General features: G+C 39.8%; 1 protein-coding gene and 23 non-coding genes across 24 annotated transcripts; 11 read left to right on the forward strand and 13 right to left on the reverse strand.

Annotated features, from left to right (window-relative positions):
• Positions 1-2886: 2886 nt before the first annotated feature.
• On the reverse strand, positions 2887-13406 carry cdc5l (CDC5 cell division cycle 5-like (S. pombe)). Its single transcript, XM_027172729.2, has 16 exons — positions 13210-13406; positions 11802-11905; positions 11180-11341; positions 10967-11094; positions 10761-10860; positions 10404-10622; positions 8886-9030; positions 8611-8799; positions 8334-8482; positions 8060-8222; positions 7808-7972; positions 6513-6593; positions 6102-6344; positions 5794-5991; positions 3563-3775; positions 2887-3411 (listed from the first exon to the last, which is right to left on the reverse strand). Exons 1-16 carry the CDS (start codon positions 13252-13254, stop codon positions 3292-3294), a joined length of 2424 nt encoding a protein of 807 aa, XP_027028530.1. The 5' UTR covers positions 13255-13406; the 3' UTR covers positions 2887-3291.
• An 8346-nt stretch (positions 13407-21752) lies between these two features.
• trnan-guu lies at positions 21753-21826 on the reverse strand. The gene has a single exon. It is a non-coding gene; the product is annotated as a tRNA-Asn (tRNA).
• Positions 21827-21998: 172 nt separating this feature from the next.
• On the forward strand, positions 21999-22071 carry trnak-cuu. Its single transcript has one exon. It is a non-coding gene; the product is annotated as a tRNA-Lys (tRNA).
• Positions 22072-22552: 481 nt separating this feature from the next.
• On the reverse strand, positions 22553-22626 carry trnan-guu. The gene has a single exon. It is a non-coding gene; the product is annotated as a tRNA-Asn (tRNA).
• Positions 22627-22798: 172 nt separating this feature from the next.
• Positions 22799-22871, forward strand: trnak-cuu. Its single transcript has one exon. It is a non-coding gene; the product is annotated as a tRNA-Lys (tRNA).
• A 479-nt stretch (positions 22872-23350) lies between these two features.
• On the reverse strand, positions 23351-23424 carry trnan-guu. Its single transcript has one exon. It is a non-coding gene; the product is annotated as a tRNA-Asn (tRNA).
• A 172-nt stretch (positions 23425-23596) lies between these two features.
• On the forward strand, positions 23597-23669 carry trnak-cuu. The gene has a single exon. It is a non-coding gene; the product is annotated as a tRNA-Lys (tRNA).
• An 823-nt stretch (positions 23670-24492) lies between these two features.
• Positions 24493-24566, reverse strand: trnan-guu. The gene has a single exon. It is a non-coding gene; the product is annotated as a tRNA-Asn (tRNA).
• Positions 24567-24738: 172 nt separating this feature from the next.
• On the forward strand, positions 24739-24811 carry trnak-cuu. The gene has a single exon. It is a non-coding gene; the product is annotated as a tRNA-Lys (tRNA).
• Positions 24812-26636: 1825 nt separating this feature from the next.
• Positions 26637-26710, reverse strand: trnan-guu. Its single transcript has one exon. It is a non-coding gene; the product is annotated as a tRNA-Asn (tRNA).
• A 172-nt stretch (positions 26711-26882) lies between these two features.
• trnak-cuu lies at positions 26883-26955 on the forward strand. Its single transcript has one exon. It is a non-coding gene; the product is annotated as a tRNA-Lys (tRNA).
• A 1387-nt stretch (positions 26956-28342) lies between these two features.
• trnan-guu lies at positions 28343-28416 on the reverse strand. Its single transcript has one exon. It is a non-coding gene; the product is annotated as a tRNA-Asn (tRNA).
• A 172-nt stretch (positions 28417-28588) lies between these two features.
• trnak-cuu lies at positions 28589-28661 on the forward strand. The gene has a single exon. It is a non-coding gene; the product is annotated as a tRNA-Lys (tRNA).
• Positions 28662-29486: 825 nt separating this feature from the next.
• Positions 29487-29560, reverse strand: trnan-guu. The gene has a single exon. It is a non-coding gene; the product is annotated as a tRNA-Asn (tRNA).
• A 172-nt stretch (positions 29561-29732) lies between these two features.
• trnak-cuu lies at positions 29733-29805 on the forward strand. The gene has a single exon. It is a non-coding gene; the product is annotated as a tRNA-Lys (tRNA).
• Positions 29806-31198: 1393 nt separating this feature from the next.
• On the reverse strand, positions 31199-31272 carry trnan-guu. Its single transcript has one exon. It is a non-coding gene; the product is annotated as a tRNA-Asn (tRNA).
• Positions 31273-31434: 162 nt separating this feature from the next.
• Positions 31435-31507, forward strand: trnak-cuu. The gene has a single exon. It is a non-coding gene; the product is annotated as a tRNA-Lys (tRNA).
• A 313-nt stretch (positions 31508-31820) lies between these two features.
• trnan-guu lies at positions 31821-31894 on the reverse strand. The gene has a single exon. It is a non-coding gene; the product is annotated as a tRNA-Asn (tRNA).
• Positions 31895-32066: 172 nt separating this feature from the next.
• trnak-cuu lies at positions 32067-32139 on the forward strand. The gene has a single exon. It is a non-coding gene; the product is annotated as a tRNA-Lys (tRNA).
• A 481-nt stretch (positions 32140-32620) lies between these two features.
• trnan-guu lies at positions 32621-32694 on the reverse strand. The gene has a single exon. It is a non-coding gene; the product is annotated as a tRNA-Asn (tRNA).
• Positions 32695-32866: 172 nt separating this feature from the next.
• On the forward strand, positions 32867-32939 carry trnak-cuu. The gene has a single exon. It is a non-coding gene; the product is annotated as a tRNA-Lys (tRNA).
• A 483-nt stretch (positions 32940-33422) lies between these two features.
• trnan-guu lies at positions 33423-33496 on the reverse strand. Its single transcript has one exon. It is a non-coding gene; the product is annotated as a tRNA-Asn (tRNA).
• Positions 33497-33668: 172 nt separating this feature from the next.
• Positions 33669-33741, forward strand: trnak-cuu. Its single transcript has one exon. It is a non-coding gene; the product is annotated as a tRNA-Lys (tRNA).
• An 837-nt stretch (positions 33742-34578) lies between these two features.
• trnan-guu lies at positions 34579-34652 on the reverse strand. Its single transcript has one exon. It is a non-coding gene; the product is annotated as a tRNA-Asn (tRNA).
• Between the last annotated feature and the right edge of the window lie 36973 nt (positions 34653-71625).

Below are 71625 nucleotides of genomic sequence, written 5' to 3' on the forward strand. Positions count from 1 at the left end.
GCATCCTGCCATTGGACAGTTTGCTTCCTATAGAGTGCTTAAATTGGTGATCACCATAAAGAAAAAAAGTTTTCTTCCATCACAAGACTTACACAGATACATTTACACAAAGGGGTATTTTAGTTTCACCAGCCACCTACATGTATTGGGGAAGTGGGAGGAAACCAGAGAATCCAAAGGAACTCCATGCAAACATGCAGAGAAACTTCATGTGGAGCTTCACTGGAACTTGAGTTCAGGATGTATGGACTCTGGAGCTGTGAGATGGCAAAACTAACCACTGGGGTGAATTTCCTAGTTGCTTAATTAAGACTTAACAGAAGTACAGAAAAGACAAACAGTGAAAGAAAGCATGATCCCATCTTCTGCTGTCTGACCAGAGAATGATGCCACATATCCATTATCAATCATCTGGTAGCCCTCCCTGCTAAAGCGCTGAGAGCAGTGGTCACACTGGAACTGGACACTATAGAGAAAACAAATGAGATGTTCCTTCCTTCTGGACAACTAATCTCACAAGAACTGGGTGCGCAGTATTCCATTCCTTTCTTTAAGCAATGACCTACTTACATACGTAGAATTGCTATTAGATTAGAGGAAGCTTTAAATGACTCATGTCTCCTGGAAAACCTAATGGAAGTGGAAGACCGAAAGGGTGGAGCAACTGAAGTCAGATGATACAGTGGCAGGGTAAAAAGCTCACTTGCTCCACCCATTGCTAGAGATGGTTTCTGTACAAGATTGGGGAAAAAAAAGAAAAAGAAAAAAAAAGAAATGGCTAAACAGGAACATTGATCAGATATGACATTAAAAACATACGTAGATGAAGTGCATAACTGATTACGCCATTACAGTTGCTCTTGTCAAGAGAGGGATAAGTTAGGAAAGAAAGTGAAAGTGGTGGAAAGAAGGCAATCCAATAGTCAGTGTGATGCTGTGGACAATATTCTGCTGGGAAACCTTGTATTCATGCGAATGGTAGTGGCCTCTTCAGCAGGATGATGCTTCCTCTCACACTGTAGAAATTGTTTAAGGAACATACAGTAGGTGTTGACTTGGCCTCTAAAAGCCCCATCAGGGTTTGTTTGGCTAAACAATCTACAATAATCTGTAACTTGGCTTTGATTACAGTCCAGAAATGTTTGAAAGTCTTTTCTCATGCCCTTCTTTGCTTCAGCAGGTCATTTATTCTTTCTAAACTCACAATATGATGGTTCTTCTTAAACTACCAATTCATTTTGACAAACCTCACATTTTACAAATGGCTCTCCAGTCACGTGATGATCCGTCCTTGCACCTCATCACAGAAGAGAACAGTAACAGACTCCAGATGCAATTGCTATATCTAGAATCATCTTATCTCTCATGCATGACTTAATATAGCAATTTCTTTTGTGCGTGAGACAGATACAGATTTGATATGTAAGGCAAGAGCCACACTGACTAGAACCAGACCTGCATTGCATCTAATATAGACTCAAATTACGTTACAAAAATAAGTATGTTCAGCGTTTGCACAACACTCGAAACAGGTCCTTGGCTTATGTGTTGCACAACATCTTTATACTACACCTCGACCCAACAGTACAATACGCTACATAATATGGCACTGTGGTGAAAGCTGATAGCATTGTGCTACAGCCAGTAACACCTGGTGTTAATCACATAACTCTCAAAGTCTCAGGCTGTAACAGACACACACAATCCCACTACTAAAAATCCTTTAAAACACTGAGAAGCCACTGATTTGTGGCTAGTGAAAGAAACCTTTTAACACCACCAAGATATTCTTTGTCAAATGTAGTGACGGGTGTCAGTTTAACACATACGAGTTTGAATACGACTCACACCAACATCAAACTGACTATCAGATAATCACTAAAAGAGTGCCATCTTGATCACTGCTATTAAAATGACATTAGAGTGAAAGTCAGCTTCACTGTTTGATCAGATTTCTGGTAAATCACTGTTGGGTCTATGAATACTAACAAATGGCCCATTGTAGCACAAGCCCTGTCTTTGGCACATGTCCAGGCCTCATGCACTTAGCCAGTCAAGCATTAATGGATTTACAAATAATCACTTCCTTCTCTCGTGTGCAAAGACAAGTGATGCCACTCACCCTGTCATATTTGATTCATCACATCAGCCAAATAATTAAAGGTCCATGAATAAACTTGCAGCAGACCGGCGAAGGGAACACTGAAGAGCATTGACAGCCTTTGAAACCACATCCGCTCTTCTCAATAAGCTCTAAGGCAAGAGCTGTCATTTTGTTTTGCAGAAAAAAAGGACACTGACAAAGTGGAACCACATTAGAAAATAATTAGTAATTTCTAATAATGTTCTAAGACAATTTCCATCATCTAGCCAAACTCCATTAACCCAGAATAAGTCTAAAAGCTTTAAAAGCCCATGAATATGGAAAGAGATGCGTTTCACAGTTTCAACAATCTAACTGCAGTAAAAACCTGTCAAATCCCCAACACGTGTAACACATACTAAAATTAGATGCAAAACCGTTTAGTAAGTTTTGATTATACAGGGGTTTGGTCAAGATTGTTATAGAGCCACACTGAGAAGACATGGACTTTGTAGAAAATTTCTCTTAATTATCAAAAATGCTGCATATAAAACAAACTTTGAATAAAAGTGAAAGATCTTTATCTGGACTATACAATTACAGTTCAATTTTATCTAGACTCTATACAATAACAATAAATTGATCACATCAACAACTAGTACAGTATTACTGGCATGGACTGGTATGTTTCATTACTGTAGTTCAGCTTCCTTCCACTAAATGTAAACTCTTCTGTGTATAAAGAGAAGAACCTTGAAAATGTATTTGGATCTAACAATAATTTGTGATACAAAACAACGGGATTTTTGAAACAAACGATTTATTAGGTAAAGAGCTGGTTATTTCAGAGACTGTGTGTTTCTCCACACAATGATAGAGCAATGAAAAGGTGCAAGACCACTTTCTGCTGAATCCTGATTCTGGATAAAGCACATCCTGCTAGACGTCTGTTATTTTATTTACAAAATGAACCACATGTTCACCAAACAAAATAAAAAAAAACTAACTAAAAAAAAAACACCTGCAACTGTTTATGAGAATTAAGGACCAAGTGACTGCTGCTGAAACTGAAGATACAGTAGCAAACATTAACATGGTACAACAACGCTGCTGAACAAGTAAAAACACTCAGAAGCTTTTACTGTGTTTTGTTTATAGATTACTGTGTAGACACAGCCATGGTGGAGTATAAGAGTCCCAGATCACAATCAGAACTTCTCTGAAGAACTTCTCTGATGCAAAGTTTCCTTCTCAAGGAGAAGATCAGCAAACCTTTGCTGGAGCTCCTTCTCTCTTTCCTGTTGCCTTTGCACATCTTCTCTCAGAGCCTGAAAAAAAGAAGAAAGCACAATATTGGTCTATTTGTATTCTATGTCAAATAGGCTAATAAACACAGCAGCCAAACTACATTCTAAAATATTTCAAGTTCTCTCAGGTTTGAAGCACAATGTTCTATTTAAGACTTCTAATACAAATCACCTCCTGTCTGCGTGGGATGGCCAGATCCTCCTGCTTCTTCAGCTCCTGGAAGGTGTGCAACTCCATGTGGGCCTGCTCCACCTGATCCCACAGGTCACTGAGCTGCTTTATCAAACCCATGGCCCGAGACTGATAGCCTCCTAAAAGAACCTTCATCTTCTTCTCCATCTTAGCTGCCCGCTTAGCCTCGGTTGTCATGTGCCCTCTGTTAATCTGTATCACATCAAATAGTGGCAGAACAATGCTTTAATTAGTCTCCAAATCAGAATTTGTGAATCCTGTAACGGCACTGAAATCATTATTAGTCAGTCAAAACAATGTAACATCAAATGAATAGGCAAATTTGATGTCAAGCAGCACAGTGTTAATAAATCCAACATTAACATAAACATGTTAAGCAATGCATAAGATAAGCAATGGCTTATTTTAGAACAAAAGCAAGAGCATGGATATGATTTACATTAGACATTTTAGTGGCACACAGAATCTATAGCTACTATACACATATACCTATTTGATATTTGACAGAATATTTCAGATTCAAAGGTTGCAGTTACGTTAATTTGAAGTGGTGTTTGTAATCTTGTAAACTCCAACAGCTCATCTGCACCTGTGCTACACAGTGACTACATTTACATAGATAACGCAACGTCTTGTTTAATTTATATCCCTCTTTTCATTTGCATGAATTTCAAAAACACAGTAAAGGTGGCTACTGTCAGAGGACAATTCATCATCCAATTTGGCTAGTATTTCTGCATATGGTTTTGAAGTGACCTTCAATTCAAGTTTACTTGTATAACACCTTTAACAATAGATATTGCCACAAAGCAGCTTTACAGAAATATACATTTCAGATATAAATTTTCAATTTATAAACAAATCCATAATGAACAATCCAGAGGCAATGGTGGCAAGTAAAATCTCCCTGAGATGTTATGAGGAAGAAACACTGGGAGGAATCCATCCTCATCGGAGTGGCACCTGATAGTGCGTTTAATAAAAAAAGTTACCTTCTACAACTCTTATATGGTCATCATTGTGTAATTAGGAAATTAATTCTAGTTTTAAATCTGTGCCATTTTCTGCTTCCACCACTCGGACTTTGAGAGCTTACTGTTCATTTCCTTTCCTAACTTATCCCACTCTTGACAAGAGCTACTGTAATGTATTGAAGTTCTTAAATGGATGGAGACTGATGGAGACTTGAGAGACAAAACTGATCCTATCAATTGCAGTCTAATGATATCGTCATTGTTTCTAAGTGGCATCCTTCACAGTAATCTTGTGCATCTTTAGACTGCCTGTGTAGAGCCATCCCAGATGAAGCGCATCGACATGGATCAAGCATCCTGTGATAGGATAGGGTTTTGGCAGATTTAGCAAGTCTGCTACTATAACTTGTGATCATTGTGGTCAGTGAACACGGTGGTGGTCTCACCATGTGTGAAAGGCTAGCTGCATCTGTTGTCCACTTGAGGCCAGTGTGCCCAGGGCCCAAGCTCTGTTTACCTGGTGTGGTTAAACCAGTGGGTAAGGTGAAAGTGTGCTGCCGTTTATGGACCCTGCCATAGATATCACCATTTATGCATTTATGCTACTCCAAGCCACTTCTGAGGCCTGTTAATAAGCATGGAATGCAGGGCTGTTAACACAAGTCCTGTTGATTCTCTGCATGAAGGGAGTGCAGCAGCGCTTAGCCCTCTACTTCCTCCCCCAATGCTGGGAGTGTGCTCCTGTGTGAATAGGCTCCAAGTTTCCACTCATGTTTCAGTCAAGAAATATGAAACAAATGCACCCTTTGTAAGACAGGGGTTACCATGATTAACAGAAACTTTGCACCTATACCAGCCTTAAAACTGAAGCCAACTGAATGTCTTTTTATCTGCCTTAAAAATCAGTGCTGACATCGGAACAAAGTCAATTATTTTATGTATTCATATTTTTAGCTTCAAATTCATCACCATTGACAGGACTTTGTTTCTCTTCACAGATGACAGTGAAAATAACAGATTAAGCACTAATTGCATTTTAAATAAACTAACAATACATAAGCTTTTATATTATATATATAAATGGCATTACTTAATGTTACAATTAAAGAACAGTAAAAGCGCAACTTTTCATATTCATGCTGAACAATGGAAAATAAATACTGATTAAAAAGCCAATAATAAGCACCCAGTGCCACCTGCTGTAACATCTAGGAACTGCAATAAAATTGCTTGTACCTCCAATTTCTTTTCCAGAGACTCAATCCTGTCCTTTTTGCTGGCCAGATTGGCTCTGGTGTATCGGTTCTGTCCAGGCAGGTACAGAACCTGGCTGTAACACTCCTCCCAAACTTGGTTATAAGCGTCGATGGAAAGATCGCCATGTCCCATGCCATGCTTCACAACCTCCATCTCCTGCCTCAGTATCTCTTTTGCCTGACATTCACAACGTGTGGAATTAATGCATTTACTCATTTAAATATGAACAGGCTGTAATTAACGATTTGTTGCATTTCATATAAAAAGTTAGATCACACAAAGCTGACCTTTTTGAGGTCCTCTTCTGCCACTTTTTCGTACGGTGTTTTCTCCAGGTAACTAACGTGCTCAGCATTGGTAGAACCCGAGCCTGCTCCTTTAGCTTTCTTAGCCAGCATGTCTGTGTATGGGTGGTGCAGGCTGTCATGGTGGATCATGGTGATCATCTCTTTCTTTATGAGCTCTTCTGCCTGCTGCACCTCTGTGAGAGGAGGCTCCACATTCTGAGGCCTCAGAATGGTCTCATTTACCTGATCACAGAAACATACTCATTACAGCACACACACTACAATGACCCATTTAAATGTGTCAGCAGGGAATGTTGAACTAATCCAGCTGAAATAAGGAAAAAAGGTCAAATATAGAACCTGTTTGTTAAACCCTTTCAATCATGATGAGAATTTGAACAAACAACTCACCTCGGAGGGCCTAGGTAAACTCCTCTGGACTGCTGTGTGTCTCTGTCTCAGCTCTTTCTCACGCTCAGCTTCTCTTGCTACCTGCAATAAAGCCATGTAATAACAGCAGTCATCAGTAAACTAATATAATGTCATATATAAGCACAGAATATACAACATCCAATTTATAGTTGGATTGGGATCATCCTGCTCTCTTATGCACTTATTCAATCTGTTGGCTGCAGCAGATACATGCAATTCATGCAGATACTAGTAGTTGTTGGTGCCAGATGGGCTAGTTTGAGTAGTTCTGGACATGCCTTGGTCTTGTGCCCCTTTTCCACTGGCTAGCCTTCTAAGAGCCAGTTTGCCTTTCCATGGGCTAGAGAGCCATCATAGAGCCAAGTGTTACGTCATTGTATACGTCTCATCTTTCCCAGCAACACTAGTGAACATAATTTGTCTCCAGCGGTTCTTAAGTCTAAAACACCTATGTTTTGGTGCCACTCAAGAACCACTTTTCCTGGTTCAGAGCCGGTGCTTTGGGTGTCAAAAAAGAAAGAACTGGTTCTAAATTAGGCTCTGGCTCCAAACCAGCACTCAAACTGCCTCGGTGGAAAAGGGACATTGGTGATTAGAGGCCAGAGGACAATGGCCTGACTGGTTTGAGCTGCCAGAAAGGATATATAGAAAATTGCGGTGGATTACATTAAACAGGTGAAGATGCATGTAGTTCCTACTATCATGGGTACAGATTCAACTTAACTTGTTGAAATATTTTTTTCTAATTTTCAACTGTCCAGGTTTGTTGAGCTTGTGCACGAGTCAGATCCTTGTTCTTGGCTGACAGGAACCTGATGTGGTTTTCTGTTGTTATAGCTCATCCACCTCGAAGATTGCTGTGCATTCTGAGACATTTTTCTACTAACTACGATTGTAAAGAATGCTTATTTGAGTTACTATAGACTTCCTGTCAGCTCAGACAGTCTAGTCATATGTCAGATCAGTCTAGTCTAGACTCATTTGATCTTTCTAATCAATGATGTGTTTCAGCCTGCAGACTCTGCACTAACAGGCTGTTTTGTGTTTTTTACACCGTTCTGTGAAAACTCTACACATTGTGTTGTATGAAATTCCCTGGAGTTCAGCAGAATCTGATATATTTAAACCAGCCCATATGGCACTAAATCCCAGTTCAAGATATTTTTAAATGAAGATCTAGGACCACTTAAACTCGGAAGTAAAATAAAGTGTGGACTCGAACAAATATTATTACATGAAATACAATTAGCTGAAGAGAAAGTGAAATCCCTGACCTGTTTACGTAGCTCAATATCAGCTGCGTCCTCCACAAAGCTCTCGTCGACCTCTGGCTCTTCCATCTCCCTCTCAGCGTTCTCAGGCAACACAATCTCAAAGTCGTTCTTGGGAAGTGGAAGAGACAATAGCCCCAACTTCAGCTGCTCGCGAGACTCTCGTTGCTGGAAAATATACATCACATAACACTCTGAAAGAACAAAAAAACCCAAGAACAACTGGATTCCTCTTGTGCGGCTTTTTCTACTCACCAGGTGTTTGGCATAAGATGGATCTGTGTAATCCACTACACCATCCTCAGCGTTGATGTTGAGCTTGTCCCGCAGGGGCGTGCGACCAGGGGTCACTCCTATTGAAGGCTTTGGGGTCATGCCACTGTGAGGCGTCAAACCCTCTGAACCATGACTTGGTGTTCTGCCAAAATATTTAATATTTTAAGATCATGTTTTTAAGGATTTCACTGGTTTGATAAATTTGCACTCATTATAATCTGAGCTTACTAAAAATATTCATTTTGAACAGTACCTGAAGGGTGTAGAGAGCACAGTGTTGGGAGTCTGGACCACCTGCCTCTGTGGGGTGACCCCAGAGAAGTCACTCTCATGCAAAGGTGTGTTTAGACCACCCTTCAGAGGAGTGTCCACATTAGTAAGTGCCATCAGATTTTGGGCTTCCTAAAATGATAAAATGAATGTTAATGAAAATACCGGATTAGATGGTGGTAGTGATGGTGAGCATGAAATTATGATCAAACAGCTTTTTTTTTTACATTTTGACAGATTGAAAACAAAAACACAGATACCTGTAGGATCTTGTCCTGTGCTGCAGGAGTCTGGGGTGTGCGAAGGGCCATGCTGTTATTGGTGACATTGTACTCAGAAAGCAAAGCACTGGAAGCAGAGTTTGTGATTCCAGACTCCTCAGCGGTCTGGCGAGCAATTTCACTGGCCTGACCGAGTTTCACCACCTCCTCTAGTTCAGCATCTGATATCTAACCAAGAGAGCGTAGAAATGTGTACAACCGTGCATATGTACAAAACATCGTCATCATCCACAGCAGGATATATGACTACTTACCTGTGGTGCAGGCAGCACTAGCTTGCTCCTCTTTTTGGTGAACTCGGACACCCCACTAGTCTGCAAAATGGCAGATGGGAGGTCTGACTCTTTCTTCTTCTTGATCTTCTGTTTGTCCTTTTTACGCTCACGCTCTTCTTTTTCACTATGGCAGTCCATAAAAACATTGTTCAATTACAGAGACACAAACTAAACCCATGCTCTGCAAAATTTATGAGCTGCCTTTATCTTGCACATTTGAATGCAATATACGCTTAAGGCGGGCATCACCAAATGGCGGACCGCGGTCCAGATCCGGACCGAGTGACGGGTCTGCCCGGACCCGTTAAAATTCTAATATCATATTAAGCATCTCCTTATTATAATCTAATATTATAAGATTATATAAGCTCTTTGATATTAATAAAAAGATAAATCTTTCGTTCATGCACAGTTAATCTAGTTATTACGACAGGAGCGTCATCAAAAGCCAAGCCAAAAACAGATTGTTTCTGTTCCATACTCCAGAGCAGAAGGTGGCAGTAATGCACCTAATTACACTGGCAGGACAATTAAGATTCAAACTGCTGACAGGACAGTTACAGGCCCATTTCTCTCACTAGGAATGGAAGATGGAAAGGGAGTAACGAGAGGTGGAAAGGAGAGAGGAAAAAGGGAGCTGCTCAAAGCTCTGTACTTTTCTTTTATTCAGTAAATTCTGCCCTGTTCTATTTTACTTGAAATGTTCTTTTGCCTAAGGTTCCTGTGTTATTAATGTAGTTAATGTTTACAGAAGGGGCAGCTCAAAAGTCTTTTGTTAAATTTTTTTCTTAACGATTAAAAGCACTTATTTTATTCAAAAGATTCTGAATGTTTTACATTACTTGAAATATAGGCCCTAAGTTTAGGCTGCTCAAAGCTGATTTTGCACTTTTTATTTATTTCATTCAGAAGAAATTCGGTGTCTGTTGTCTGTTACTTGACATGTAGTAAAGACAACTACAGGATTGTTTTCCATTCAAGTGCCATACAAGTTCAGACTGAAAACACTTGAAATTTAACAATTAATTATATAGAAATGTATGTGCATTATTAATTTTATTAACATGAGGGTAACACTACTTTAAGTGACAATATAAGATTCGGACCTTTGCTGGGAGGAAATTTTAGTAACTGGACTTCTTTGAATTTTAATTGAATACCCCTGATTTAAGGGGTCCCTCTTGGTAGGTAGAGGTGACAGATAGAAATAATCTGTATGATATCTGAAGGCATTAAACTATTTTAAACATCAAATTTTCAATATTTGTTAAATTTAAAAGAAACAGTACAAAACTTATATCAATTAATTCTAATAAGCAAAAGGTTTTCATTATTTAAAAATAAAATCATATAAAAAGTGATCACAATACCTGCAATGTCTCTAATGCATCTACTTTGACTATTATACTGACATGGCCATATTGTACAGCCAGACAAAGAACTTTATTAAAGTATTATGTATATACACTCAGGAGCGTACCCCTCTCAGTCACTTACTTTCTCAGCTCTCCGTCAAGATGCTGCTGGCGAAGTCTTTTGAAGTCAGGCTCGTGTGGATCGTACTGTTCCATAGAAGTATCGTAAAATCCTGGAGCAGGCTTTTTTTCAAAGGGAACCTCTGCATTGTAGTCTACACCTCGTTTTTTCTTGCGCTTCTTCTGAATATCTATGCCTGCAGCACGCAACTCTCTGCGCTTCTGCAGGGCTGCCAAGCGCCTGGAGGAAGGAGGAAGACGATTGGTGCTCGACAGACAAAAATATGCACTGTATTTTTAAAGACTTACAATAATCCCTCTCACAACCAGTACATATGTAAGTGTCTGTATACAGTACATCTTTCATGTGTAATCTTACCTCGCCTCCTCTAGCTGCTTCTCCCTGGCTTTCCGCTTGGCCTTTTTTCCTTGTGTGTTTGCTAACCTTGCTCTGGCCTCAGACAGCATCTCCAACTCATCTGCAGAAAAAATACAAGCACTTGATTAATTGTCAGCACATTAATAAATGTTTATGTACTTGAGGTGAGCAAAAGACAGACTATTCTCAGAAAACAGTATGAAAACCTTCATCCATGTCCACAGGGTCTGGCCTGGCTGGTTTTGTTTCAGGGTTTGGGTCAATCTCTCCTGGCTTAAGTTTGCGAGGATCATCGTTTGTGTCTTCTTCATTGTCTCTTTGGGCAGCTTTGTCTCTGGGGTCAGAAATAAACAATGCATTAAAAAATTATTTTATTAAACTTACTCACAATAGACAAGAACAATGCCAAACACACTTACAGAAGATACTCATAGTGCTCTAGGCACTGTGCTGCAGTTCTGCCGATGATGGGAGCTATTGTTCTCCATTGGGTGGGCATCAGTTTGGCCAAATGAAGGAGCTTCTCCTCTTCTTCACGTGACCATTCTGTTTTCTTAATGCTGGGATCCAGCCATTCATACCTGGTGAGGTTAAACAAAATAGAGTCATTATTGATATATACAACCTAATACTAACCTAGAAGAGCAAAGTCCAGTAAGGGATGTTTTATTCACAACTAAACATCAACGGTAAATTCATGGTCGGTTTGACTGGTCATTTTGAGTGAACGGATTAATAAAAAAAAAAACCCTCAAACGCAAGTATGCCAAGCAGATGGTTACATGGACCAAAGCTTAATGTCAATGTGTTCTGTCATGGGAAGGATAGGATGGATGGACAGATAGATGGGAGGGAGAAGAGACAGAAAGATAGAGATAGATAGATAGATAGATAGATAGATAGATAGATAGATAGATAGATAAAAACACACCACTCCCTCAAAAAATAGGTAAAATATTATAGTACACAACACTTATGAGAATAGTTGGATTGGGATACTAAAATTACATGCTGCAAAGAGTGATTAAAAAACATACTCACCATCTAGCTTTACATTGTTTAGCTGACTTTCTGTGCAGCAGAGATGCAATACGAGACCACTGATTTTTGCCATATTTCATCACAGCTGCTTTAAGAATCTCATCCTGTAGAGACAAGACAAAAACGGTTTGTTAAACAAAAGCCACCCTGGCTCAATCTGTTTACAAAACAAAACGTGTTCTTGACTTAAATGGACAATTAATGCATTTTTAAAGTGTTCAAATCAGAAATATGATGTTATTTGTATTGGATCCAACAGCACCTTTAACCTTTTATACACACAGGTAAAATGAAAGGCGGCGGAATCTGTTTCTACATTAAAGAACGTGGTGTACAGATGTCACAGTGCTGAAAAATACTGCAGCCCAAACCTAGAATCACTGTTCATAAACTGTGAACCTTATTATTCACTGCGGGAATTCTCCTCATTCATTCTGACCGGAGTTTACATCCCACCACAGGCCAATATGAATGATGCACTGCAAAACCTGCCAAACCAAATATCTGGCTTCATATCTATAAGTACTGCATTATCAGAACCGTCAGCCATCACATCATCCGTGTATGTTACACACACTACTGCTGCTATATATTGTACAAAAAGCATAATATTGCACACTTTGGTTGTTTGCACCATGCACTGCTCACACTTTAGGTACATAACTGATCAGTCATATATTCTGTATTCATATTTAACATTCATAATGTCAATTGTATCACATCTGCATTGTCTTGTATAGTCTGTGCTATCTTGTAAAGCATAGTGTTGTTTATGTCTGTACTTTTGTCAGCACACTTAATAAACCTGATTCTGATATAAACATGCATTTTTCTATCTACCCAAGCAGACATTTCTCTTCACTCACATACTGTGTTCATAAACTACAGGCAGATGGTCTGAGTTACTGTATATTTTTTTTAGTGTAATATAGTGGACATCATGATCAATACTTGACTAACTTGGGTTGAATCTGAAGCTTTAACGCCTTAAAAAACAAAGTGCCACAAGCTTACAGTCAAGTTAAAGAATATAAAGCTCCAATAATAAACCTGGTGCTACAAGTTTTCATCGTGTATAACCATATTACACTGTTTTTTTTTAATTATCTAATCGCAGAAAAGTTCTAGATACAGTCGGTACAGCTAGTTAGCCAGCTAGCTGTAGCAGTAGGCTAGTTATAATGCTAACGCTTCATTAGCATTACGGTGTGATTTGTGAAGGCATTGTTTATACGTTTAAAACACACTGCAAACTAAAGTTACTATGAGTATTATAAGACTACACAATATCTGTTTAAACACCCTTAAGACAATATTTAGCAGTTCAGATTATCAGTAGAGTTAGCCATGCTAGTTAGCAATTTAGCTCGGCTATGCTAACTAGCCAGCTACTTGTTTATCAACGTACCTCGGTGTTGCGCCAAACACCACCTTTAATCATAATTCGCGGCATCTTGGCGGTTTATTCCTCGTATATGTCCAAAAAAACTGTGAATTAAAAACAAGAACAGTTGGGAAAACTTTAAAGTACTGTTCTCAGCAAAGATATCATGCAAACATGCCACCGCTCACAGCGCGCTGCTGGAAATGCAATGGCTTCCTTGTGCGGGTTGCCAGATATTATAACAAAAAGACTCTTTCACCTAGGCTCTAGACAAAAAAAAAAACAAAATCCCATCATATATTATGATAAAATAATGAAAGTAGAAAAAGAACAATCAGTAATCATTTATAGTAACATTTAATATTTTAGGAACGTTTCGTCTGTGAGACAGTTTGGTTTCTTTAGTTCACGTATAGGACAAAAATAATACAAATAGAAAGATAGCAGGAAAATCTTTTTTTTTTTTAAATAAATGTTACATAAATGTCTACTGACGAAAAGCGATAATCCACCAATCACGTCCCCGTGTATGAGCTGATAATTATAGAAACAACAATATACGGCACATAATACATTAATATAAATAATTTATACTAAATCTGTCCTGTTATGGTTTTTTATTTATTTGAGATTTCAGCGTGCTGTGGTATGTTTTTGTATTGCAGTAAGGCTGTATTATTCATTGCGTAGCTATTTGTTGTTATATTAAAACGTCCTTATTTATTAATTGCTTTTTTTTTTACATTTAAGCTAGAAATTCAGGATAAACTGCAATCTGGCAACACCAGGCCTCTCTTATTCCATGTGAGTAAACCATCAACGTGTCTGAGATTAACATCGCCATCTAGTGATTCCTCTTAGAAAAATTGCATGAGAAATAAATCAATGAAATCACTGCACGTCATCGGTGGAACTCACTGCAAGGCAGATTTGACTGATTGCTGACTGGAAGCTGGGGTTGATTTGCAGACTAGGATCTGAATTTCATTTGGAATATCTATGGGTTACATTTCAGTGGCTCATAAAGTTCTATTTATCTTGTGATGCATTTCCTTCGCAAAGAATTCTCGATCTGCCATTGTTTACAGTCAATAAAATATAGATAAACCATTTGGAGATTTCTTTTATGGGAGTTGCTGTTTGCTGGAGCACAGCAAGAGCTATTAATAATGAATTAAAGTCAGAAACAAAGCCACCCACTCCTCAGAGCCTTGTGATATAGCAACTGAGGTAGCTATTATTTGTTATCCATGAAGCACAAATTGTGCCCTAAAGGTCTGCAGTTTTTGGTTTATCAAGATAAACCTCCATTAATAGAAAAGCACTCATAAAGCAGCTTCAGCACCTGTCGCTGTCTATTCCAGGAATTAAAGTATTTAAATGTTTCTATAAACATGCTTTCAGTTTGGTCTCAGATCTTTGTTTACTTTACTCTGATCTTCACCACTCTGGAAAATTGTCCGTAGTGTGCGAGTCTGTAAGTGAATGAGAGTGTGTATGTGCCCTGCGATGGGTTGGCACTCCGTCCAGGGTGTATCCTGCCTTGATGCCCGATGACGCCTGAGATAGGCACAGGCTCCCCGTGACCCGAGTAGTTCGGATAAAGTGGTAGAAAATGAGTGAGTAAGTGAGAGTGATCTTCACCATGTAAAATCAGACTTCCTGGTTTGATACAGTTACTACAGTAGTGTTAGTGGACATCGCACACTATATTTTCTGGAATATAACTTTTGGCTTGAAATCTGAAAGCTTGTTGGATGAAAAGGAAGAAAAGCAGAGAATAACAGTAGCACATTTATCAGGAATGAACAATTCTAGCGAGCTGTTCAACAGGCTGTAAATGGATGGCTTCTTTGAGATCTGTTTCTGCTTGATAAGAAAATTGTGTTTGAAATGCCCTGTATTTTATAATAATTTCTTATTTATAGAAATGTACTAGCTAATAAAAGCAATATCACACTCACAATTGTGCGGTTATTCTGTGGGCTTGTCTCTACAGACAACTCACAGCTGTGCTGATATTCAGTTTAATTGCACACTAGCTTGTGTGATATTTCTTAAATCTACACATATAAATGTGAGGGCAGTGTGGTGTTGCAGGTCTCACAGCTCCAGGATCCCTGCTTCAATCCAGAGCTTCGCATGTTCTCCTTTTGTGCACGTGGTTTTCCTTAAGGATCTTCATTTTCCTTCCACTCTAAACTGTACAGTTGTGAATAAATGTGTGCATGATGCTCTGTGATTGACTGCCATTCTGTTCAGATTGTACTCCCACCTCTTGCTCAGTGTTGATGGGATCTGGATCTAAATGAAAAATAGATGAAAATACAAACTGTTAAAATTGGATGGTAAGTGGAACTGGAGCTAGAGGAATAGTAGACCTGGAACAAACCAGAACATTATCAATACTAGATGTCCAACTGGTACTTTGTCATGTGTTCAGGGAAACTGCATCAGTTACTAACAGACCTGAGTATGGTGAATTGTCTAACAAAAGCAGGTTTCTATTGACATTTCTGTAAAGCTGCTTTGTGTCCATTATTATATATTTAATGTGAGCCTGTTCATCATGTACTCAAATCAGCCTGGATAAAGACAGTCAAAACTATTGCCATTCTACACTGAGGGAAAGGTGTTGCTTGGACACACTCTGTTCTGATACAACTGGAATAAGTTCTGGGAGGATATTTGCTATTAGTGCATCATTTATTGTCTCTACATCATATTAAACTTCTATCAGAGGAAGCTGCACCTGAGCTCCACCTCACAGAGCTTTAGCTGCACAGTGGCTGTGATTCATGAGAAATGTCACGCAGAATAAGCTGTTCCTTCAAGCTAGGATGTCATCCCTGTGCTATTAAATCCTGAGAGAATGCCAGTGTAGCTGTGAGTTGCTGTTACAGCGTTACTGTTAGATACACTAAGTGCACTAAATACTCACATGAATTTAGATTTGCAATTTCCCAACAAGTCACAATTTCCATCCCTCACCACAAGAACACTGTCTATTTTTAGGATTGTGTGTCTGATGTCCTGTCATTTAATGACAGTGATTTATAACCAAAATGTGCTACACAGTCAACACCAGAAATATTGGCTCCCTTTGGGAACATAAATACATTAAATGAACAACATGTGCAGTTTGTGATATTTAGTAGTGCATTTTGTTTCTCTAATTAATATTCACTTTTAAAGTGTTAATTTTACGCACCCTTAGTACATAATTGTCTATTTGAAAGATCAATATTAACCCATTGGTCATATATAATATGCTCATATATATGAGCATATTATATGAGCATATATTGTATATATTATGCTCATGTGCCATCTTCCTTTTTCAGAATTGTGACATTTTTAATGTGACCCTGATGATGATGATGATGCATTTGACTTTGAAATTGGAGGTGTGATTTTTTGTTAATCTATCTATCTATCTATCTATCTATCTATCTATCTATCTATCTATCTATCTATCTATCTATCTATCTATCTATCTATCTATCTATCTATCTATCTATCTATCTATCTATCTATCTATCTATCTATCTATCTATCTATCTATCTCAGCATAATAACAGACTTTGCAGGTCAACATCCATCTGTGTATTTTAGTAACTTCAGTTATTAACTTGTTTCAACTTGATATTTAGCAAACAGCGTTTCTGTAGACTGAGCCAAGAAAAAAATACGACGCCAATAATTTAACTCCCTCTTAGGAGTGCCAATAATGTTGGCAAGCTCTTTCGAGATAAACTAGGATTAAAAAGATTAATTAATTTTTTTAAATTAATTAATGAATGTGTAAAAAGTTCAAGATGCCAATAATGCCTGACTATAAATATATTTTTGGAAAAAGTCACAGTATTTCAAAACGATCCTATGATTAACAATAACATCAGCAGTAACAATAACAATCTATATACTGTATTAGGGATGTAAATGTATCAACAGGTAACAGGTATCAGTCAAATGCAGTGCACAATCACAAGCACTACAGATAATGTAGAGATGCCAGTCAGCCTATAAATCATGTTGTCATGCTCCTCCCCATTTTGGATTGGGGAGGAAACTGGAGTACTGAAAGGAAACCCCAGAAGTATTGGGTGAACATCCAAACTCCACACACAAGGTCAAGTTGGGAATTGAACCCCCAGCACTGGAGGTATGATGAAAATGTGCACTGCTAAGCACTAAAGCAGTGTGAACCCTGGATGTAATACAAACGCATCATTAGGATTTGCCAGGTACGCGTTTTAATCAAATACCAAATCAAACACACACTGAAGACATACCATTCTGTTTTTTTTTTCTTTTGGTCAAATTTGTCCACTTTAGACTTGTGAAGTGAGTGCAGTGGCGTGTCTGTGGCTTTCGTCAATGGCAGGAAAGCCCTTCTGTTCGTTTTCTGTGCTGTTTTTGCCGTTGTTCTGAGCATTGTTTGGTTTTGCTTGGTTTTGCCCTGTTCTGTGATGTGCTTCTTTTGTGTGGTGTTTGGGCTGTAAAGAAATACGAATACATTATTTGCAGTGAACAGATAATATATTCTAAAAAGGTAGAATAACAGATAATAAAAAAAAGTAAACATTATTATTTGTCAGTGGTTTGTCCCAGTAGCCTGACCTAAAGTCTGCCTAAAACAAGATTTCTGTCATATTTCTGCGCAAACTGGACAAATTCACAAAAGAAATATTCTTTATTCATAGAACTTTTCAATAGCACATACAGACAACACACTGTGCACTGCTGGGTTTTAAATGAATTAATACTGAAATATTAATCTTGTACATTCATTGCACATTTTCATTATTTCATGAAAGTTCTCTATCATTATTAAAAGAAAATCCCTGCAGAAAATTATTTTTTATAATGAAATGCTATTAAATATTCAGATTCTGACTTTGTAGGAATGCTGTATTCCAGCTTTGCAGATGATCATAATGTTTCAGATTTTTTTGAAAACAAACCCAAAAATCAAAGTAAATCTTAGTCAGTTAATTAGCTATTTGTTAGTTATCTTTGTCGATTATACTAAACTCCTTGATTTGGGAAAGAAATCATAATTTTAACAGACTTCCCCAGCTCATCCCTCATCAGTCACATTAGATTAAAAGTGCACTTAAGTGATTTAGCTGAGTTAAGCAGTTAAGTAAACTTATGCACTTCCTTCCTTATAGACCACGTCCACTGTCACTTTAAATCTGAATACAGATACAGATATCTGCATTTAAAAATCTCGCCTAAGATGACCTGAGTGACGGGGTACATGGCCCAGAGCAGGTTTATAGAGGATATGGAGCTGTATGAGTCACTATAACAGGAGTGTAGCAGCTGAACTGAGGCATAAGCTATCACAGGAAGTAGAACATCTTGTCTCATGGTTCACAGACACACAGTAGTGCAGCACACAATGCAGCCAATATACAAAAAGCCATCTTTCTGGGGCATCTCTGGGGCACCTCTGATGAGATAGTGTACGCTACCGTGAAATATTTAATTGGCGCTCTTTATGGGCTTCACCATCATTGGTTTTCATTTTCCATTCAGCAACAAGCAGGATATCATGTTGCAATTGTTTTACAATAATGCAAACATAAAACAAGATTATAAATAATCATTAGATAGCTATTCAAAGACATAATGATAGTTTATAGTAGGATAGGTACATATTTTCTGTTTTTTAACAGAAGCAATTGCCTGAGACAGACAGTCCAATGCCTTTCTACTGCTAAATGAGCAACTTTATCAGTGTTTTTTTTTTTTTTCAGGAATCTTCTCATCAATGTTAAAATAATATATTTGTTGGCATATGCAAGCACTACACAAGTTTGTAAGATCATTCGATATTATACACATATTTTTTTAATATACCTTTTTTTTTATACATTTCCCTCCCCCAGATTCACAACAAACTACTAATAAATTAGAAGGAGTATACATGTGTGGGAAGAAACAGCATGGAAAGCAGAAGGAAAGATGGAATTTAGAGGTTTAAGACATAATCAGCTTAGTGAAATTGTGTTTCTGACGCTGGAACAGAACTAACACGTTAAAACCAAAAAAACTATACCGGCTCTAGGAGAAGCATGATTATTAGGAGAATAAATAAATATGTAGAATACTCCATAATGAAATTTTCAAACCAGCATAAACAAATAAATAAGTTACTTTTTTTATCACCAAAGGCTTATTATAAGCATACAAAATGTGGTATTCTGGGTAATTTGTAGTAGCTGCTCCCAACAAGAAAAAAACTTATTTTGACAATATTTTGATCCCCAGTAGGTTACCATGTGTGCTTTTAGTTCATCACCCTGGTTTAAGATCCTGATGGATTTGTGGCTTTCATTCATGCAGGACAGTTTAGAAGCTAGATCTGGAAAGTTCCTGTGATAATATTTCATATCTGTTACCAGAACGCATCTAATCCCAACAAGTGCTTATTAAAAAATTAAAAATCCAAAACAATGTTTGGTCAGATTTGTCTAGATTTGTCTAATACTTATTAATATTTGTTCTACTTGTGTTTAAAGGAATTTCATCTGGATTTTTTGTCTCATCCCACTGGGCAAAACCATGCTCTTGTTATGTTCAATTGCAAGTGGGTGTGAATGAGTGTGTGAATGTGTGTGAATGATGTTGTGCCATTCACTGGTCTCCTGTCCAGAGAACTTGAGTCACCCAGATGAAAAAAAAGATGAATGAATGACAGAATGATTTCAGGTAATCACGTTTCAGGCACCAAAGTAGCAAAAGACCATGATCTCTCCTTGAGTCTTTCATTACGTTCCAACTTTTAACAAAATGTCAAGACAGGTTAAGTACTACATAAGCCTGGCAGGAGTACAAATAAAACCCAGGTGTAATGCGATGAAGGAGACCTTGTAGTAATTAGTTAGGTACCTAATAGCCTACTGGTACAAAAAGATAATCTATAGAATGTACACTACACTATTGTGCATTCTTGACATTTTGCATGCTATAAAATCTGTAAAATAGAATTAAAATAGAATTACAATTGTATTAAATACAGACAACTTTCTCTGGAACACCTTCACTCAAGTTCTGAATCCCTGACCAGAGTTAATTCAGTTCTCAGTACTTGGAGATGATAGCTTAAAAAAATAACAAAGAAGACAATGAGGAGTCAATTGAGGGAAACCATGATTTCTGCCACAGTACTGTATCAGTTTAATCCATCTAACTTAGCAGCAACCACATTAGTGGCATGCATTCAAAAATTGCATATAATTACTAATTGGCTAGTTTGCAATGGATGGATATAGCTAGTCGGCATATTTCTGTCCACTTATTAACAAGCATATATAAGTATGAATACTGTAAATATAAAACACAGACACGATCTTTAAGATACTGTAAATGAATTATTTTTACTGTGGCATATCAATAACAGGAATAAGATACATTAAGCTAAACTCACACTTCCCTTTCTGTCACACTTTATTTCCAACCAATTTGTACATCTTTGCAGACTGGTTCAATAGTCTGTGTTTGGGTGTTGATTATAAAAGTGGAAGATGAAAAACTCTCAACACAGCATGTAACAAAAGAAATCTAATAGGCATGTGATGCAGCACACTGTGAGTGGGATCAATAGTTTCTCAGTTTGTGCTAGTATTCGCTGTTTGGCAGAGGTCAATTGGCTAGAGGCAGCATATTGATCAAAGAGGATCTCAGACTGAGAGGTCCAACTCTTCCACAGGTGAACTGAGAAGGACCCCAGGGCCAGAAGGTGTTCCAACATATTGGTACATTTGTATATTTAGCTTTACAGAATCGATGTCATTTCTGTGTTATATGCACATGTATGTTTTAGATATGTGTTCTTGTTCAATACTTATGGGTTGGTGGGTTACAAACAGAAATAATCAATCTTACACAATTTACATTAAAGCAATGAAGAATTGATACAAACACTGAAATGTACCAGATTTGCTATACTAAATATTAGCACCCTTAGGATGCCACTTGTCCAATCAAATTAGTAACAATTTGATAAATATTGTTGTAAATATAAACCCATTTATATTCTCTATCACTTTTCTTTTGCAGCATTGCATGGAACTTAGAGTCTATCTAACCATGGAAGCAGAGCAACTTCTTATCTTATTTTATACACTGTGCAAGTGAGGGTTAAGAGCCTCTTGCTCTGTACAACAATCAGCAAACCAACAGGTAAGCCCCATGTTAGGCGAGAGGTTCCGTGATGTTTTTAAACGGCGTCTTGGGAGAATTATGGGCGTTTTTGCTCTTAGGGTGCATCAGATCAAAGAAATCTGGGCAGTAGGTCAGCCAATCCGCCGCCGCCACTCTCTCGCCGCCATTGCATTCTTGCGAGGCTACTAGGTGACCGCCTTCACATTTTGCAAGCTGGGCTGTGAGTTTAAGAGCCTCTTGCTCTTTAAAGCAATCAACAAACCAACAGGTGAGCCCCGCGAGAGGTTTCTAGGTCGCACCAGCCACCCATCTCCGTTCACGGCCTGTGAGTTCCACTATGCGTTATGGCAAAGCTTGTGTGGCACCTGGCGGGCTAAGAAAAGCCTTGCCGTTCCTGGGTGGGCTTGAACCACCAACCTTTCGGTTAACAGCCGAACGCGCTAACCTATTGCGCCACAGAGACCCGCCTGCTCATCTTCGAAAGAGGATCGTCCGCCCTGTCGTTCCGCAAATTATCCGGCGTCTTGGGAAAATTATGGGAGTTTTTGCTCTTAGGCTGAATCAGATCAAAGAAATCTCAGTCACCTGGGCAGTAGGTGCCCCGCTTTTGTCCAAGCGGGCGACACTTTTGGTGTGCCTGGCGAGCTTAGTCTGTAGAGCATGAGACTCTTAATCTCAGGAGCGTGGGTTCGAGCCCCACGTTGGGCGAGAGGTGCTTTTGCAGGAGTCGGGACGAGCCCAAAGGCTGTCTTTACTGCCTCAGGAGGAGAAAATAATAGCAACAAAGATGACGGAAAACCATAGATCGATAAAGTGCACTCTGCTGGTGAAAGTTTCCTCCAGAGATCCCTCAGCATGGTTTTAATCGTCACTTTTGGCGATTCCTTAGACTGGCACCAAAGGCTATCTGAAGAATCCTTTGCAGGTCATGTCAGCCAATCCGCCTCCGCCACTCTCTCGTCGCCATCGCATTCTTGCGAGGCTACTAGGTGACCACCTTCACATTTTGCAAGCTGGGCTGTGAGTTTAAGAGCCTCTTGCTCTGTAAAACAATCAACAAACCAACAGGTGAGCCCCGCGAGAGGTTTCTAGGTCGCACCAGCCACCCGTCTCCGTTCACGGCCTGTGAGTTCCAGTATACGTTATGGCAAAGCTTGTGTGGCACCTGGCGGGCTAAGAAAAGCCTTGCCGTCCCTGGGTGGGCTTGAACCACCAACCTTTCGGTTAACAGCCGAACGCGCTAACCGATTGCGCCACAGAGACCCGCTTGCTCATCTTCGAAAGAGGATCGTCCGCCCTGTCGTTCCGCAAATTATCCGGCGTCTTGGGAAAATTATGGGAGTTTTTGCTCTTAGGCTGAATCAGATCAAAGAAATCTCAGTCACCTGGGCAGTAGGTGCCCCGCTTTTGTCCAAGCGGGCGACACCTTTGGTGTGCCCGGCTAGCTCAGTCGGTAGAGCATGAGACTCTTAATCTCAGGGTCGTGGGTTCGAGCCCCACGTTGGGCGAGAGGTGCTTTTGCAGGAGTCGGGACGAGCTCAAAGGCTGTCTTTACTGCCTCAGGAGGAGAAAATAATAGCAACAAAGACGATGGAAAACCATAGATCGATAAAGTGCACTCTGCTGGTGAAAGTTTCCTCCAGAGATCCCTCAGCATGGTTTTAATCGATTTGACGATTCCTTAGACTGGCACCAAAGGCTATCTGAAGACGCCTTTGCAGGTCATGTCAGCAAATCCGCCGCCGCCACTCTCTCGCCGCCATTGCATTCTTGCGAGGCTACTAGGTGACCGCCTTCACATTTTGCAAGCTGGGCTGTGAGTTTAAGAGCCTCTTGCTCTGTAAAACAATCAGCAAACCAACAGGTGAGCCCCACGTTAGAGGTTTCTAGGTTGCACCAGCCACCCGTCTCCGTTCACCGTCTGTGAGTTGCGCTATGCGTTATGGCAAAGCATGCATGGCACCTGGCGGGCTAAGAAAAGCCTTGCCGTCCCTGGGTGGGCTTCAACCACCAACCTTTCGGTTAACAGCCGAACGCGCTAACCGATTGCGCCACAGAGACCCACTTGCTCATCTTCGAAAGAGGATCGTCCGCCCTGTTGTTCCGCAAATTAACCAGCGTCTTGGGAAAATTATGGGAGTTTTTGCTCTTAGACTGCATCAGATCAAAGAAATCTCAGTTACCTGGGCAGTAGGTGCCCCGCTTTTTTCCAAGCGGGCGACACCTTTGGTGTGCTTGGCTAGATCAGTCGGTAGAGCATGAGACTCTTAATCTCAGGGTCGTGGGTTCGAGCCCCACGTTGGGCGAGAGGTGCTTTTGCAGGAGTCGGGACGAGCTCAAAGGCTGTCTTTACTGCCTCAGGAGGAGAAAATAATAGCAACAAAGACGATGGAAAACCATAGATCGATAAAGTGCACTCTGCTGGTGAAAGTTTCCTCCAGAGATCCCTCAGCATGGTTTTAATCGTCACTTTTGACGATTCCTTAGACTGGCACCAAAGGCTATCTGAAGACGCCTTTGCAGGTCATGTCAGCCAATCCGCCGCCGCCACTCTCTCGCCGCCATTGCATTCTTGCGAGGCTACTAGGTGACCGCCTTCACATTTTGCAAGCTGGGCTGTGAGTTTAAGAGCCTCTTGCTCTGTAAAACAATCAACAAACCAACAGGTGAGCCCCACGTTAGGTGAGAGGTTTCTAGTTCGCACCAGCCAACAAGCACCTGTCAGTCGGTAGAGCATGAGACTCTTAATTTCAGAGTTGTGGGTTCGAGCCTCACGTTGGGCGAGAGGTGCTTTTGAAGGAGTTGGGACGAGGCCAAAGGCCGTCTTAGCCTGGCACCAAAGGCTGTCTGAAGACGCCTTTGCAGGTCATGTCAGCCAATCCGCCTCCGCCACTCTCTCGTCGCCATCGCATTCTTGCGAGGCTACTAGGTGACCACCTTCACATTTTGCAAGCTGGGCTGTGAGTTTAAGAGCCTCTTGCTCTGTAAAACAATCAACAAACCAACAGGTGAGCCCCGCGAGAGGTTTCTAGGTCGCACCAGCCACCTGTCTCCGTTCACGGCCTGTGAGTTTCAGTATACGTTATGGCAAAGCTTGTGTGGCACCTGGCGGGCTAAGAAAAGCCTTGCCGTCCCTGGGTGGGCTTGAACCACCAACCTTTCGGTTAACAGCCGAACGCGCTAACCGATTGCGCCACAGAGACCCGCCTGCTCATCTTCGAAAGAGGATCGTCCGCCCTGTCGTTCCGCAAATTATCCGGCGTCTTGGGAAAATTATGGGAGTTTTTGCTCTTAGGCTGAATCAGATCAAAGAAATCTCAGTCACCTGGGCAGTAGGTGCCCCGCTTTTGTCCAAGCGGGCGACACTTTTGGTGTGCCTGGCGAGCTTAGTCTGTAGAGCATGAGACTCTTAATCTCAGGAGCGTGGGTTCGAGCCCCACGTTGGGCGAGAGGTGCTTTTGCAGGAGTCGGGACGAGCCCAAAGGCTGTCTTTACTGCCTCAGGAGAAGAAAATAATAGCAACAAAGATGACGGAAAACCATAGATCGATAAAGTGCACTCTGCTGGTGAAAGTTTCCTCCAGAGATCCCTCAGCATGGTTTTAATCGTCACTTTTGACGATTCCTTAGACTGGCACCAAAGGCTATCTGAAGACACCTTTGCAGGTCATGTCAGCCAATCCGCCGCCGCCGCCACTCTCTCACCGCCATTGCATTCTTGCGAGGCTACTAGGTGACCGCCTTCACATTTTGCAAGCTGGGCTGTGAGTTTAAGAGCCTCTTGCTCTGTAAAACAATCAGCAAAATGACAGGTGAGCCCCACGTTAGAGGTTTCTAGGTCGCACCAGCCACCTGTCTCCGTTCACGGCCTGTGAGTTCCACTATGCGTTATGGCAAAGCTTGTGTGGCACCTGGCGGGCTAAGAAAAGCCTGTCCATTCCTGGGTGGGATTGAACCACCAACCTTTCGGTTAACAGCCAAACACGCTCCTCGTGGAAAGAGGATCGTCAAAAGAGGATCGTTCGCCCTGTTGTTCCGCAAATGAGCCGTGGATTGCCGGAGACACGATTTACCGGCCGGCCGGCCGCCCCTTATGCGCCCCGCTGATTAATAGCACGAAACTGGAAAGAAGAGGAAAGAGCTGTGTTTTTTCGGAAACGCTGCTGCAACAAATCCTGCCTTCCGGGTTAAATATGCAAACCAATAGGGTGACAGGGAGGCGGGACAATACCAATTCTCGGGTTGGAAACGAAGATCAGTACGATAGCCACAGCAATAACGAAAATCTGGCAAAAATGTCCATGAAATTCCATTATTTCAGGTTTCAATCTCTTTGACTTCTAAGAATTCTACACACAAGCTGGCCTGCCACAATCGCTTCTTTATATTTGGTGCATAGGGTTGGCACAGACAAATTGCCTTAAGAGAGGTGGTTACAAAAAAAAAAAAAAAGTGTCCAACATTCAGTGCAACAGAGACCGTCATGTGAAGGGCGTGATGTTTTTAAACGGCGTCTTGGGAAAATTATGGGCGTTTTTGCTCTTAGGGTGCATCAGATCAAAGAAATCTGGGCAGTAGGTCAGCCAATCCGCCGCCGCCACTCTCTCGCCGCCAATGCATTCTTGCGAGGCTACTAGGTGACCGCCTTCACATTTTGCAAGCTGGGCTGTGAGTTTAAGAGCCTCTTGCTCTTTAAAACAATCAGCAAACCGACAGGTGAGCCCCACGTTAGGCTTCTAGGTTGCACCAGCCACCCGTCTCCGTTCACAGTCTGTGAGTTGCGCTATGCATTATGGCAAAGCGTGCATGGCACCTGGCGGGCTAAGGAAACTTAGAAAACTTTTCGCACCAGCCAACAAGCACCTGTCAGTCGGTAGAGCATGAGACTCTTAATTTCAGAGTTGTGGGTTCGAGCCTCACGTTGGGCGAGAGGTGCTTTTGAAGGAGTTGGGACGAGGCCAAAGGCCGTCTTAGCCTGGCACCAAAGGCTGTCTGAAGACGCCTTTGCAGGTCATGTCAGCCAATCCGCCTCCGCCACTCTCTCGTCGCCATCGCATTCTTGCGAGGCTACTAGGTGACCACCTTCACATTTTGCAAGCTGGGCTGTGAGTTTAAGAGCCTCTTGCTCTGTAAAACAATCAACAAACCAACAGGTGAGCCCCGCGAGAGGTTTCTAGGTCGCACCAGCCACCTGTCTCCGTTCACGGCCTGTGAGTTTCAGTATACGTTATGGCAAAGCTTGTGTGGCACCTGGCGGGCTAAGAAAAGCCTTGCCGTCCCTGGGTGGGCTTGAACCACCAACCTTTCGGTTAACAGCCGAACGCGCTAACCGATTGCGCCACAGAGACCCGCCTGCTCATCTTCGAAAGAGGATCGTCCGCCCTGTCGTTCCGCAAATTATCCGGCGTCTTGGGAAAATTATGGGAGTTTTTGCTCTTAGGCTGAATCAGATCAAAGAAATCTCAGTCACCTGGGCAGTAGGTGCCCCGCTTTTGTCCAAGCGGGCGACACTTTTGGTGTGCCTGGCGAGCTTAGTCTGTAGAGCATGAGACTCTTAATCTCAGGAGCGTGGGTTCGAGCCCCACGTTGGGCGAGAGGTGCTTTTGCAGGAGTCGGGACGAGCCCAAAGGCTGTCTTTACTGCCTCAGGAGAAGAAAATAATAGCAACAAAGATGACGGAAAACCATAGATCGATAAAGTGCACTCTGCTGGTGAAAGTTTCCTCCAGAGATCCCTCAGCATGGTTTTAATCGTCACTTTTGACGATTCCTTAGACTGGCACCAAAGGCTATCTGAAGACACCTTTGCAGGTCATGTCAGCCAATCCGCCGCCGCCGCCACTCTCTCACCGCCATTGCATTCTTGCGAGGCTACTAGGTGACCGCCTTCACATTTTGCAAGCTGGGCTGTGAGTTTAAGAGCCTCTTGCTCTGTAAAACAATCAGCAAAATGACAGGTGAGCCCCACGTTAGAGGTTTCTAGGTCGCACCAGCCACCTGTCTCCGTTCACGGCCTGTGAGTTCCACTATGCGTTATGGCAAAGCTTGTGTGGCACCTGGCGGGCTAAGAAAAGCCTGTCCATTCCTGGGTGGGATTGAACCACCAACCTTTCGGTTAACAGCCAAACACGCTCCTCGTGGAAAGAGGATCGTCAAAAGAGGATCGTTCGCCCTGTTGTTCCGCAAATGAGCCGTGGATTGCCGGAGACACGATTTACCGGCCGGCCGGCCGCCCCTTATGCGCCCCGCTGATTAATAGCACGAAACTGGAAAGAAGAGGAAAGAGCTGTGTTTTTTCGGAAACGCTGCTGCAACAAATCCTGCCTTCCGGGTTAAATATGCAAACCAATAGGGTGACAGGGAGGCGGGACAATACCAATTCTCGGGTTGGAAACGAAGATCAGTACGATAGCCACAGCAATAACGAAAATCTGGCAAAAATGTCCATGAAATTCCATTATTTCAGGTTTCAATCTCTTTGACTTCTAAGAATTCTACACACAAGCTGGCCTGCCACAATCGCTTCTTTATATTTGGTGCATAGGGTTGGCACAGACAAATTGCCTTAAGAGAGGTGGTTACAAAAAAAAAAAAAAAAGTGTCCAACATTCAGTGCAACAGAGACCGTCATGTGAAGGGCGTGATGTTTTTAAACGGCGTCTTGGGAAAATTATGGGCGTTTTTGCTCTTAGGGTGCATCAGATCAAAGAAATCTGGGCAGTAGGTCAGCCAATCCGCCGCCGCCACTCTCTCGCCGCCAATGCATTCTTGCGAGGCTACTAGGTGACCGCCTTCACATTTTGCAAGCTGGGCTGTGAGTTTAAGAGCCTCTTGCTCTTTAAAACAATCAGCAAACCGACAGGTGAGCCCCACGTTAGGCTTCTAGGTTGCACCAGCCACCCGTCTCCGTTCACAGTCTGTGAGTTGCGCTATGCATTATGGCAAAGCGTGCATGGCACCTGGCGGGCTAAGGAAACTTGCCGTCCCTGGGTGGGCTTGAACCACCAACCTTTCGGTTAACAGCCGAACGCGCTAACCGATTGCGCCACAGAGACACGCTTGCTCATCTTCGAAAGAGGATCGTCCGCCCTGTCGTTCCGCAAATTAACCGGCGTCTTGGGAAAATTATGGGAGTTTTTGCTCTTAGGCTGCATCAGATCAAAGAAATCTCAGTCAACTGGGCAGTAGGTGCCCCGCTTTTGTCCAAGCGGGCGACACCTTTGGTGTGCCCGGCTAGCTCAGTCGGTAGAGCATGAGACTCTTAATCTCAGGGTCGTGGGTTCGAGCCCCACGTTGGGCGAGAGGTGCTTTTGCAGGAGTCGGGACGAGCTCAAAGGCTGTCTTTACTGCCTCAGGAGGAGAAAATAATAGCAACAAAGACGATGGAAAACCATAGATCGATAAAGTGCACTCTGCTGGTGAAAGTTTCCTCCAGAGATCCCTCAGCATGGTTTTAATCGTCACTGTTGACGATTCCTTAGACTGGCACCAAAGGCTATCTGAAGACGCCTTTGCAGGTCATGTCAGCCAATCCGCCGCCGCCACTCTCTCGCCGCCATTGCATTCTTGCGAGGCTACTAGGTGACCGCCTTCACATTTTGCAAGCTGGGCTGTGAGTTTAAGAGCCTCTTGCTCTGTAAAACAATCAACAAACCAACAGGTGAGCCCCACGTTAGGTGAGAGGTTTCTAGTTCGCACCAGCCAACAAGCACCTGTCAGTCGGTAGAGCATGAGACTCTTAATTTCAGAGTTGAGGGTTCGAGCCTCACGTTGGGCGAGAGGTGCTTTTGAAGGAGTTGGGACGAGGCCAAAGGCCGTCTTAGCCTGGCACCAAAGGCTGTCTGAAGACGCCTTTGCAGGTCATGTCAGCCAATCCGCCTCCGCCACTCTCTCGTCGCCATCGCATTCTTGCGAGGCTACTAGGTGACCACCTTCACATTTTGCAAGCTGGGCTGTGAGTTTAAGAGCCTCTTGCTCTGTAAAACAATCAGCAAACCAACAGGTGAGCCCCACGTTAGAGGTTTCTAGGTTGCACCAGCCACCCGTCTCCGTTCACCGTCTGTGAGTTGCGCTATGCGTTATGGCAAAGCATGCATGGCACCTGGCGGGCTAAGAAAAGCCTTGCCGTCCCTGGGTGGGCTTGAACCACCAACCTTTCGGTTAACAGCCGAACGCGCTAACCGATTGCGCCACAGAGACCCGCCTGCTCATCTTCGAAAGAGGATCGTCCGCCCTGTCGTTCCGCAAATTATCCGGCGTCTTGGGAAAATTATGGGAGTTTTTGCTCTTAGGCTGAATCAGATCAAAGAAATCTCAGTCACCTGGGCAGTAGGTGCCCCGCTTTTTTCCAAGCGGGCGACACTTTTGGTGTGCCTGGCGAGCTTAGTCTGTAGAGCATGAGACTCTTAATCTCAGGAGCGTGGGTTCGAGCCCCACGTTGGGCGAGAGGTGCTTTTGCAGGAGTCGGGACGAGCCCAAAGGCTGTCTTTACTGCCTCAGGAGGAGAAAATAATAGCAACAAAGATGACGGAAAACCATAGATCGATAAAGTGCACTCTGCTGGTGAAAGTTTCCTCCAGAGATCCCTCAGCATGGTTTTAATCGTCACTTTTGGCGATTCCTTAGACTGGCACCAAAGGCTATCTGAAGACTCCTTTGCAGGTCATGTCAGCCAATCCGCCGCTGCCACTCTCTCGCCGCCATTGCATTCTTGCGAGGCTACTAGGTGACCACCTTCACATTTTGCAAGCTGGGCTGTGAATTTAAGAGCCTCTTGCTCTGTAAAACAATCAGCAAAATGACAGGTGAGCCCCACGTTAGAGGTTTCTAGGTCGCACCAGCCACCTGTCTCCGTTCACGGCCTGTGAGTTCCACTATGCGTTATGGCAAAGCTTGTGTGGCACCTGGTGGGCTAAGAAAAGCCTGTCCATTCCTGGGTGGGATTGAACCACCAACCTTTCGGTTAACAGCCAAACACGCTCCTCGTGGAAAGAGGATCGTCAAAAGAGGATCGTTCGCCCTGTTGTTCCGCAAATGAGCCGTGGATTGCCGGAGACACGATTTACCGGCCGGCTGGCCGCCCCTTATGCGCCCCGCTGATTAATAGCACGAAACTGGAAAGAAGAGGAAAGAGCTGTGTTTTTTCGGAAACGCTGCTGCAACAAATCCTGCCTTCCGGGTTAAATATGCAAACCAATAGGGTGACAGGGAGGCGGGACAATACCAATTCTCGGGTTGGAAACGAAGATCAGTACGATAGCCACAGCAATAACGAAAATCTGGCAAAAATGTCCATGAAATTCCACCATTTCAGGTTTCAATCTCTTTGACTTCTAAGAATTCTACACACAAGCTGGCCTGCCACAATCGCTTATTTATATTTGGTGCATAGGGTTGGCACAGACAAAATGCCTTAAGAGAGGTGGTTACAAAAAAAAAAAAAAAAGTGTCCAACATTCAGTGCAACAGAGACCGTCATGTGAAGGGCGTGATGTTTTTAAACGGCGTCTTGGGAAAATTATGGGCGTTTTTGCTCTTAGGGTGCATCAGATCAAAGAAATCTGGGCAGTAGGTCAGCCAATCCGCCGCCGCCACTCTCTCGCCACCATTGCATTCTTGCGAGGCTACTAGGTGACCGCCTTCACATTTTGCAAGCTGGGCTGTGAGTTTAAAAGCCTCTTGCTCTTTAAAACAATCAGCAAACCAACAGGTGAGCGCCACGTTAGGCGAAAGGTTTCTAGGTTGCACCAGCCACCAGTCTCCGTTCACGGTCTGTGAGTTGCGCTATGCGTTATGGCAAAGCGTGCATGGCACCTGGCAGGCTAAGAAAAGCCTTGCCGTCCCTGGGTGGGCTTGAACCACCAACCTTTTGGTTAACAGCCGAACGCGCTAACCGATTGCGCCACAGAGACCCGCTTGCTCATCTTCGAAAGAGGATCGTCCGCCCTGTCGTTCCGCAAATTATCCGGCGTCTTGGGAAAATTATGGGAGTTTTTGCTTTAGGCTGAATCAGATCAAAGAAATCTCAGTCACCTGGGCAGTAGGTGCCCCGCTTTTGTCCAAACCTTTGGTGTGCCCGGCTAGCTCAGTCGGTAGAGCATGAGACTCTTAATCTCAGGGTCGTGGGTTCGAGCCCCACGTTGGGCGAGAGGTGCTTTTGCAGGAGTCGGGACGAGCTCAAAGGCTGTCTTAGCCTGGCACCAAAGGCTGTCTGAAGACGCCTTTGCAGGTCATGTCAGCCAATCCGCCTCCGCCACTCTCTCGTCGCCTTCACATTTTGCAAGCTGGGCTGTGAGTTTAAGAGCCTCTTGCTCTGTAAAACAATCAACAAACCAACAGGTGAGCCCTGCGAGAGGTTTCTAGATCGCACCAGCCACCCATCTCCGTTCACGGCCTGTGAGTTCCACTATGCGTTATGGCAAAGCTTGTGTGGCACCTGGCGGGCTAAGAAAAGCCTTGCCGTCCCTGGGTGGGCTTGAACCACCAACCTTTCGGTTAACAGCCGAACGCGCTAACCGATTGCGCCACAGAGACCCGCCTGCTCATCTTCGAAAGAGGATCGTCCGCCCTGTCGTTCCGCAAATTATCCGGCGTCTTGGGAAAATTATGGGAGTTTTTGCTCTTAGGCTGAATCAGATCAAAGAAATCTCAGTCACCTGGGCAGTAGGTGCCCCGCTTTTGTCCAAGCGGGCGACACTTTTGGTGTGCCTGGCGAGCTTAGTCTGTAGAGCATGAGACTCTTAATCTCAGGAGCGTGGGTTCGAGCCCCACGTTGGGCGAGAGGTGCTTTTGCAGGAGTCGGGACGAGCCCAAAGGCTGTCTTTACTGCCTCAGGAGGAGAAAATAATAGCAACAAAGATGACGGAAAACCATAGATCGATAAAGTGCACTCTGCTGGTGAAAGTTTCCTCCAGAGATCCCTCAGCATGGTTTTAATCGTCACTTTTGGCGATTCCTTAGACTGGCACCAAAGGCTATCTGAAGAATCCTTTGCAGGTCATGTCAGCCAATCCGCCTCCGCCACTCTCTCGTCGCCATCGAATTCTTGCGAGGCTACTAGGTGACCACCTTCACATTTTGCAAGCTGGGCTGTGAGTTTAAGAGCCTCTTGCTCTGTAAAACAATCAACAAACCAACAGGTGAGCCCCGCGAGAGGTTTCTAGGTCGCACCAGCCACCCGTCTCCGTTCACGGCCTGTGAGTTCCAGTATATGTTATGGCAAAGCTTGTGTGGCACCTGGCGGGCTAAGAAAAGCCTTGCCGTCCCTGGGTGGGCTTGAACCACCAACCTTTCGGTTAACAGCCGAACGCGCTAACCGATTGCGCCACAGAGACCCGCTTGCTCATCTTCGAAAGAGGATCGTCCGCCCTGTCGTTCCGCAAATTATCCGGCGTCTTGGGAAAATTATGGGAGTTTTTGCTCTTAGGCTGAATCAGATCAAAGAAATCTCAGTCACCTGGGCAGTAGGTGCCCCGCTTTTGTCCAAGCGGGCGACACCTTTGGTGTGCCCGGCTAGCTCAGTCGGTAGAGCATGAGACTCTTAATCTCAGGGTCGTGGGTTCGAGCCCCACGTTGGGCGAGAGGTGCTTTTGCAGGAGTCGGGACGAGCTCAAAGGCTGTCTTTACTGCCTCAGGAGGAGAAAATAATAGCAACAAAGACGATGGAAAACCATAGATCGATAAAGTGCACTCTTCTGGTGAAAGTTTCCTCCAGAGATCCCTCAGCATGGTTTTAATCGTCACTTTTGACGATTCCTTAGACTGGCACCAAAGGCTATCTGAAGACGCCTTTGCAGGTCATGTCAGCCAATCCGCCGCCGCCACTCTCTCGCCGCCATTGCATTCTTGCGAGGCTACTAGATGACCGCCTTCACATTTTGCAAGCTGGGCTGTGAGTTTAAGAGCCTCTTGCTCTGTAAAACAATCAGCAAACCAACAGGTGAGCCCCACGTTAGAGGTTTCTAGGTTGCACCAGCCACCCGTCTCCGTTCACCGTCTGTGAGTTGCGCTCTGCGTTATGGCAAAGCATGCATGGCACCTGGCGGGCTAAGAAAAGCCTTGCCGTCCCTGGGTGGGCTTGAACCACCAACCTTTCGGTTAACAGCCGAACGTGCTAACCGATTGCGCCACAGAGACCCGCTTGCTCATCTTCGAAAGAGGATCGTCCGCACTGTTGTTCCGCAAATTAACCAGCGTCTTGGGAAAATTATGGGAGTTTTTGCTCTTAGACTGCATCAGATCAAAGAAATCTCAGTCACCTGGGCAGTAGGTGCCCCGCTTTTGTCCAAGCGGGCTACACCTTTGGTGTGCCCGGCTAGCTCAGTCGGTAGAGCATGAGACTCTTAATCTCAGGGTCGTGGGTTCGAGCCCCACGTTGGGCGAGAGGTGCTTTTCCAGGAGTCGGAACGAGCTCAAAGGCTGTCTTTACTGCCTCAGGAGGAGAAAATAATAGCAACAAAGACGATGGAAAACCATAGATCGATAAAGTGCACTCTGCTGGTGAAAGTTTCCTCCAGAGATCCCTCAGCATGGTTTTAATCGTCACTTTTGATGATTCCTTAGACTGGCACCAAAGGCTATCTGAAGACGCCTTTGCAGGTCATGTCAGCCAATCCGCCTCCGCCACTCTCTCGTCGTCATCGCATTCTTGCGAGGCTACTAGGTGACCGCCTTCACATTTTGCAAGCTGGGCTGTGAGTTTAAGAGCCTCTTGCTCTGTAAAACAATCAGCAAACCAACAGGTGAGCCCCACATTAGGCGAGAGGTTTCTAGGTCGCACCAGCCAACAAGCACCTGTCAGTCGGTAGAGCATGAGACTCTTAATTTCAGAGTTGTGGGTTCGAGCCCCACGTTGGGTGAGAGGTGCTTTTGAAGGAGTTGGGACGAGGCCAAAGGCTGTCTTAGCCTTGCACCAAAGGCTATCTGAAGACGCCTTTGCAGGTCATGTCAGCCAATCCGCCTCCGCCACTCTCTCGCCGCCATTGCATTCTTGCGAGGCTACTAGGTTACCGCCTTCACATTTTGCAAGCTGGGCTGTGAGTTTAAGAGCCTCTTGCTCTGTAAAACAATCAGCAAACCAACAGGTGAGCCCCACATTAGGCAAGAGGTTTCTAGGTCGCACCAGCCAACAAGCACCCGTCTCCGTTCACGGTCTGTGAGTTCTGCTATGCGTTATGGCAAAGCTTGTGTGGCACCTTGCGGGCTAAGAAAAGTCTTGTCGTCCCTGGGTGGGCTTGAACCACCAACCTTTCGGTTAACAGCCGAACGCGCTAACCAATTGCGCCACAGAGACCCACCTGCTCATCGTCGAAAGATGATCGTCCGCCCTGTCCGCCCTTTGCAGGTAATGTCAGCCAATCCACCACCTTCACTCTTTCGCCGCCATTGCATTCTGCGAGGCTACTAAGTGACCGCCTTCGCATTTTGCAAGCTGGGCTGTGAGTTTAAGGGCCTTGTTCAAAGGCCCAAGAGTGGCAAGGTTTGAACTTACTCCTGATCAGTAGTCCAACACTTTGACCACTGAGCTAGGTCATCCACCACGCACTATTACCCCGGGTTAGGGCGCAAGGAAGGTGACACCCAGGATGAGGTGTCAGTCCATCTCAGGGCAGACACCAATACACCCAGTCACACACTATGGACAATGTAAAAATGCCAATGGGAATACAACACATTTTTAGACTGAACTTACAGCATGGGGAGAACTTGCAGACTCAGAAAAGTGAAACAGTAAAGAGAAGGGAATCAAACCCAAATCCTTAAGGTGTAAGTCAACCATACTAACCATTAAGCCCCTCTGCCATTCCTCCCACCACATCCTCCCTGTAGATGTCCACAATGCTTATTAAACAAATGTGACATCTGTGTAGTCTGATCTATGTTGTATGAAATCTGAAGTTTGATTTATACTCATTGACATCATCATGATTCCATATCATCCATGCAGCATGAGCTACTGTATTCACAAATGATCTACCTTGGGTGTCTTTCTGGATAGTAAACAATTCTGAGGCACTGTACTAAAATGGTCAGAGTAGACTACATTGCAAAAAATCAGCTTATGTCCTAGTGTACGGTTGTAACAAGTAAGGTGGATATGTGTTGAAGATACAGTAGCTACTGATTCACTTGTGCGTCCCAGAGAACGATACTACACTAAGTATTAAATATAATCAACAAATGACTCACATCCCCTTGGTGATGAACTGAACAGTCTATTTATCTATGTAGTATATATAAGAGAAGTGCACTATATCTAGCAGCTGCCTAATTTAGTGGAATTATTCACAGAGTAAAGGAATGTGTGTTTTCAGCATTTTTTCCTTTTCTGCTGCATTAATATTACAGCATCTAACAATGGTCTACAAGTCAGAGAAAAAAAAATTGTTTAAGCAAATGTTACCCCTTTAAAAATCATGGTTTATTCCTTTGTCGCTCAGTTTAACACATTTTAATTGGAAAATGAAAATCTCTGAAAATATAGTCAAAGTTATTAAATTCATTCATTTTCTACTGCTTTATCCGAACTTCTCGGGTCACCGGGAGCCTGTGCCTATCTCTGGCGTCGAGGCAGGATACACCCTGGACGGAGTGCCAACCCATCACAGGGCACACACACAATTTTCCAGAGATGCCAATCAACCTAGCATGCATGTCTTTGGACCAGGGGAGGAAACCCCCGAGGCACGAACATGCAAACTCCGCATACACAAGGCGGAGGCGGGAATCGAACCTTGACCCTGGCGGTGTGAGGCAAATGTGCTAACCACTAAGCCACCATGCCCCCCCAGTTATTAAATTAGTTATGAAATTAAAATAATTGTAAGTCTGCACCAGCTAACAGCTCCTGGGATGTTAAGAGGTTAAAGCTTATATAATAAACATAGCATTTATTGTAAAGGGTATGTATAGTAAAGGGTGGTCAAAATTGCCCAACGCATCACTGGCACCCAACTACCTGCCATTGAGCACCTTCACCAGAGCAGATGTCTGTGCAGAGCTCACAACATCATCAAGGACTCTTCACATCCCAGTCACAAACTGTTTATCCTCCTTCCATCAAGAAGGAGATACAAGAACATACGCAACAGAACCAGCAGATTCATGGACAGCTTTTTCCCATCCACCATCACACCACTGAACTCTAAGAAAAGTATTATAAAGGTTAAGAGGTTCTGTGTCTCGCCAGTAGTTACACTATTGTCTGAGTTTTGTGCTGTCTTTAAAGCTTCCTTGTATATTCCTCCGAAGTGCATATGCAGTTTTTATGATTTTTTTTGTGATCTAAACTTATTATTAACAAAAAACAGCACCTCAGAGAGAGACGGGGGGGGGGGGGGGGTACCAGATTGTCACATTCAACCCAGGTAGTCATGGTAACTCTTTCTCTCCAGTGTAGGCCTCCTACAAGGATGATTGATTTATTAAGATCTAAAATTCTTCTTTGGCAGGAGCAGTTAAAAAGCAAGTCCATGAACACTATAGTGCAAATAAAATCTATCCAGGCAACTTTTTTCATTCAAAGCCATGCTACAACATTGTAGAGGCTCAACCACTTTCACTTCTGCTCTTACAAAGGCTCATGGGGTCTGTGCCTCTTCGACAATCACAATCATGATAATGAGGACTAAAAACAAAATGAAAGGCTAATTAAAATGGCACAAAGCAATCAGTCAGCCATTTGTATGTTAATTTGCACGCATATAATACAGATTTGCAAGTGTGATTTTTCCCCCATGATGCATCAATATAAGAATGAATCTAAATATATTCCACCCACATTGAGGAACCAAAATTATGTGTGTTTTTTGTCCATATGTTGACGATCTTCTTCTTAAGTGTAAAGTGCAAAAAATTCATTTCTAACACTAAGTACCATAAAATAAGACTAACCTTGGAAAGAAATGTGCTTATAAATAGTCTGGAACACTTTTCCCATGCTTTCATTTATACTAAATTGATTTTTAATCTAATCTCGATGTCTATTGCTGTTGGACATATAATATAAATATACTTTCTTATGGAAATTTAAAATATCATCTTAAAATCAAGAAATTAGTATAAAAAATGAAACTCTTTACCAGTTTTTAAAATGAAAGTTTATTTGTAGTCAGGTTTAATCTATGGACCTAAGATTAGGCAGGCTTCCATGTGATATGTAACAGTTAGACTCTTTAAATTAGTATTTATGATGAATCTGCTTTTTTTTTTTTTAATAGTTTACCTTCAATATGTGACCATCTTTCAGAATCTGGTATAGGCCTGTCCTTTATTCATGATGTAGATCTATTAATTTTATTTAATCTTTTTACAATTTATATTCTATTTTTTATTTTTACTCTGTCCACTATTTTAAGTGTCACAGTTATGAGCAAATTAACTTGCTAGTATACTTAGATATCATGGTATCACTTAGATACCATGCCACACATGTTCTAATTCATGTTTTTTAAGCACTGTGTTAAGTACAGCTTTAGTATATTTGTGATGAAAAGTGAAACATTTAAAACCAAGCATTTGCACAAACATAGTGCTTAGCACCTGCCCATCAACATCTGATTATGCACAATATCCATTTGGGGATGCTTTTTTAATACCAGACTCTTAGGTGAGAAGCGTTTTGTAATTTCATTGTGCATTTTCTAAACTGAGGTGTGGTTTCAGAAGCTTATATGTATGAAATGTAAATTCCTAAAAGGCATCACCATGAAAGGATCCAAATCTTTCAGATAAAAGGATTTTTTTTTTTACTTTTCTATGTAATGGTGGCCTGGAATTTGTATGCAGTGCTAGTACTATTTTCACAGGCTATATTTATTTCCATATATTGCATTTCAATAGCCCATGCCTCCTGTAATCACCTTTGAGGAAACCATGCTCCCTTGCGTCTCTGTTTCTGAAATTATGATTCAGCACCTTTTACAGAGTGCCTCCAAGAGTCCTTTAAATACTGAACTCATTTACAGTTAAAGTTTGGAACGAGCAAACTTTTGCCTTCATGTCTAACACAGGAGATTTTATACACAGTCCATATTTTTGTGTACTGTCTGACTCAGTCATGGAGTGTGGAGCAAGTCCGATCAGCAGGTCTGTGTGTGCTTCCTGTAGAGGTATTGCGGAGAACCCCCGGGCTTCATGAAGACGTGCCATGCTCCACCAAGCACTGACAATCCCTCCTCTGAGATACTGCCTTAGACACACACACACACACACACACACACACACACACACACACACACACACACACACACACACACACACACACACACACACACACACACACACACACACACACACATCAGCCGTGTGCGACACCTGCCAGTCACTCAGAATCCATCCTGCATTTACTAGGATTAGAGCCTGACAAGCCTCTGCTGCCTGCTTACCAACAGACAGGACTTATGGGGGATTGGAGCTGCTTCCTTTTGGGTTACATGCTTGCAATGTTAAACAGTGCATGGTCTAACAGTGGTTTGGAAAACTGTTTATTCTTTCATCCAGGCAAAATGGTCAGATTCCTACAAGTAATAGTTGAAACAAGTAGGAAACAAGTAGATTTTTCAGAAAGTAAAACCATAAATAAAAAAACAACGTCTGGCAATCTTTCTGCAGCAGAACTGGACTCCTAACTTGTCATGTGAAATGACTTACTACTTGGAAGCCATGCGAGGAATAAACCACTTGGGGGCGTGCTGTTATAGGAGAACCCACATAGTACATTGCTGGTGCCACGTCAAAGTTAATTATGTTCCAATAAAGACATGTTCTAAAGTGTTTATTCCTTTTATACCACTCCTGTTATCTTTTGCATTGTAGCAGCTTACAGACTTCTATTTTCTTCTCTCTCTTGAAGTCTTCATCCCGAAGTCTTCATTCTCATATCAGAAAACTTCAAGTTACAGCTGTACCTCTGACTGGATACTCTTTCTCTAAATAATCTCCTAGCACTATGTCAACAATTAATTAATTAATTTAGTCCCTGCATTAGTTGTTACCATAGAAACAATAATATATAAAAAAAAAAAAGTGTGGAAATATAAAGCTTGCTGATAGAACTACTTTCTGAGCCACACACTTACAGAAAATTAATCATCTTTTGACGAATCAGAATCAAGCATTCACCAGTGCTGGGGTATAAGGATATTTTAACACGCATTTTCTCTCCTCACTCTGGAGAACATTGTGTCTTTTTACCTCATGACAGAGCTTTTGATTAGAGCTTGACAGGACAGTGACTGTGGCAAGTGGCTGCTTTTCTGTCCAGGGGCCTGTTCATGCTGTGAATATAATCCTCCTGTTTGTGTTGAAATGTCATGTCAAATCCATGTCAAACTAGCTGCTCCAACATGTTACTGAAAAGTTTTTATTTTTTATTAAAATATTTGTTTGGATTAAGAAACAACTTTATTTCATAGGTTAAGTAGTTTTGGTTGAATCAGTAAGAATAAGCAGACCTGCAAGTCATCATCATCGTCATCATCATCATCATCATCATCATCATCATCATCATCATCGTCGTCATCATCATCATCATCATCATCATCATTATTATCATCATCAGCCTCTTTATCATCATCATCATCATCATCATCATCATCATCATCATCATCATCATTTGTTTGGATTAAGAAACAACTTTATTTCATCGGTTAAGTAGTTTTGGTTGCATCAGTAAGAATACGCAGACCTGCAAGTCATCATCATCATCATCATCATCATCATCATCATCATCATCATCATCAGCCTCTTTATCATCATCATCATCATCATCATCATCATCAACAACAACAACCTCTTTCATAAAGCTAATGATTATCATCATCAACCTCTTTATCATCATCATGATCATCATTCTTATCATCATATTGATTATCATCATGAATCTCTTTATCATCATCATCATCATCATCATCATCATCATCATCATCATCATCAACTTCATCATCATCATAGTGATTATTATTGTCATCAACCTCTTTATCATCATCATCATCATCATCATCATCATCATCATCATCATCATCATCATCATCATTCTCATCATCATCTTGATTATCATGAATCTCTTTATCATCATCATCATCATCATCATTATAATGATTATTTTTGTCATCAACCTCTTTATCATCATCATCATCATCATCATCATCATCATGTTTATCATCATCATCATGTTTATCATCATCATCATCATCATCATCATCATCATCATCATCATCAACAACAACCTCTTTTTTCATCATCATGATAATCATCATCATCATCATCATCATCATCATCATCATCATCATCATCATCATCATCCTCAATAGCTGGTTTATCCAGGTCAAGCTATCTCTAAATCCAGAGGCTATTCCAGTAAGACTGGATGAGAGGCAGACTGGGCTACCAGTCCATCACATTGCTCTGCACTGGAAGTACAATCAGGCAGAAAGTGATGTTTTATGCAGAGTCTCTATAGAGCCAGTCCTTCTGTATCTATTCTCACTGCTCACACCAGTTATCACTATTTACCATCGGATCAGGATAGTGACTAAGATCTAGCAAATAAAGCATCATGTGAGTTTTCACTACTCACTCATGTAAGATCAACGACATAATATTTATTAAAATGACCCACAGTGTTCCATCTGTAATTATGGCTAAAATAACCACAAATTCAAAATCAGATCTTATTCAAAGATTTATAAACAATTATTATAGAAACCAAGGCACTGGGTGCTTCCAAGCCCCAGATCCTATTACTTGGCAGCAAATACCATGACTATAAGTGACTTGCTACTGCTGGGCTGATAAAAGAAGCTAAAATCTTTCAGCCAGTGTGGCACATTCCCCTATTTAATGCTTGAATACAATCACCCAGAATTTCCTAAACATACATTAAATTAACTGTTGCAAATCTCTACATTTCATATTTTCTCACTTTTGCTAACACTTTTCATATAAATTGTCATATTTCATACCTACAAAATGCTGTCAATATTTGTAGTCCGGTTCCATCAAACTAAACGCTTACAGCACATATACACTGGATACCTTGATTGCAGCTGTGACATAGAGTGAGAGTTGATTGTCATTTTGTCCTTGTGTCCTGTATGTCATTTTTTATAACATTTATAGAACTGTACAATTTTTGACAATGTTATTGCTCTCTTTCTTCTTTTCTCTAATTGAATACGCTACTAAAAACCTTTTAAATATCCCAGATGTAAAGGGCATATAGGAAGGGCACATTTTTTTCTGGCCTATGATTTTCTTACAACAACCTGAAAATCATATGGTACTAAACAGGTGATGAGTTTTGTATTCTACACAAAGCACTGAAAAAAAAAAATCAGGAATGAAACAGAAAAAATGTTTTTACCCCAAATTACCAAAAACCATTAGCTGAAATGTTTGGCTTTTAGGATATACTTGATTAATCATAATGAACATAATGCTGTGTATTTTTATTAGTGTTTTCACTATGGCTTAATAAGTGGGTAGAGTCAAACAAATACAATCAAATCACTGGCAATTTCATCATGTTTTCACCTGCTCAAATAGAACAGACTGAATCAGTAAAGTGCTCTAAAACATCAGGGTTATTTGGAATTGAATAATGCATTGCGTGCAGTGTTTGTAAGTCGGTTGCTGACTCATGTGTGGCTCTGTCCTCACTATGAACTCATCACACTAGACACACACAGGACTCCCACTGAGCGGAGGAAAAAGCCTACAAAGGTGAACTCAAAGTTCTGTCACTTAACATTAGACCTCAGATGGTCCTCTGGCTTGCTTTTCTTGTCATCATAACCTAGTGTCATCTTATTCCTTTAACATAATACTCCTTCTTTTGCTTTTTCAGGGCAAAAGGAGCCTTGCATCCACTTAGCATAGCCATCAGTCTCTGTAAAGCTCCAGCTTTCATTTCCTCCCAGCTGTGCTCTCATCTGTCAGTGAACATATTCCAGTGCAGCAGTTGCTCACTGATGATTGACATGGATGCTGGAGATGATTGGGAATAAAAATTTGTTTGAAGGCAATATGTTGAACCCCAGGGGCTAATATTGAGCTGGGCAAAGCTAAGGTGTCAATGACAAAAAAGCCAGTGGAAAAAGAGTGGCAGATTGTTAATGAGATCCTGGTGAGATGATTACAAATCGAAGACTTGCATTGGAGCAGGAAAGAGGGTAGTTTTGGGTTCACGATGATTGGCATGATGTCTGAGATCAGTCAGCAGAGCTCTATTCTGACATTATATATCTGTTTGCTCTTCTTCAACACAAAATCTTTTTCCTGACTTTTCTTTCTCCCAGAGGGCAGCATCTAATTGCGATGCACCAAACAACCAGTGGGTGATTGTCACTCTTTTCTCTGGTGGGAAGCATGTTGAGTTCTCAGATGGATTGTGCCCCTGTTCTTCTGACAGGAACTTTTACAAGTTGATCCTTTACTAACGACTTCCTAATGGATTCTGCTGCTTTCAAAAGCAGTGGTGTGCATGACTGCAGTGATGTATGAAGTGATAAAATGTCACATTGTTCCACATAAATGCAGACATATAGAGAGAATTCTTGTTGCTATTAAATATTCTTAGTCATTATGGCAGAATAATGATTCTGTATTATTAAGACTGGATGTCTGTCAGGTAGCAAGAGAAATTAGTCTTAAGTGATAAAAATTGGTCGGATTTTGTTAATTGTCTGCTTTTAGGCTTTAGGAAAAGACTAGTTGTTCTGTGTAACAAGCTGCTGTGATGTGCTCAATTTACACTACATCTCTGCTGGGCACGTTAGAACATATTAAGGTGCCAAAATAAACAATCTCCCCTGCTAGCTTTCCCCCAGATCTCTGAACCTCAAAGCCTCCCCAGTCCTTACTTCGGGGGATTCATTTTGTGTATGCGATAATTACTGAGAAAATCATCTCAGAGAGGGGTCCAAACAAGCACCAGCATTACCCATAATGGTGATTAACTGTGATTTCCAGGATATTTTCAAGGGATACGAGTGTTCAGAAGGTTGATGTAAAACAACAGCTATACCCACCTTTAATTTGTATTCATTTTTGTGTTGTTTTTGTTCACTGAAATATTGTCAAACTGTTACATCAAAAATGTCAAAAAAAAAAAAACCTATAAGCTTAGTAATACTTTAAATCTCTGAAGCCCATATTCATTCTTTCAAACCTTTATGTTTATACATTTTTTGAGGATTTATGAGGCATCAAGCGATGATTAGATGGAATCATGACCATTGTTGAAAGAATTATATGCACAGTTTGAATGGTTTATCAATATAGACAGTGTAATGTTTGGCTTTTTGTACTATGTTTGATTAGCAGGTTTACCATTGCACATATTTATGTTGTAGCTTTGCTGCATGTGTGTGCCCTGTGTGCGTTGTTTGTCTGCCAGTTTGTGTAGCTGTGTATACAGATTTTCATGGCTTTGCCTGTGGAGGAGATTATCTTTTGTGGGCAGGTCGCCACAGCACACTGACCACAACTCCAAGAGCAGGTAGAAAGTTAACTCAAGGACACTGGAGACTTATTTAGAAACAAGGAGTTATGGTGCATGTCTGTGAGGCCAGTGTTTTTAGTACACATCAATGTTAGAGGAGAGAAAGGGGTCAGAGGAGGAGGTTTTGTTTTAAAGAAGGTTGACCATTGCGTTTGGTTTATTTTGTTGATTTAATTGCAATTAACATTGTAGCAATAGCTTCGAGTAACCTTCATTCACTATACTTCAAAGTGGCCATTATTTTTCTTTATTAACTAAAACAAAATGCTGTATGGACCACCTACATCTTGTGGATTGTGTTTACATCCAAAATATTTTATTATTGCATTTTATTCACTACAAACCTGTGTACTGGTCAGTGCTGCACTGTCCCTTGTCAGTTATTCTACTGTACAGTCTTGCACGGTTTGCTAACATTTGCACTTAATTTAGCATTGTGTAGGTCTACGTAGTGTACTTAGTTCTTTGTTGTCTTGTTTAAGTCTGTAGTTTCTGTAGCATGCTGTCAATGGATGAACCTTTTGTCATCATACTGTGCCATCTGTAAATGTTATAGTCACAATAAAAGCTTCTTGACTTGATTTCATATTTCTATAAAACAGCTGATGCCAATATAAGTTGGTTTAATGAAAGATAAGACATTTCCTACGTGGATTGTGTTTCAATCCAAATACTGTACTGCATACATATTAATTCATTCATTTATCTGAAGTAACTGTTTATTTCCTGGTCACACAGGCTTCAGATAAAAGCCATGGAACATTGATCATGAGGAAGAAATACAGCCTCATAGGGATGCCAGTCCATCACAAACTAGCCTCACTCACACACACACACACACACACACACACACACACACACACACACACACACACACACACACACACACACACACACACACACACACACACTGCTTTTTGGAGGTGAGAGGTAGGAAATATAAAATATACAATACTGTTTAAAGTCGAAGACAACTAAGCTTTCGAAAAGGGTATTTATACTGATAGTACTCTTCGTCCCTGACCATGTTCGAGAATGCTTTTTTCATAGAAAGACTACAAAGCACTTTTGTATGTTGCTCTGGATAAAAGCATCTGCTAAATGCTGGAATTGTAGTTGCTCTTGAGACATTAACCATCACACTTACTTCTTTCTGCTTCTCTTAGTTGACAAGCAAACATTTTTTCTGTACAAAACAAATGTGAAAAGCAATTAAAACTGTAAAATTTCACACTGTACAGATATTAATATATAAGATATTTATATAAAATCTGAGTGTGGGTAGAAATCAGATGAAGAGACAATGCTGAGGCTCAGGTTTAAATGCCACATGTGAGTTTTACCTACTGAGATTGGTGTGGGTGGTGCTGAAAATTAAAGGGAGAGCACAGTCTCCATTAAAAGAGCACGTTTGGTTATATAAATAAGATAAATGTAAATGTAGGTGGGTTTTATTTTAGAGAATTTGGAATAAAATTGCATTTTTCCCTTTACTATTATATATATATACATTATATCCTGTTGGTTTCATAGTGTATTTTGAGCCCGTCTCTTTTCCCTGTCCACAGAGAGGCTGCTGCTGACCGTGTGCCCTCTCTCCCTCCCTTTCACTCTCCCCTGTGCTCTGGCCTTGGTGCTGCATTACCTAAGGGATCTGTAAATGAAGTCTTGGTTCTGTTTCACCGAGCCCAGTGCTGCCCATTAACCACTGTGAAAGTGTCCTCTGTCTAACCCTTAGAGCAATTCAACTGGCCAAACACTGGGTCAAACTATAGTGGCACTCACATAGGAAGTATCTGCATGCTGACCATCCAATTATTCGTGCTCATTCAAAGATGAAGTTTTTTCAGTAATATATTAGTTGTAATTGTGAAAAAAGTACTATCTGAAAAAAGAAAGTATCTTGAAGAAGTAACAGAAAAACGTTTTAATTATTATTAAAACGCTTAATGCAAAGGAAGAATCAAAATTTTGGTATTTTTATATATAAAATATAGTGTGTATATACTTTTTTTCACACACATAAATACATACATAATATATAAAAAGCATTATTTTGGCCCACAACAGGATCAGTACTTTCTGGATTGTACCTGAGCACCAGGTGGCGTGTCTGTAATTGTTCTGCCTCTCTTTCTGCATGCATACGTGCTCATGCAAAAGTGTGTGTTTGAGTGTGTGTGCTGAATGAATAGCTGTGATGAGTGAATCTGCTGAAAAGCTTAAGTAGCAGATGGTAAAAAGCTTAGGAGAAAGAGACCTGTGCAGAAATTAAAATTCAGACTCTTTAAGAGAAAGTCAGATGTGCTTAAGCTGTTTGAATCAAACAGGGTCAAGCACAGATTCTGTTAAACTCGACTCACCAGGACCCTCTGCTTGCCTTTAAGTTTTAAGAACTAAGCAAAAAAGAGAGGAAGGTTTTGATGCTGTCATTAGATCTCTAGCCTGTTATAAATTGTTTAAAAGGGATTGCTCTTTAAGCTGAGGCTTTAAAAACTGCACACATTTCCCTGTACAAGTCTTAGCAGTTTCCCTGTGCAGTAGTAGGTCTCTCTCCATCACAGTATATCACTAACAGTGTGCAGTTTGTGAGTGTAGCCTATTCCCACTTGATTTAGAATTATTTATAATGATTTAGAGCTTACATTATCAACCACCACAATAGGCAAGAAAAAAGCGTAACACTACTACTACTACTACTACTACTACTACTACTACTACTATTACTACTACTACTAATATTAATAATAATTAGTTATAGTAGTAGTAATAGTAATATCACTACTGAAGGCAGGGAATCAACCTTGACACTGAGGGCTTAATTCTCAGTGCTGGTACCTGGCACAGATAGAATGGGAGGGTTGTTTCAAGATGGGTGTAAAACCTGTGGAAACACAGAACAAAATGGAGCTAAATGACAAGAACAACTACAGTAGTAGCAGCAGTAGTGCTAGTATTAACTACAGCTATTATTATTATTATTATTATTATTATTATTATTATTATTATTATTATTATTGTTGTTGTTGTTGTTGTTGTTGTTGTTGTTGTTGTTGTTGTTTACTGTATCTGAAAGAACTAGATTACAACTAGAAAAGGACTTGCTTTCTATTATTACAGTGTAATTTACTCATATATAAAATTAATATTTTCAGTTAATTCCCTTCTGGAACAATAATAATCATGTATCCAATGTTAGAGATTTAAACACTTATGTACGCCGCTCTGGATAAGCGAGTCAGCCAAATGCTGTAAATGTAAATGTAAATGTAAATGTAAATTTAGAAATACATACAAAAAAGCACCTCTGCAAATCCAACTTCAAATAATTCAAATTCTACCATAAATACTTCCATTTGATCATTTACACTTAAAGGATTAGTATGCATAAAGTGTTTTTGTGAGTTTGTCTTCTAATTCAATATTTCATGTGTAGACGTGTGACTCGGTGGCCCTCTGACTGAGGACAGATTTAATGGAATAGCTGTGACCTGCAGACCGGATCATGCACCCTCCACTGGACATAAACCCCATTCCACTTTGCACCTTGTTCTTCTTTCTCCTCTCACTAATACAATCCCCTTTAAGCCAGACCACAAAATGATTGTTCCATCCTTCAGCCAATTGGCTGGCGGACAGATTAAGGGCATGTTTTCAGACCATTAATGTTTTTTTTACAGCACTGGATGCCACATGTGACAAGATAGCACCAGCAGCAAGCAAACAAAATGTTATGGTCCTTTTTAAAATGTTAGAAATGACAAGTAATAACAAATAACAAGTGTCATAGTCAAAACCAAGACATTTCACATGAAATCGTTCAACTGTTGAACCAATTCAAGTCTGTTTAATGTCTCAGTAAATGTAAAAACACCACACTGTTTTAATATGCCATGAAATATGCATAAACATCCCTCCTTCTAAGTTACATTCGTTCTCATCTTAGAAATATCTCTAAAAATCTCTAAATCCACAGCAGATGTTTTTGGGGGGTAATTACATACTGTCTAACACTCAGAGTGTGACATACACTAAATGTGTGGCATACACTGTGACCATGGCCCACAAGCTCGACATTCAAGCCATGAAATCTCCCTGCTCTCAGTGGCTCCAGATGCCAGGAGTCAGTTTAACACTGATAATTGGAAACCGGAGACCAAGACATGGGTTAGGTTGTGACAAGTAGTGTAGACTCAAGCATACAACAGGGAATATGATGCTAAAAATAGACAATCTGACACATACTATACAAAGAGCACCCAGGATGGCTATGTTTGGCTGGAGGTGCTGACGGCCAGCACTTGCTCTTCTCTGTCCAGGGATCACTTGCCTCAGCACATGGCTTTGATTAACAGCAGATGAGCTCAGATTTCTCTCCTGCTTTATGACTATTCTAGGCCATGATGATAATATACAATTCTCTGGTGTATACTAAATGACCTACAGTGCTGTGTGAGTAGAGATATTAAGATTAATTCCACCTTTTCCCCTCTGTTTTCATTTTCAAAATGGAAAATCTTCAGAAGGACAAAGCTAATCATTTCTTATGTATGCGGCCTTAAACTGCAGAGAAATTTGTAAATCTAAGCCTAATGATAGTTATGAATGAATGAATGAATGAATGATTGAATGAAGTAATGAACTAACTAGACTGAATAGACTAGAATATAGTGTATACAGTAAAGTAATCTGATAAAGTCAATGAAAGTGAAATTCATGACAGTAGTGACTGGACACCACTAAGAGATTTATGAGTTACAAATCGAGATATTTTCATACTGTTTTTACACTGTTTATGATCTTAAGGGCTTACAAATTCAGTATATGTGTTACAATAAAAACTGAACCATATAGTATAGGGTTTCTTCATAGGCATAAACCATACATTTAATTCTGTAGTCCCTTCATGTACCTTGTACCTTATTGAGACAATGTTTGCTTTTACTTCTTGTTTTTCCTCTAAAGGATTAAACATAGAGACACATATCTTTCAAGATATCGTTCAAATATCTTGTCTTTTTTGTAATTGTGTATATTGTGAGGGAGAGTGTAGTCCTGCTTTCTTATTTACTCCAGTTGGACCTATTCTTACAGCAGTTATGCATGTTGACATTTCCAGCAGAAGAGATTTTAAACCACTGAAATTCATGGTGCATTTGATTTGAAGTCAGATTTTGAACAAGAGGAGTAAAGACCCTGTACAGCATAATGACGGTCTTTCAAAAAAAGTGAATAAGTCATTATGGCTAAGAAAATGGCTCTCGTGTGCTCTGGGATATTGTTGTTTAGGCAGTGGGAAGAGCTGAGAGCACTTTGCTGGGAGTAATGACTTTCCTGTTATCAGTTATTTTACTCAACACTTCCCTCATAATCATTTGAATGTTTATTTTGCATCAAACATGTTCGCCTTTGAAAACCATTCACAGAGATATATTCTATCAATCTATTTGATACTTAGTGCAAGCTATGTATGCCCTGAAAACACAGCAAAACTCAGTCAAACCCATCATGTGTGCCAACGGGTTTCTTAATTAGGTCTATGAGCATAGCATATGATGTGCTGTAAGTATGTCTTCAGTTGCTGAGCTCGGGAAGCCAGGGATTGAACAAATCAAGCACTCTTTATCTGCTGAATAGATGAACTCCATGTGTGTATTCCACTGATTCCTCATTGAGCACATTTTGCTTTCCGTCAGTGAAATTGGTCCTCTGATAAAGAGATTGCATTTATACCTTAGAATAGTGACTCCCAGAGCACTGGGACTCAGCTCAAGTCCATGACAGACAATTTAATTGGTATATTCACAATTCTCAGTAAACAACCCAGCCTCTTCTGTTGCTGTCATTATCCTGTAGTTTTTTCAATGTATTGCTGATTGCAAGAAAAAATATGTGGGTTTTTCCACATGCGGGTTATAATATAGAGCTTCCCCCTGAGCCTTTTTCTTTATCAAGTAGACACATGTGATTCATCTGTCTTTTGCCAAGTGACACATGTTCCCAGAACTGCAGTCATCCACTCACAAGCTACAGTCAATACAGGGAAACTGACAACATGGTATGGGGATTTTTTTATAGATCAAAATGTCTGTACAATTTACAGAGCACAATGTGACACTGTTAAATCAATCCTGTATTTTAAGTGTGTTGCATCCTTCTTCCTGACCTGTGTGTTTCATTTATTTGATTTTAGACTATTTTGACTTATACTCAGAATTCTAAGACAAAAAGTGCAGTAGCAAATTCACATATATAAATAAGAAATTCATACGTTACATAGAAAACATAACAAATTATTTCTTGTGGTTGCTCGACATGTCTTTCATAGAGAATTTCAAGGTTTCTTAAATTCTGTTTGTTCATCCAAATGTTTTCCAGAGGGCAGATGGCAAGTTCTCGGTTTACCACAGTAAATGGTTTTCTCTTCTGTCTTGTCAGCACATGATAGAATTGCATAAGAAAAAAGTGAATTCTGAATTTCAAATCTTAACAGAAATTATGGCTGAAAGGACACAGATTGCAAGTGTTCTAGTACCCATGGCTGTGCTGACAGCATTGTCTTGCCTAAGATAACAAACCGAAGGTGAAGGTTTCTTAATTTCTCTATTAGATTCTGTTGCTACTCTAATTAACCTCAACAAATAAGGGTTCAGTTAAATGTACCTCTATTGCTGTTGTTTACATTTATTCCTTTGGTGGAGTGTGTTTAGCTAAACAGACCTACAAGTGAGACAGAATATAATTAAATTCGAAGGAGTTTATGGCTAAGAGTCTTGCCCAAGGGCCCAGCAGTAGCTCTCTAAGTCTCTCAGTCGTTAGCTTTATAGGAAAAATCCGCCTCGAATGACTTGCATATTAATCTTTATAATTAACATGTGATCTTCTGTGTAATAAAATTGCAAATGACTGATTTTTTTTAGTTTAAATGTTTCATCCACATATTGATCTATTTTCACTTTTTTTAACTGTTTTACCCACAATGCAGACTGACTAACTTCTCATAGTGGCACCAGAGGGAATTAGGCCATGCTTCATCTATGCCTGATGAGATGAATGCAGCAGTGCTTTAGTCCTTTAGTCTGTCCAGCTCTCTCACCTTCTCATTTGTATTTTTTGCTCAAACAGGCCAGGATCTAAGGCTTCAACCTTCATGCTAACAACATGTTTGTCATCTTAGATCATCCACACAGCTAAGCCAAAGCTCTGCTGTAACTCAGTGCAGCTATGTTGAATGGTGTCCAGCATTTGATGACTTCACTACATCTATTTCTATGTTAAAGTTCTCAGTAATATGACATTGAACATTGCTGAAAAATTAGTAAAACGTGAGTAAAGCAGCTCTGGCTCTTTTGTTTTTATGTGCTAACAGTGAAAGCTGAAAGAGATTGTTGAAATATTTACCAATTAAATGCCATTGTTATTGTGCTAGCATTGTTCCATGTGGTATGACAAAGAAATACATCAATACTGATTGTTGTAACATGCTGGAGGTTGTACTAATGTCTGATTATCTGCTGAATGTTGTATTTATTTGTAATGTATTTGTTTCTTATCTAAAAGCTTGTACATACACAGACACACAATTTTCTGAATGAAAGAGGATCTATACAGATATGAATAGGTGCATTCAAATCAACTAGAATCAAATTTTATTTGTCACGTACACATACATACAGAGTACGACATGCAGTGAAATGCTTTTCACGTCTGTCTGGTATTCAAGCATAAAAAGGAATGGGATTCATTGTGTGTGTGGGAAATTTGTGTGTGGGAGAGTTTTACTTCAAAATGAGATTTACCCAGTCCAAGACAGAGTACATTAATTCATCTTTAGTAATGATATGTACAGACTATTCTGACAGCACTGATGGTTTAGACAGACAGACAGACAGACAGACAGACAGACAGACAGACAGATAGATAGATAGATAGATAGATAGATAGATAGATAGATAGATAGATAGATAGATAGATAGATAGATAGATAGATAGATAGATAGATAGATAGATAGATAGATACCCTGGAAACTTTGCATACACATAAAATTTCTTCTGGGATTTGACTCCAGTTACTATGAGTTCTTCCCATGTCCATGTGGGTTTCTGCTGGGTTCTCTGTTTCTCTCCCATCTCTCACTTTTAAATTATGTAGCAAGACAGTGTCTCTGCGGACTCCCTGTTCCTGCCAGACCCCTAACACCCCCAACCCCAACACACACACACACACACACACACACACACACACACACACACACACACACACACACACACACACACACACACACACACTCACCCCCAACACCCCCCACCCCTCCACCCCCACACAAACCTAATAAACAGGTGAAATTATGTGCCACGCATTGGAAAGTCATATTGACAATTTTTATGAAACTTAATTTAACCTTCAAGAGTTTGATATAACCTTCTGCTTTTCAAGTCTTCCTGACATCAAACAAATGCCACGGGTTCTACAGTGACACCCTGTGTAAGCCCCTGAGTATTTCAGTATAATTTGAACACTGTCAGTAACTCTTCCATGGAGGACTGCAGTCATACATTATATTTTCACACTAGATCAGCTGAGCTCAGGTACACTCTGGGAAAAGAAAGCCAAATAAAGTGTATTGCATGAACACTTTCTGCTGTCCCTACCCTTTTCCATACCCAGGAGCTTTTTATCAAATGTTGGATAAGTGGAGGTGGAGGAAGCGGCAATGTAGTGAGACTTTCGTCCCAGCTTGGACTGTCAAAGCACTGCAGGCTTTGTGCTGGAGCATCATGTCAGCCTGGTTTGATTAGCAACTTGGCATGCTGTCTCTTGTTGGCTTTCCAACTGTGAGCTTGGCAGGTCCAGCCTCAGTGGGTTTTTTCCAAGTGGGCCCTACACACATTCTGTCTTCACGGTGTGCTGCCCCATAATGCTTGCAAACATTATGTACAGGCCACTGGGACACACATGAATGGCTAGATATACTCTAGATACACTCTTCTCTACAGACACTCTATACAATTTGAGTGCACCACTATATCCTATAATCACTCTATACACGTTGAGTTTACTACTCTAGCCTATAATCACTCTATACACTCTAAATGTACAACTCTACACTATAATCACTCTATAAACTCTAAATGTACAACTCTACACTATAATCACTCTATAAACTCTAAATGTACAACTCTACACTATAATCACTCTATAAACTCTGAGTGCACTACTCTCACTACAATCACTATATACACTATACACTACACTACAGTACAATCACTCTATACACTCTATACACTACTCTATAGTACAATCACTCTATACACTCTATACACTACTCTATAGTACAATCACTCTATACACTCTATACACTACTCTATAGTACAATCACTCTATACACTCTATACACTACTCTATAGTACAATCACTCTATACACTATACACTACTCTACACCACACACTGTTCTACATTACAATCACTCTATACACTCTGAGTACACTATGCTGTAATCACGCTATACACTATACACAGCTCCACACTACAAACACTCTATACACTACACACTACTCTACCCCATAATTCCTCTATACACACTGAGTACACTACACTACAATCACTCTATACACTATACACTACTCTACCCTATAATCACTCTATACACACTGAGTACACTACACTACAATCACTCTATACACTGTACACTACTCTACCCTATAATCACTCTATACACACTGAGTACACTACACTACAATCACTCTATACACTATACACTACTCTACCCCATAATTCCTCTATACACACTGAGTACACTACACTACAATCACTCTATACACTATACACTACTCTACCCTATAATCACTCTATACACACTGAGTACACTACACTACAATCACTCTATACACTATACACTACTCTACCCCATAATCACTCTATACACACTGAGTACACTAAACTACATGCACTCTATACACTGTACACTACTCTACCCCATAATCACTCTATACACACTGAGTACACTACACTACAATCACTCTATACACTGTACACTACTCTACCCTATAATCATTCTATACACTCTTTTAGGATGTAAATCAAAATATATGTTTTAATTTAAACCATCAACTCCTTCTTTAATCCTGTGTAAAAACACTCATCACATCATGAAATATTACTCAAATATTGCTCATAAATAACATGAACATGCAATGGGTCTAATAAAATACACACAAACATCTCCTTGAATGTTGAACAGAACATGAAGGTTAAGTTCTTTTCATTGAGCTTCAGTGGTTTCAAGCAGCACTGAGTAATATGACATGGAAGCAGAGTTGCTGTTATTGATCAGTGAGATTCATTAAGTGCAAACACACACCTCAACCCTTTCTTCTTTTAATAGAAAGCAATGTGTCAAGCTAGTGCTCTCAGCCGGGAGTGACCCAGAGCTATGTTTCACAAATAACAAAGTGCTTTTTGAGGGCCAGCCAGCACAGCATAATTCCTTTCTAAGTATTCCCTGATTGCTTTTGAGCTGTCCTTGTGCCATTACATTTGTTTGGAATAAAATAGCTTTGATCAGCAATGTGATTCCTCCATATAAACAGACAAAGCTCACTCTGTCATGAATGCATCTACCCAAGGTCACAATGAAGCACTCTTCCCATAATTACCTGAAAAACCATCAGTTATGCTACAGGACTTACGTAGAGAAGTAGTTTAATAATCTTCTCTTGGGTTTTAATTAGGTCAGAAAGTGGAAATGACTCTTAAATTTAGAATGCGTTTTAGTTTTGCCCCTAAGATCATATGAAATCTCTTTGTTTTATAATACCACCAGCATTTGCATGAACATGTGAATAATGCAGGAGCCATTAAGTAGAACTGCAACAGGGTTTTAAATATATTTGGGTTTATTTCAAGATAAATACTCTGTTAATGGTTATGTAAGGAATAAAACATGCCTTAAAGGAAAATAATTAGTGGTGAGATAACCATTACCACCTACAAGTTGATTAGTTGTCTATAACATCATGTCCCAAAGACGTTTATTCCTTTTATTCTACAGCATGTTAACATGTTTTATTAATAATGAAGACACATTTTCAACTATGTACTGTGACATTTGATTTAGTGGAACATCTGTGTCTTATGGTATCTCAACTATAAACAGTAATTTCCAAAGCAGGCTCTTCTTTTATCTCTCATTCAGAACTTTACACAACTTGTCTTATTACCAAGAAACCATAAATAAGATAATATAAGATAAGATATAGCTTTATTCATCCCACAATGGGGAAATTTCACTGTTACAGCAGCCAAGAGTAATAAAATGCAAATATATAAAAAGAATAGAGACATAATATAATATACAGTATATACAATATATATATATATATATATATATATATATATATATATATATATATATATATATATATATATATATATATATATATATATAAGAAAAAAGATGATATTGCACATTTTTCAAAATTTTCAAAACCTGACTTTTCTGAATTTTAGGATTCAAGTGTTGTGGTGAACAAATAATAATAATAATAATAATAATAATAATAATAATAATAATAATAATAATAAGTATTTATTATTATTATTATTATTATTATTATTATTATTATTATTATTATTATTATTATTATTATTAATAATAATAATAATAATAATAATAATAATAATAATAATAATAATAATAATAATAATAATAATAATAATAATAATAAGTATTTATTATTATTGTTATTGTTATTATTATTATTATTATTATTATTATTATTATTATTATTATTATTCACATACCATGATTACCAGGAATACAATATTTATACAATGTCCCCTAGGTTTTGTTTCCCCTAGGTTTTGAACACATCTGAGTATGTTATGAAAACAATTCTGTAAGTTTATTGATTTTATTAGAAATGTTCTCATTTTCCTTAGGCCAATCTGTAGTCTTGACTGAGAGAAAAGATGTCATGAATGATCAGTGATTGAAGGTGTCAGAACCTTAAACACTATTTAGCAGTCCCGGACCTCCATATCGGTCAGACATTGCAGACAACAGGCCACATATATCATATCAACAGAAAGCCTTTGTATGCATGCACCAAAGTGATTCTCTCCAGTGTTCTTATCACGACTATGGGGAAATTAACACCCATCATTTATGTTCTGTCCACTCTTGACCCAGTGTTGGGATGCTTGTCAATTCCAATGTGTCCTCATGTTTGGGGGAGCAATGTGGGACTTTGAAATATTGCTTTTCGATGAGGACAGTGCTGTTGCACAAAGATAAAGTTGTTGACTAATGCATTGCCACAAGACAGACTATTTCAGCACCTCTGCACAATGCTGTCCCAGAATGAGAATGGACTAGAACTCACAATAAATAATTCCATGCATTGAGTGAGGCTACCCACTGCTCTTTATCAAGCTAATGTGATCTACTGAGGGAGCAGTTTATCTTGTGCTGTCATGAGCTTGAAGCATGCATACCTCATCAAGCGTTACATTTTCAACATGCTGTGCTATTATAACGACGTGGAATTTTTACTTTGTTCTGGAAAGGAGTCTTAGCCGATGTCTGATCCATTGGCCGACAGATGTCTGTGTAAGATCCTGGGGATGGCTCTACTGGAAGCTCAGAGCCCTGACTGACATTGTCTGGCCTTGGGAGGATGTATGTGCAGATAAAAGAGGCCCTTGATTACCAGCTTGGTGGAGAAATGGGATGTCGCAGGTTGTGTGACATGACTCGTGTGGCCTACTTTAATCCCATCTTTATTTTTTTCCTATCCCACAAGACTCTGTGGCATTACAGAGGATCAATGCAGAGGGACCGATCATTTAAGAAGCCTTGGCGCACAGGGCTTTCTCTTTAAAGCTGATCCCAATTCAATAGTGAAAAGCCACACACAGAAAATCCAGAGTCTTTTAGTCAGCTGCTGCATGTGAGTAATCACTCTGACCTGCTTTCAGCGTAACCATGGATTTATAATTGGTTTATATGTAACATGCTATGTTTTTGTTCTTCTTGATTTCATTTTGGAGATTATCCTAACAGTCTGCATTTTGTATTTTGGAACATTGTTTCCTTTCATAACGCTGACCTCAAATTTAATTACAAAATGGCTAACGTCTCAGATAAGGAGGTTAATTTTCTGTTCTAGATTAGTCCTGCTCACCCTGAGCTACAGTAAATCTGATGCATTATTAAAGAGGCGAATATGACAACTCATTTCCTCTATACTTCATCTCTAATGTGCACAGTCCCTAGGGTGATTCTTAATGTTCATACTGACCATACATTGACCATAAACTGTCACAAAAGACGAATATCTAAGTGGTACAGTGAAGTGCTTGTATTGTATTAGCTTTGTACTACATGTAGACTATCATGTAAAACCAGTGGCAGAACGAGTGGAGTTCGCTTGCCCCAGGACCCATGACCCAGGTGGCAACACAGGCCCAGTTTCTGTTGCCACTGTGTGGCTAATTGCTCACTCTGCACTGTGGAAGCATGAGTAACTGCACACTACAGCTGCAAAATTATTCAATTTTGACACTTTATCTCATCCTTTCTGCATCCAAATAAATCTAATCCACTGTTATGACTTACTTTTCTGTGATGCCTATTGCATTACAACTTTATCTTCAAGTGATTCTTATACTGCAAGACTTTGCATTGTTTTGTGCTAAAGATGTGGAAATTCATACTGAAAAGTCTTTCCTAATTTTCCAAGGTTGCCAAGATTTTGTATAGATGAAGTGGTTCTGGGAAACATACCTCATATCTAATATGTTAGTGGTTCTCAAAGTGAGGTCTGTGAAGCATAGCCTGAAGGTCTGAGAATTGTTTTTATATTTTGTTACAGTGGTGCATTTATATTTACGACTATTATATTTATGATTATCACATTGTTATACATAAGGTAATGTTTAGAGATGAATTTGAGATGAATCAGACTGTTCATTATGTTGGCTTTGTAGAAGCCAACATTCTGATTTCCGTTATAATCTTATTATTATTATTATTATTGTTATTATTATTATTAGACAAAAATTTATTTTAAAAAATGCGGCCTAGGGCTTTCGAGCCACATGCACCAAATTCGAATATGTCGTAGGACCTGGTCTGAAGTTTGTTGCTTCTATTTTTCTAAGCGATCGGAATTCTGGCATTCCCGGTACGGAAGCTCAAAGTGGCCTTTTTTCCCATAGACTTCCATTATAAAATTTTGAGGTTTATAACTCGGCAAGTTTTTGAGCGATTTCCACCGAACTCGGACAGGTTCTTTAGGACCTTACTCCGGACGAAATTTTTATTCCGGAGTTCCGACGGAATTTTTGATTTTCCGGTAGTCGACGGTCGAACATCCCATAGACTTGAATGGGAAATTCCAAAAAGTCCTCTAAGCTCTCACACACGCAATACATCCAACATTAAGAATTGCATGTACTGTTCTATGCAGTATAATAAGTAGAATCCCATAATGACTGCAGTATTGACATGAAATGTCCAAACCCTCAGTAGCCACGTTTTGTCAAAAGTATTGGCACCCCTCTGGGTATTCTGGTGACGTCACTCGACACCACGTGACGTCACGTGTAGCCCCGCCCCCAAAACAAGCGAAATAAAAAATTTGCACAACATGGACATGGGACATATCAAAACACTCAGCACAATGAGGGGAACTGCCCCACGGGTATTCTGGTCACGTCACGTGACGTCACGTGACGTCATGTGAAAATAAAAAAATTGCACAACATGGACATGTGACATACCAAAACACTCAGCACAATGAGGGGGACTCCCCCTCGGGTATTATGGTCACGTGAAAATAAAAAAAATTGCACAACATGGACATGTGACATATCAAAACACTCAGCACAATGAGGGGAACCACCTCATGGGTATTTGGATCACGTCACATGCTCATGTCCGCTCACCTCCAAAAGTATTGGCACCCTAGCAGTCCAGTAGCTATCACAATATTTCTGTCCACTCGCCTCCAAAATGCACCGGCCTTTGCGAATACTTGCACCGTCAAAGCCAACATCAAAGTTTGTTCGCGACGAACTTTACAAATCTAGCTTGAATTGAATTGAAAAGGCTTAATCCAAAAATCAGTAAATCTCAAAAAGTACAAGTAGGCCTAAAAATAATATCATATCAATATTTAACCTAATGTGTTCTGTCAGTGGAGGGTCTATGAATATAATAATAATAATTATTCCATTTTGTACACATTTGCATAATTATTCTAATATTTAAATAGTTAGATTATGTTTATAAATTCTGTACTGAGTGGGTACATACATTTATTTTACAGGTAAATGGGTCCCTGAATGCAAAAGGTTTGAGCCCCTACAATATGCTATTTTTAATGTACCAGCTCCGATTGTCTTCTGTGCCATAAAGATTTGGGACCTTCCCTGAATTGATAAAAGTAAATAAGATGTAAATAAGTGTCTAGTACTGTTTGATATATTTTACCACACAACATTTTAAATCTCACTCTTGGTTGACTGCAGATATGTGCCGCAAACCCATCTCTGTACTCACCTCTTACCGTCGCAGCGCTCTCATCTACAGAGCAGAGGTCACATTTCCAGTAACCTCATATACCCTCCTCTATTACATGAGTCTCAAACAGTGGTGGTAGGTGGGCTCTGGAATTGCCAGTCTGCTGTAAGGAAAGCTGATTTTATCTCTGCTTTAGCTTCCCACTACTCGCTGCAACCTCCACTCTGTCTCCCCTCCTTCTGTAGCTTCTGGCAGTCTTTCTTCTCTTCCTGATCCTGTTCTGCTCCTTGGATTTCAGATGTGTTGCGCAACAATCGAAGAGAGCTAAGATCATCTGAGAGAAAGTGGAAGAAATCTCAACTTGATGCAGATCTTGACTCTTACCATACACTCCTGCCCAAGTTCTCCTCAGATGTGATGTCTGCCAAGACTTCCTTGAAAAGGAAAAGGAAAAGCTTGAAGCTTCGGCACAAGACCATCGGAAGCTCCACACTCAGTCTGGATTCCCCTACTTTGTTGTCGCATTTCTCAATTGTAGCAGCAGAAAATATTTTACAATCCAGTCTTACAATCCTATCACCTGCCCATTGGATCCACTCCCTTCCACTATGCTCCAGACCATCTCGCAAGACCTTTTGCCCTTCATTACCAATATCATCAATAAATCCATAGCATCTGGCCATGTAACAACTACCTTCAAGAAAGCAAGGGCTATGCCCATCCTAAAGAAACCTGCCCTGGATCCATCAGACATCAGTAACTACAGACCGGTATCACTTCTAATCAAGATTATCTTGATTAGAAGTGAGTCTTGGGAAATGCGGATCAGCTTGGGAATGGATTGCTTGCTACCTTGAAGGACGCTCATATCAGGTAACATGGAGGGGAGTGACGTCTGCTCCACGCAGACTCTCCACTGGTGTCCCACAGAGCTCAGTACTTGCTACAGTGAAGTTATTTCCTCACATGGGTTCTCTTACCACTGCTATGCTCATGATACACAACTAATAATCTCTTTCACACCCTCAGATACAAGAGCTTCTGATCAGATCTCATCATGTCTGGCAGAAATATCATCATGGATGACGGCTCATCAGTTAAAGCTCAATCCTAGCAAAACTGAATTGCTGATCATCCCAGGTAATTCATCCCCAGGTCATGATCTTGCAAAATCCCTGCATAACGATCTGATCTCTCCTTCAGTCACAGCTTGCAACCTTGGGGTAACCATGGACAATCAACTGTGAAACGCTCATGTCGGTTCCTTCAACATTAGAAGGATTCAGCCATTTTTGTCCACACAGGCTGCTCAGGTACTTGTTTAATCTCTTGTCATTTCAAGACTGGACTACTGAAACACACTGCTGGCAGTTGTACCTATGAATGCAATTCGTCCTCTGAAAATGATCCAAAATGCAGGTGCATGGCTTGTTTTCATCCTGCCTATATTCTCGCATACCATGCTGCTGCTGCGATCCCTCCACTGGCATCCGGAAGCTTCATACATCAAATTCAAAACACTGATGCTTTCCTACAAAGCCAAAAATGGACCAGCTCCCTCTTACCTCAAAGCCCTCATCACTCCTTTCACTGCACCCCGCACCCTCAGAGCTACCAGCACTGCTCAACTGGTTCCACCATCTCTCGGAGTAAGAAGTTAGTATAATACAAGATTCTTTTCTGTTCTGGCACCAAGGTGGTGGAATGAACTTTCCCTAGGGGTCCGGACAGCGGAGTCATTGGCTTTTTTCAAACAACGGTTGAAGGCCTACTCATCTATGAAACACTTCAACTAGCACCTCCTTCCCTGTTTGTTGTATGTATGTTTATAAAATATAAATAAAAAAACTTTGAACAGAGTTTTAGACTCATGTATATTTATAATGACACCCTCCAGTGTCACCCAAATGAGGATGAGGTTCCCTTTTGAGTCTGGTTGCTCTCAAGGTTTCTTCCTCTTCCAACTAAGGGAGTTTTTCTTTTCCACAGTCGCCTCAGTCACCTATGGCTTGCTCATGTAAAAACACATTTAAATATATCTAATATTAATCTTGAATTTTTTGTTTTAAATGAATCTTTATATTAACTTTTTGTTTTATGTTTATGTTCTGTAAAGCAGCTTTGAGACAATGTCCATTGTTAAAAGTGCTAATCAAATACATTTGAATTTCATTACATGATTTAAAAATAATGGCTGCTAAATGTCAGTCATTGTCTCTGTGTGAAGTAATTGCTGCTTATTAGCACGAGTTCAAAATAAACTACATGTACTTGCAAATGTACATGTTACAGTACTTGAGTATAAGTATAATTAAATCTCAGTGACATTACTTTTATTTAAATAAAAAATAAAATATTGAACTTCATTACTGCATTTACTTTTAATCACTATACCGAGTAAAAATAGATTTAAAAAAGGTATTTCCTGCTTAAAGCCTACAACAGCAACATCTGCTGTTTCATCCTTAGTTTTAAATGAAACAATGCAATATTTATCTGCAAACACTGTAAGCCATATCCTGTGGAGATAGCAGCAGCTATCAGTAAGCTCACAGCTTAACATCCTGCAAAAAAAAACATTTAGAGGTTAGTCATTAGCTAGCTGAGTGATCGAGACAAGTTAGTCAGATCATCTCAGATGTACAGCATGAAATCTCTGTATTAAATTAAGATGTCACTTCAGTGTTTAGTGGTGATGACCTATAGTGTTAAATATATTTATGTGCTGCAACAGCCTGTGAGTATCACTTAGGACAATGCATAAGGGAAATCTTTGCTAAATAGCAAATTACATACCTGGATACAGATTGGAATAAACATGGCTTAGCTAGCTAGCTAGCTATTAACCTGTTAGGTTACTGAAACCACAACAGTTATTGGATGATTTATTTATAGTCTTGGTGAATGTTTTTACTTTTCCTCAAGTAAATGTTTAGGATTTTTCCAACACTGCTTACTAGCCAAGAATATTTACTACATATACTTATATGTATAGTCATACTAAACATAACAAGGATCCCAGGTTTCTGACTGTTTAGGAAATGCCAAAATGACGTCTGATTTTCACAAGCTTATTTTTGTGTTTATAGTGGGAAAATTTTCTGAATATTATAATCCTATGTGCACAGCCTAATTCTTTTCAAAGGATTCTACCAATTGCCTTTCTACCAATTGCCTTGTTTCCCTTCCCCTTGACATAAATAGCAGTTTTTCCTATTTCCCATACCACATATAAACAGTTCAAAGTGGTAATTAATCGCTCTGATGTGGCCAATTCCAAGTGCAACTGAGGATAAAAGAATGTTTTACTGAGTCTGCATAGTGAATATAATGTAATGGATCTCCAGTGCCATAGAAAGGATCCTGTTACACTTGTAAAAGAACAGTAATGAATTATTACTAGATTTTTTCAAGGTGACATTTAAAAATGATTCGCAGTGGGAGAGGGCACACACAGGCAGTCAATAAAAAGGTAGGCTAAGGGACCTGGGAAAAAATGTAGGCTGACACTTTACTGTTCTTCATAGGCCAGAGAAAAGAGATAGAGGGAGAGAGAGAGAGAGAGAGAGAGAGAGAGAGAGAGAGAGAGAGAGAGAGAGAGAGAGAGAGAGAGAACTGATGACAGAGGCAGAGACGGGCAGCATTACAGTCTTTAAATTAGGAAACAAGGGAACCAATTGACATAATCTTCATTGTATTTTAAACAGCTGACTAAATATAACAGATATCAGTCATGATCGGATTATTAGGGACAGCCAACTGACAAGAAACTACTTTATTATTATAATTGTGAATAATTTTTGGCTCTTTAAAGTTCCATGGGAATGAGAAGTGGTCAGTGAGGAGAAGGTTAGAGCAATGTGAGCCCTAATGAGCTGATCTCTGTACAACCTTACCAATGCATGCAGCTGGGAACCCGAGTCCTCCCCAGAGCTGTTTTTTTATTTGCAGCAGAGGAAGATCTATTTACATCTATCATATTAAATAAACGACATGCAGCACATATATTCCAACCTGCAATAGTAGGAGAACTGAAGAGCAATTTATTATTAAAATGCTTATTTTAAACAAGCTATTTATCAATGCAGTAAAGTGTGCAGGTGCAAATAAATCAGTTGGTCAAAAGGTAGCATGCAGGAAGATCCAGAGAAATCCCACTGGAGTTCAGTCAGTGATGGCAAACTTCCATTTTCATTCATATGAATTAGAACAAGACCACAATCATGTCATTTTCTCACCTTTCAAAGTGTTTAGAATGATTCAACAAACTGCTGAACTTTAGTAGAATTCATTCATTAAATGATTTGAGCTTTATTTTGTTTTCATGGATGTGCTATTCAGATCGTGCTGAGGTTGCTGGATTTTTCTTCAGTATTAAAACCTGATATGGTGTAAAATAGAATGTTTGTTTGTATGTAGAATAGTGTTTGTCTTAAAGCACCACATAATATAATATAATATAATATAATATAATATAATATAATATAATATAATATAATATAATATAATAATATAAAAGTAAGAGATGGTAAAAATGAATAAATAAAAAAGACATGATACATTGATATATTATTGAGAAGTGTCATAAGGATGAAATTGCAATCAAAATATTGGAAACGGTGACTAGCAGGTCAATATGAGGCAAGGGAAATAGAAACAATCCAAGATGTCAGGCAATACAAAACAGGCATAGGTCCACAATAGTGAACAGATTCAAAAGTGCTAGACAAATGCAAAGTGAAGGAAACAAAGAAAATTTATAAACGGAAAAAATCACATATACAGTTTGACAGGCTTATTAACATCACAGACAAAGCATATACCTGAGGAACTGAAAAACCAAGGTGCTTATAACGTGCAAAAAACAAACAAACATATTTGAACATGGCTGGACATTTTCAGAAGGCTGTAAGTTGACTGGGAGCCTGGGAGTGCTGGTGGCAGCTGGAGTCTGTGGCGGACATGTTCGTTGGCTGCAGAGAAACAGAATCTGTGGCATTACACGACAGGACAAAAAGATGGCAAGCATTGAAATAAACATCTGAGGACTATAATACACTGTCAACACATTACTCCAAAAATTAATCCAGTGGATCACTGCAAATTTGGTTGAATTTAACAATATGCCTTCCATCATCATTATTCGCTTTGAGAATAGAACTTAATTCATCTTAAAAATTAGGCTTTATTATTATTATTATTATTATTATTATTATTATTATTATTATTATTATTATTATTATTATTATTATTATTATTTTAATATTGTTCTTAAATATTAGAACAAAAAGAATGTAAGCTATTTTATTACACTACAGTATGACTGTACATTCAAACTGCAGTTTGAATGGAAAGGCAGCAGACACAAATGCAGAGAAACAGCAGCTTTATTAAACAAATTTTCAGATTAATTAAAAACGTAGAGAGAAAGAAATAGGCTGTGCTTGGGCAATTAAAAAACAGCATGAATTAAGACAAAGGCAAAAATGTGAAAAAAAAAACAAGGTTTGTAAATCAGGTAGACAATAATAATGAGGCTTAGTAATGTACGTGGGTGTGAGTTGGAATTATGTAACAGTTACAAAATAATGTTAATTCTATGCACACCTCTGGAAAGAAAATGTGAGAACAGTGTTAAGGATAAGCAGAGAGAGCACTCATTACTTACATTTACAGCTCACTTTAATTAAATTCATAACTTTATCTTTAAAACTTTAAAATTTGGCTTCTAGCGAATGAATGTTTCTGATTAAGATGCTGTCTCCTCTGTTTCAGATGATTATGGTCTGGAAAGAACCTTTGTGTGCACTTTAAAGGGACTATTAATTTATTAATACTTTCATATTTATGCATGTAATATTGGACTTAAATGAAATATCATGTTTATTTTATATATTTACAACCCCAAACATAAAAAACTTTAGTGCGAAATATAATATCAAAGATAATATCAAAATGTCAGACAGAAACACAGGACTTTATAACGTTTCACGCTTTTCTGATCTCACCCACGATATGTGCGATATGTCCAAATTCAGAATCACATGTAACCAAGATCACCGTTTTAGGCAAACATGCACTACCCATGCATATAATCTGGATATCATTTGAGGTCTGGCAATAAAAGTACAAGAGCAAAAGTTCACTCCAATCTGAAATGCTGGCTTTTATGACATGATTTCATTTGACCATGTTTTTCTTCATTCTGTTCGCACTTTTTTTTTATTGCACTTACTTAAGCTGGAGTGGTTTGGTGTGTGTTTTTTGAAAGCATTCAGAATGACAAGTCTCTGGTCTCATCTGTTTTGCTAGCCTCTGGATTATGTATGGAGGACAAACCATGCAATGCAATCATTTTTTTAGGTGAAGAAGGAGAAATTGGAAGAGATGTGTTGATTGGCTTGAGCAAAGTGCAGCGACTTTAAGTGCTCGTTGGACAACGGAAGGGTCAATACGGCTGTTGTGGTTCATGAGCAAAAATGTGTCGATCAATAAACACACACAAACAAACCTACACATGAAGTGAAGGTGTGCTTTACTACGGCTCATAGTGCATGCCACGTCCTATACCTTTCCACAGAGATCAAGTGGTGCATGCTGTAAAAATACATTGCATACATTTTTTTTCACATAACTCACTCCTGTATGTCTGCCCATTTATTTTCTGTTCCTGTTAGTGGATTTTTTAACACTCTCAGAAATATGGTGGAGATGTGATAAGGGATTGCAATGTTATAAGATGGTTTAATATAACAGTGGAAATAACTGTGAATTTATCTCAGAACACAGCGTTCATTTGCATATACATACATATGATATGGCATACATGATATACAGTATACAGAAATGTGTTTATTATTGTATTCATTCGTTCATCTTCAGTAACTGTTTTAGATCCAGGGCCGATCCGATCAAATGCAGAGCACACCATACCACCCTCATATAAAATCTACAGCAACATATTTATGAGAGAAATGTTAAAGAAAATTAGCATATGCATTAAAATGATCCTGTTTGAAGGATATTGGTGGCTACTTTAGATTATATCACTAGCCATTGTTTTAACTCATTTGCAATTCCATGTTAAATAGAAGATTTTGACTTTTGAATTGAGACAAAGGAGTACTATAAACATGTTACGTTCTACCTCCAGGCAAGTTCTGTATTTTATCAAATTTTCTAATGGCTCTTTTAGGTGAATGCAATATCTTAATATAATGCCTACTTGCAATATGTCTTTTTTCAATTTCCTTCATCAAAACACTTTTTCCTTCTACGTTTTTTTTTTTTTTTTTTTGCCCTTCTTCTCAACTGACTCTTGCTTTGAAACCAGCCCATTAATTTAGCAACGAGCATGGTAACATCTGTGACAAGCCCACAGGCATCACTCGGACTTGATTTATGACTGTGAAGCTCAAATCATAAAGCAGCCAGCTGAACACAGGCACAGCACTTGCCATTGATTTCCCTCTTCCAATTTACTGCACATTGGTAAATCATAGGCAGCCATGCACTGTAAACTGACTTTGTCTGCCACTTCTTCACTCAACACAATGAATCACATTATGGTAACGGCAGCAACGGTACAGGCCTGTTTGTTTTAACCCGAGGTGCCGGAGGATTTTCACCCATGATTGATGTGCCGTTCTCTATAGGGTGATAACAGTTGATTGTAGTGTCAAACAGAAAGGCGCAGAGTAATTCATAAAAACACTAGCTCCAACTGGCCGTCTCAGTGCTGTGAGCTTTAGAATTGAAATAGGAACTTATGTAACAGCTTCAACGGTTTTGATTAACTTTCCCTAAAGTACATGGAGTAAAAGGGAACAAGAGAAGAAGAAGAAGGTGGTATAAGGGATAGATTTGCTCTATGCAACAGCTTTAACCATGCCAGTGAATTCAAAGAAAAATTCTGGACTATGTGTGATGATAATGCATTTCTCTAACAATATCGGCAAAAATGAATTGAATAAAGTCTATATAAAGCATTGTAAATAATTCAATAATTCAATAATTCACAAAAATGAATAATTCAACTTGTTTGTAAGTTACAGCTTTGAGATATTTAACCAAAGAAGTAATCATATTTGTTGTATATTTATGTTCAATCCTCTTGGTAATGCTTCAATTCTCTATGGTTATAAAGGATGCACTTTGGTTTATGCGAAATCCTCTATACATTTGCGAAGGTATTTAAGTCAGGAGATGTGCTCGATGAGGCAAGAGATTCCTGAGATAAACTGGCTGTAATTTTGTGGTTGTCTTGTTGATACATATAATGGGTGTCTAATCATATTTGTGCTGGTGTTGGTACATGTTTTCTTTCAAACCAAGTAGAAGCCCCACCTGCGTCTATTGAAAGCCAAGATCAACTGATTAAGGTGGAATCAGGTATGACTTCTGCTTGATTGGAATGAAAACCTACAGCCACTGAACACCCCTGCTGCATATTCTCCCTGGATCATTTTTTTGGTTGGTAAGATTAAATTCTACTGGAACATGTCATGGCACATCATTCATTCATGTTTCCTTCAATGACGTGTAATACACAGATATAAGAAACACCCCATAACTTCATGCTCCAGCCTTAATTCACTGTGTATGTTCAACACTTCTTCAACATGACACAATTTTGTTTATTCTATCCAGTATATATTTTTTCCAAAGAGTTCTGCTTTACCTACATACTTTTGTTTCTAACTTTGTTTATTTTTTTACTATAGTTTTGTTAATGAAAATAACTGTGGTGGAGTAATGAAGTTAATGAGTAATTTTGTTAATGAACATAACTATGGTCTTTGTAACTTGTTCCTGCTGCTTTCAGGTAATTCTGCAACTCTTTTCATGTGACTCCTGGTTTCTTTCTTATCTGCTTAATCAACAGTTGGAGAGTGTGTTGTGGAATCTTGTGTGGCACACATCTACATGGAAGATGTGGTTGTGGTTTCATGCACTTTCCACTGCAGATTATCGAACCATTGCTATAGCTCTGTAGCATTTTCCATTCGTCTGATGATTAATAATGCTCCTTCAGTTGCTACCTGCTTCTTGGCACTTAAAGATAGTGCTAATGTGGCACCATAATACAACAGTGCAGAAAAATCTTTATTACAAGTATCTGATTATAATACTTCCTTACTTTTTTAACCAGAGTCCAAAAATAATTTGTCTTAAATCCAGAGACCAAAAATAATATAATAATAATAATAATATAATAATAAATAAAAGTAATATTTTGCTTGTTTTGGTGGTGCCCATATTCTACATTTTATCATGTCACACTTTACAATGGTTCTTAATGGCTCATTTAAAATTGGACACTTGCTGGGTTTTTTTTTTTCACTTTTAGTGGACATGGTTTTTTTGTATAGCCAACTAGGGGCAATACTGTATATTCATTAAACATGCATAGTTTTTTCATACAAATATTTCTATCTATAAAATAAATAGTGATATCAAACCCATTTCTGCTCTCTGATATGTGCAAGTAAATGTTCATAAGCATGTAAAAAATTTAAGTGTTATCATCAACAACAAAAATTCTTTACAAGGTTATTCCAACTGAGGTAAAAGCCAACACTGTCTTGACAAATTTTATAAAAGACTTGAAGTGACAATTCATTTGTTAATATTGATTGAAAATGTCTGATAAGTTGATTTCCATTTTGCTGATGGACTGGAACACCAGTAATTAAGGTACACTTAAAACTAAAGCAAAGCAAACAAGTCTCTATTCTCTTTATCTTTGACTTGGCTGCAAACAGAACTACTAAAGAAGAAAACAGCAGCTACAATACAGCAAGTAATGTTAAAGTTAGTTATTTATAAATGTGTCTATCACATGGTGTGCCAGCTAATTATCACATCTCTAATTATCACATGGCTTAGCGTCTTGTGCGTTTTGTACTAGAAATGAAATCATTTGGTTTGTATTGGGTGATATTATTACATCCATACCATGTCCTACATCTACAATAAATCCTTTAGCAAACTCAAACAATAATTTCTTGTATCTTTCCTTTCAGGGTTGAAGCAGACAGCAATCAACCTTAAAGTTAAAGGTGCAAATTGACCTAGACGTTCCACCATCAGCAGGAGAGTCTCAAGATTGCAGTCAATTACTCACTATAGACCCATGGTCCTGGAAAGCGCTCTCTGGGACAAACAAAACACCACTCAATTTATGTTAATAACCTTAAACCTAGCTAAAATAAATATGCTCACCCCCTAAATTGCCCCTTGGGTATTCTGCATATTAATGGCATCTGCTTTACTGATAAATGATATGTCTAGACTCACAAAAAGGTTGAAACTAATGCTACCGGGATACAAATGGAGAGCATTCGGATGTATAGACTTTATGTTTTAAAAAGTAAATGGAGGTGCCAAATTCAATCAGGAAGAGCAATACAACAAAGCATTTATACAGTGAAAAGAGACACCTTCTCTGTTCACTTCTTTAGGAGATAACACTTAAATCTTTTGAAGCAGTCATAGAATAAAGGGATGCGGTAGATCTTCCAGCCTCATCTCATTAATATTCAGTGAAGCTTGTTACTGAAACCATACAAAGAAATGATAGAGTAAAAAAAAGCTTTATTGTTTTGAGTATTCTGTCATGCTGTGCTATTGTACTTAACCATCAAGCTGCTGCAATGTGCTGTGAAACTTAATGCAATGTCTACTAAATCTGTTTGCTTGAACTTTTACAGGTACTCTGTTTATTAAGTAACATGTTGCATGCTGATGTAGGAAAATAATGAATGACAGCACATGATTTTAGATAACAGCACATGTTTATCTCAGCATGTTCCACATCACTTTGAGTAGTGGTTAACCTTGTCCAGGGTGTCCCCACCCTAGTGTATCTCATATGAATAAGTGGTACAGAAAGTGGATGGATGGATGGATGGATGGATGGATTGTGTAATGTCTGCCAGACAAATTCAATTCCTGCTATCACTTACACTATAACACCTATTTCACCTGTCTCACTCACTTTTTGAAGTATATTAATATATTTTGTTCTAAATACAATGTCCATATTTCTCAAATATATCTATGCCTATTAATTGCATGTATTGTGTTTGTCTGTATATAATATAGTAACTATACTTTATTCAATTTACAATTTTATTTTTCACATACACACTTATACAAAGTATACTGTACCTGCCTGTGTTACTTTAAGACATCATTTATTTGTAAATCTGTTCCAAGTCATTGCATAATATTACTCCGGACTAAAAAACCTACAGGCCATGCAAAGGTTACTACAACTTGTGTCTGCAATACCGTTATTTTGATTTGGTCTCATGCTGTGCTCCTCACCATGCTACACACATTCTATACACCAACTGACCTTTCATTTGATGCCAAACAACAAAATCAGCTCTGTTATGAAGTCATGGTCTTCAGCACAGAGCGAAATTAAAGTTGGATTCATCTTGCAATGGTTCATTGACCCAGCAGTGCAACCTGAGCTCACCATGTTAGTTTTGTCACAACAGAATCCATTAACTCCTTATGGTCCATCTCTGTGGGTGGAACACATACAGGACCTTCAACAGGTAAAGATTAAAGGTCACAAAATCTGTAAACAGACTGATTGCACTTTCTCTTTTAACAAATAAGACTTCATAGGTGTTACTTTAGAGACTCACAAAATGTATCTGTCTATCTGACCTTATTAGATATAATGGTTTTCAGTGCTGACATGGTGTTTTGGTGGTGGAATTTAAACACCTCAGTATTTAACAGATCAGAAAAGTGATGCTGATCCAAGGCAAGAAGATGATTAACATAAATTGTAAATAGATTAAAATAAGGTATGCACCTACAATGTGTAATATGTTGGTCTATGTAATACAGTAGATATTAATTGAAAAATGTTTAAAAAAGTAATGAGGTACAGATTAGAATAGCATCAGCTAAACACATGCTGACATGTCAATGTCACTGTGCGTAATTGGATACATAGAAAATTATCTTTATAGCAGATTTTCATGATAAGCAGATGTAGGTACATGACAGTTGCACAAAATAAAGTGACACTGAGTTTAGTTAGTCGCTCATAGATCCTGGAGTAAGATAAAAATAAAAAATCAGCTTTTCACCCATCTAATCAGCAGCTATTGTCTGGATGATTGCAAAGAGCCATGGACAAGTACAAAATACAGATTTCAATGGAAAAAAATTATACTGAATTAAAAACTGACCCATTTTATTTTTTTTA

This window comes from Tachysurus fulvidraco, chromosome 12, assembly GCF_022655615.1.
Source record: "Tachysurus fulvidraco isolate hzauxx_2018 chromosome 12, HZAU_PFXX_2.0, whole genome shotgun sequence".
Taxonomy (NCBI): Eukaryota; Metazoa; Chordata; class Actinopteri; order Siluriformes; family Bagridae; genus Tachysurus; species Tachysurus fulvidraco.

Coding starts and splice junctions, on each gene's coding strand:
- cdc5l (XM_027172729.2), bottom strand. CDS start 13,254: ATGCCGCGAATTATGATTAAAGGTGGTGTTTGGCGCAACACCGAG. Junction 11,906..13,209: donor GTGTTTGGCGCAACACCGAG/GTACGTTGATAA, acceptor TTGTCTCTACAG/GATGAGATTCTTAAAGCAGC. Junction 11,095..11,179: donor GAGCACTATGAGTATCTTCT/GTAAGTGTGTTT, acceptor TTCTGACCCCAG/AGACAAAGCTGCCCAAAGAG.